This window comes from Castanea sativa, chromosome 9 (genome assembly GCF_040712315.1).
Source record: "Castanea sativa cultivar Marrone di Chiusa Pesio chromosome 9, ASM4071231v1".
NCBI classification, from domain to species: domain Eukaryota; kingdom Viridiplantae; phylum Streptophyta; class Magnoliopsida; order Fagales; family Fagaceae; genus Castanea; species Castanea sativa.
In genome coordinates this window covers 13,646,821-13,718,909 of record NC_134021.1, presented here as the reverse complement: position 1 = coordinate 13,718,909, position 72,089 = coordinate 13,646,821, and the positions used below count along the sequence as shown (strand labels likewise).

At 36.2% G+C, this 72,089-nt stretch overlaps 4 protein-coding genes across 5 annotated transcripts; 2 read left to right on the top strand and 2 right to left on the bottom strand.

Annotated features, from left to right (window-relative positions):
* Nucleotides 1–18,606: 18,606 nt before the first annotated feature.
* Nucleotides 18,607–20,821, top strand: LOC142608780 (uncharacterized). Its single transcript, XM_075780461.1, has 2 exons — nucleotides 18,607–18,660; nucleotides 19,523–20,821. Exons 1-2 carry the CDS (start codon nucleotides 18,607–18,609, stop codon nucleotides 20,615–20,617), a joined length of 1,149 nt encoding a protein of 382 aa, XP_075636576.1. The 3' UTR covers nucleotides 20,618–20,821.
* Nucleotides 20,822–22,233: 1,412 nt separating this feature from the next.
* On the bottom strand, nucleotides 22,234–26,690 carry LOC142610721 (protein OCTOPUS-like). Of its 2 annotated transcripts, XR_012839864.1 has the most exons (3): nucleotides 24,099–26,690; nucleotides 22,663–22,858; nucleotides 22,234–22,535 (listed from the first exon to the last, which is right to left on the bottom strand). XR_012839864.1 is itself a non-coding variant. In XM_075782639.1 (2 exons), the coding sequence occupies exon 1, from the start codon at nucleotides 26,376–26,378 to the stop codon at nucleotides 24,117–24,119; it is 2,262 nt and encodes a 753-aa protein (XP_075638754.1). In that variant the 5' UTR covers nucleotides 26,379–26,690; the 3' UTR covers nucleotides 22,234–22,858; nucleotides 24,099–24,116. The 2 variants fall into 2 exon arrangements, 1 of the variants encoding a protein (XP_075638754.1); XM_075782639.1 differs by having other exon boundaries at nucleotides 22,234–22,858.
* A 14,857-nt stretch (nucleotides 26,691–41,547) lies between these two features.
* On the top strand, nucleotides 41,548–42,266 carry LOC142609755 (phosphatidylinositol N-acetylglucosaminyltransferase subunit P-like). The gene has a single exon (XM_075781466.1). The coding sequence runs from the start codon at nucleotides 41,548–41,550 to the stop codon at nucleotides 42,049–42,051; it is 504 nt and encodes a 167-aa protein (XP_075637581.1). The 3' UTR covers nucleotides 42,052–42,266.
* Nucleotides 41,841–51,520, bottom strand: LOC142609756 (uncharacterized). Its single transcript, XM_075781467.1, has 20 exons — nucleotides 51,381–51,520; nucleotides 50,939–51,157; nucleotides 50,151–50,259; nucleotides 49,638–50,003; nucleotides 49,489–49,544; nucleotides 48,765–49,011; nucleotides 48,623–48,678; nucleotides 48,181–48,430; nucleotides 47,852–48,015; nucleotides 47,573–47,715; nucleotides 47,399–47,500; nucleotides 46,816–46,954; nucleotides 46,333–46,419; nucleotides 46,089–46,250; nucleotides 45,042–45,398; nucleotides 44,708–44,892; nucleotides 44,508–44,626; nucleotides 44,051–44,292; nucleotides 43,096–43,296; nucleotides 41,841–42,665 (listed from the first exon to the last, which is right to left on the bottom strand). Exons 1-20 carry the CDS (start codon nucleotides 51,426–51,428, stop codon nucleotides 42,180–42,182), a joined length of 3,738 nt encoding a protein of 1,245 aa, XP_075637582.1. The 5' UTR covers nucleotides 51,429–51,520; the 3' UTR covers nucleotides 41,841–42,179.
* Nucleotides 51,521–72,089: the final 20,569 nt, after the last annotated feature.

Genomic DNA, 72,089 nt, shown 5'->3' with positions numbered 1-72,089 from the left:
CCAAACGTTCCTCCACCAGTGGCAAAGGACAAAGGGAAACAAGTCCAAACCTCATTCGAAGTGGAGCTTAAACAAATAGAGGAGGAGGACAAAATCAAAAAAGCTGCCAACAAGTCCAAGCAGGACCCCCCCACCAAGACTTAAGGCATAAGCCAGTTCGGACCCCTTTTCCTTATGTAACAATTTCTTTTTGTATTAGAGCTTTTACTTTAACCTTTTTATTTCATAGTTTTATATCTAATGTATCCCTTGGCAGAATTGATGAGAAATTTAAAAAGTTGCTCCTTAACTGATTTCCAATCTCCAATAGTAAAATACTAATTCGATTTACCTTAATGCAAAATAAACGTGTGGAACAACTAACTCAATATCCCAATGCATAGTGAAGCCTTTTCAACACCTCAATCACCAATAACCCCACATAAAAGTACATTCACTTTATCAATCTTAATCATCAACAGATAAATTATGTATCGAAACTGTAATATATGTAGTACAACAACACACAGTCTAAGACTTAACTTGGTATTTAGTTTGGGGCATGAAGTAAACCGTCAAACTTACCATGGTTTATCAATACATCAATTTCCATGAGGCATGTAACCACAAGGCATGGTTTCTATTTGATGCTTAGAGTAACAAATTGAAATGTTAATTTTCCCAAAGTAGAAGGTCCGAAGACCTGACGTAACTAAGGTTCTGTTTAACATTCAATAAGATATCAATTTCCACGAGGTATGTGGTCCAAGGACCGTACATGACCGAGTTTCTGTTTGATATTTATAATAAATGGATCAAAATGTTAATTTCCCCAAAGTAGAAGGTCCGAGGACCCGACGTAACTAAGGTTCTGTTTAACATTCAATAAGATATCAATTTCCACGAGGTATGTGGTCCGAGGACCATACATGACCAAGTTTCCGTTTGATATTTATAACAAATAGATCGAAATGTTAATTTCTCCAAAGTAGAAGGTCCGAGGGCCCGACGTAACGAAAGTTCTATTTAACATTCAATAAGATATCAATTTCCACGAGGTATGTGGTCCGAGGACCATTCATGACCAAGTTTTTGTTTGATATTTATAACAAATAGATCGAAATGTTAATTTTCCCAAAGTAGAAGGTCTGAGGGCTCGACGTAACTAAGGTTTTGTTTAACATTCAATAAGATATCAATTTTCACGAGGTATGTGGTCCGAGGACCATTCATGACCAAGTTTCTGTTTGATATTTATAACAAATAGATCGAAATGTTAATTTCCTCAAAGTAGAAGGTCTGAGGGCCCGACGTAACTAAGGTTCTGTTTAACATTCAATAAGATATCAATTTCCACGAGGTCCGAGGACTATACATGACCAAGTTTCTGTTTGATATTTATAACAAATAGATCAAAATGTTAATTTCCCCAAAGTAGAAGTTTTGAGGGCCCAACGTAACTAAGGTTCTGTTTAACATTCAATAAGATATCAATTTCCACGAGGTATGTGGTCCGAGAACCATTCATAACCAAGTTTCTATTTGATATTTATAACAAATAGATCGAAATGTTAATTTCCCCAAAGTAGAGAGTCCGAGGGCCCGATGTAACTAAGGTTCTGTTTAACATTCAATAAGATATCAATTTCCACGAGGTATGTGGTCCGAGGACCATTCATGACCAAGTTTCTGTTTGATATTTATAACAAATAGATTGAAATGTTAATTTCCCCAAAGTAGAGAGTCCGAGGGCCCAACGTAACTAAGGTTCTGTTTAACATTCAATAAGATATCAATTTCTACGAGGTATGTGGTCCGAGGACCATTCATGACCAAGTTTCTATTTGATATTTATAATAAATGGATCGAAACACAACATAATGATAATTGAACAAAAATGACAAAAGTGCATTTCATTAATAGTAATACCTTCGTAGGTTATTTACATTCCAAGGACGTTGTACAATTTTTTCATCTAGATCAGCTAAGCGATACGACCCTATACCCACAACAGAGGTGATTTGGTATGGTCCTTCCCAGGTAGGTGCTAACTTTCCCCATGCTGGATTCTTGGAAGTACCCATGACTTTCCTCAAGACCAAATCTCCAAGCGCAAGTGGCCTTAGTTTCACATGAGCATCATATCCTCATTTGAGCTTCTGCTAATAATAAGTCAGTTGAACCATGGCAGCCTCTCGCCACTCCTTAACTAGATCCAGACTTTTCTCTAGCAAACCCTCGTTATCTCTGGGTTGAAAGAGCTTGTCCTTAATGTCGAAAACCCAGATTCCAAAGGTATCACTGCCTCGGCCCCGTAAGTCATGGAGAAGGGTGTTTCTCCTGTGGATCTTCTCGGTGTAGTCCGATACATCCACAAAATGTGTGGCAACCCTTCTACCCATCTACCCTTTGCGTCATCCAGTCTCTTCTTGAGTCCACTGACTATAACTTTGTTGACAGCCCCGGCCTGCCCATTTCCCTAAGGATAAGCTGAAGTGGAGTATCTATTTGTGATGCCCAAGTCACTACAATACTTTCTGAAAGCTTTACTATCAAACTGCACACCATTATCTGAAATAAGTGTGTGGGGTATCCCAAATCTAGTGATAATGTTCTTCCAGACAAACTTCTTGGCGTCTACATCCCTAATATTTGATAAAAGCTCAGCTTCAACCCACTTGGTGAAGTAATCAATTCCCACGAGTAGCCACCTTTTATTTCCCAATGCTCTCGGGAAAGGCTCAACTATATCTAGTCCCCATTGAGCGAATGGCCAAGGACTAGACAAAGGATTAAGGACACCACCAGGCTAATGGATGTTGGCCACAAATCTCTGGCATTGGTCACATTTTCTCGCGTAGTCCTGAGCCTCTCTCTACATATTAGGCCACCAATATCCTTGGGTCAGAGCTCTATGGGCTAAGGATCTCCCTCCAGTATGACTTCCGCAAATTCCCTCGTGCAATTCTTCCAAAAGTGCCTCCGTCGCTTTAGGGTGTACACACAGCAGGTATGGTCCGGAAAAGGAGCGTTTATATAGCTTCTGATCCTCGGACAACCAGAATCGAGGTGCCTTTCGACGAATCTTATCTGCTTTAGACTTCTCCTCGGGCAACACATCGTTTTTTAGAAAAGAAACTACGGGGTCCATCCAGCTAGGTCTGAGTCTTACCTGATGAATACGGATGGCACTTGCGGTTGTAAAAGCAGGCTTCAGCAAGTCTTCGATAAGGATAATCCTAGGCAAACCCTGAGCCAAGGATGTTGCCAAAGTGGCCAATGAGTCTGCATGTGTGTTTCCACTTCGAGAGACATGCGTCAGGATGAAAGAATCAAACTTGGATTGTAAACATTTGACCTTAGCCAGGTATTCTCGCATTCTTGGATCCCTTGCCTCTATGGTTCCCATCACCTGGCCCACGACTAACTGAGAATCCGAAGACAACTTCGTACTCAGCCTCGTTATTAGTGGCCGAGAACGCCAATCTCAACAATTTTTCAAAGGTGATTCCTTCAGGGGATACCAAAACAAGTCCGATACCTGACCCTCTCTGATTCGCCACCCCATCAACATATACTTTCTAGACCGAAAGCCCTTTGCATGTGACCATGCCAACTGACTTTTCATCCATGTGCAACTCCTTTGTAGTTTCTTCTAATGAGGGTTCGGCGAATTCTGCCACCAAATCAGCAAGGACCTGGCCCTTCACGGAGGTGCGAGGCATATATTTGATATCGAAAGCTCCCAGAATAGTTCCCCACTTACCCTCCCTAAGTAGTTAGCACTTCGCAATATCGACTTAAGAGGAAGTTAAGTCAAAACCACAACGGTGTGGGATTGGAAGTAATGAGGAAGCTTCCGCGTAGCATGCACTACGGCCAAAATCGCCTTCTCCAAAGGTAGATAACGCACCTCAGCTTCGTTCAAATATTTGCTAACGTAGTAAACCGGTCTCTGTACTCCACTATCGTCCCGTATTAAAACCAAACTGACTGCATGGATAGCTACAGCTATATATGCAAACAGGACTTCATCGACCTTTGGCCGAGACATGATGGGTGGCCGGGAAAGATACTCTTTAAGTTGATGAAAAGCCAAAGCACACTCCTCGATCCATTCGAATCCTTTCCACTTATTCAGCAACTGGAAAAAGGGTCTGCACCTATCAGCGGACCGAGAGATAAACCTGCTGAGAGCGGCAGTCATCCCAGTCAACTTTTGAACTTCCTTTGGATTCCGAGGTGGTTGCAAGCCATGGATGGCCCTGACCTGCGCCGGATTTACTTCTATTCCTCTATAAGTCACCATGTAGCCTAGGAACTTACTAGAGCCCACCCCAAAAGAGAACTTAGAGGCATTAAAGCGCAACTTGTACTTCCTAAGCGTTTGAAAGGTGTCATCCAAATCTTTCACATGCATAGGTACCATCCTACTCTTCACCACCATATCATCCACATATACCTCAATAGTTTTTCCAAGCTGCGACTCGAACATCCTGGTCATCATCCTTTGATAGGTAGCTCCTGCGTTTTTCAAACCAAATGGCATCACTTTATAATGATAATTTCCCGTAGGAGTAATGAAGGCGGTCTTCTCCTGGTCATCCAACGCCAAAGGTATTTGGTGATAGCTTTAGAAGGCATCTAAAAAACTTATCCGAGGATACCCGATCGTAGCATCCACCAGCTGATCGATGCGAGGCATTAGAAATGAGTCTTTGGGACAGGCTTTGTTCAAGTCCGTGAAGTCCACACATACTCTTCACTTCCCGTTCTTCTTCTTTACTACAACAGTATGCGCCAACCATTCGGGGTAGAAAACTTCTTTAATAGCCCCAGCCCTTTTGAGCTTAAGCACCTCCTCTTTGACGGCCTCGGCATGTTCTTTGGAAGAACGCCGAGGTGGTTGCTTCTTGGGAATAACAGCAGGATTAACGTTCAAATGATGGCAAATGAAGTTTGGATCAACCCCCAAGGCCTCGTAGGAATCCCATGCAAATACATCAATATTTTTTCAAAAAAACATCACCAATTCCATCTTCTCTCGAGGTGGTAGTCGTACCCCAACCTGAAAGAACCTTTCAGGGTCATTATTAAGAAGAAATCTTTCTAACTCTTCACACATTGCCTCTTCTGCTGTCACCGCACCGGGCGCATCCAGAGTCGTTAATTGCTATAAATCTTCTGCAGCCGAGGCCGAAGATTCTGGTTCAACCTGACGCAGTATTGCAGCCGATATGCATTGCCTTGCTACCGATTGACTCCCAAGAATCTCCTCAATTTGTCCTCCCGATGGGAACTTTACTTTGACATGTAGAGTTGAGGAAACAGCTTTCAGAGCATGCAGCCACGGTCTTGCAACGATGGCCTTTTATGGGGAATAAGCGTCAACCACAATGAAATCCACATCAACTGTTTCCGGACCTGACTGCACCGGCAAACGAATTTGTCCCTTTGGCATGACGGTCTTCCCTTCAAAACTTATCAGTGGTGAATCATAAGCCATAAGATCTTCGAGCTTCAAATTAAGCCCTTTGAACAAATCAGGGTACATAATATTTGCACCACTACCCTGATCAACCATCACCCTCTTTACATCGTAGTTCCCTATCCTTAAAGTAACCACCAGGGCATCATCATGCGATTGGATGGTCTCAACTTTATCTTCGTCCAAGAAACCCAAGATAGGTGGAGAAGCACCTTTAATTCTTTTCGGCCTGGAGCCAGACTCCTCGGTGAGAATATGTGATACGGACATCACCCTAGTAGGACAGGAACTAGTCCTACCTAGAGCTGCGAGGATGACATTAATCGTTCCCAAAGGGGGGCCGAGATGAATTATTCCTCTGGTTAATCGAACCCGAATTGCTTCCTTGCCCATTGGGCTGATATAAATGTTGCTTCAACTTTCCTTCACTGACTAGCTGTTTCAAATGGTTCCAAAGTGTCCGACAGTTCTCGGTAGAATGGCCTACATCCTGATGGTATTGACAAACAAGGTTCTGATTCCGCTTCGCAGGATCCCCAGCCATCTTACTAGGCCACTTGAAATAGGGTTTCTTGCAGACTTTCTCCAGCAATTGGTGCACTGGTTCTCAGAATACGGTGTTAACTACTTAAAGAGCGGCTGAACCAGATTGCCCAGAGAAATCTCTCCTCGACCTGTTGTTATTGTACCTATCAAACCTGAAATCCCTCATCTCTTGAGGAATAACCTTCGCCTTACCCTTACCTTGTTGCTGATCTTCCTCAACCCTTTTATACTCGTCAATGCGATCCATGAGCCGACGTACACTACATACAGGCTTTTTGGTCAGAGATTTCCTTAAATCGTGATCAGTTGGGAGGCCCACCTTAAAAGTGTTAATCGCCACTTCATAAAATCGTCATCGATTTCATTAAACATCTCCCAGTATCTGTCAGAATACGTCTTCAAGGTCTCACCCTCCCTCATGGCCATAGACAACAATGAGTCTAATGGCCGAGGAACTCTGCTGCATGTAACGAATCGAGACGCGAATGCCCTAGTGAATTCCATGAAAGAATCAACAGAACCCGCCTTCAGTCCGTTAAATCATCTCATAGCAACAGGTCCCAGGCTAGAGGGGAAGACTTTGCACATCAAGGTCTCGTTCTGAGAGTGCACCGCCATCCTCTGATTAAAATGACTCACATACTCAATTGGGTCTGTCCTGCCATTATAGATGGTGAAAGTGGCCTGGGTGAACCGTCGTGGAAGTTTTCCCTTCTCGATCCTATGTGAGAAAAGGGACTTACAGATCTGGTGCAACGCTTTGCTCATAGCGTCATTTCCCAAGCCCCTGGAGGGAAACTTTTTATGCCTACGACCCGGAAGGTCATCCTTCTCGTACGAGAAGGTTTCACTAGGAGGAGTCCTGGACCTTGGATTGGAAAGAGGCGATGCTCGCCTTCGTCTCACACGGCGTAATTTTTTCTTAAGATAGTCAATCTCCTTCTGCGTGGCCTTAGCATCATCCTCACGGGTGGCTCTACTTCCACCATAGGAATGGCTTGCACCACCAAAGTGCACCGTATGCACACTTCCCTCTCGATCTCTCTAACACTCAAGACGTTCGAAATGATCTTCACGCTAGGACCTTGAGACTCTGCATGATGCGAATCTAAGCCTGCCATAATGTTCCAATTCCTTAAGCACTAAGTTCCCCACAAATGGCGCCAATTGTAAGTGCACAATTCGTACCCGGTCCCATCACTATATGGACTCAGGCCCAAAAAGCCTTATACAATAAAATTTGTAGAGTATGGGCTTGAAAACCTAGACTATAGATATTGGATAAAGAGAAACACAGGCTAGATTGCCGTTATCTACGTATTCTATAGATGAAGATGGCAGAGAAACTCTCCTCGGACGTAAGCCGAGGACCACTTGTATTGTCTTTCTTTCTTTTAGAAAATATATTGCAATTACAGTTCCAGTGTCTCTCCCCCCTTTTTTCCTCTCTTGTTCTCTTATATACCCCTTATTCTTCCCTTTTTCTTCCACGTGTACCACATATCTTCCAATTAAATACTTGTCCCATCTAGCACGTTCTTGAAATCTTCAAACACTAGCTGGAAGGCTGAACATTATTGTTCAAATGTCATTTCTCCATTAATGCGGCCAGAGAGGTAGGTGTAGGGTCTTTAATGCGGTGGTAGCAGCCTTTTCCCCTTTGATATTTCTCATACGTTCTTTCTCCCCATAACCGTGTGGATTACGCTTTTACCCAACAGATTTTCCGGAACTCTCTCTCCGAACACCTTGGCATGTCCTATGACCTTTACTTGACCCATCCGAGGAGATACTCCTCCTCGGACAGATCCTCCAACCCTTTTAGCATGAACTGGCTTGCGAGCTTCAAAGGCTCTGCTTAGACAGGCTTACTCCACCAAGTCAGGCCCAAAGCCCAAATGCATATTTTAATTATTTTACCCCCACAGTGAGAATAATAGTTTTTTTTTTCTTTTGTACATGAGATAGTATTACTGTTTTAACTTCTTTTTTTTTTTTTTTTTGCTTTTTTGTAGGAAAAAAATTAAACTAAAGGGTATGTTATTTCAGAATTTATATGAGGATATTTTGGTACGCTAAAAATTGAAGACGAAACAGGTAAATCCTCTTATTAATAGCATAGATAGAAGAATAGATAGATAGATAGCTAGAATATATATATATATATATGTGTGTGTGTGTGTGTGTGTGTGTGTGTGTGTGTGTATTAACATTAAAAAGTTAATTCGGAAAACATACATCAATAGCAATTTCAAATTTGGTGGAAGAACCAAACTAAAAATGTCAATATAAAAAAAACAATATAATATTTTCTAATTTAGTTTTCAAAGTTACAAATAGTGTTAAAATATGTTAATTTCATGTTCAAACGATTTAAAACTCATTGTTTTTTTTTAATAAAATAATCCAACATTAAACAAATTCTAATTAGATAGATAAATTATTTTCTATAAATTCTCTAATTTAATTTTCTTTCTTAATACTTACTGATTGAATTTTTGTTAATTTTTTCAAGTGTCAATGTATGCTTTTAAAAGCCAACATTTTTTTTCATATCATACTTTTAAATTTAAAAAGTAGCAATCTCGTGATTTGCACAATTTTGGTCCAATTCAGTCCATCTAGTCCAATTAGGTTTACTTTGGTCTAATTCAGTCCATTATATTTTACTTCAGTCCAATTTGGTCTATTTTGGTCCACTTTGGTCTATTACGGTCCAATTCAATCTATTCAGTCTACTTTGGTCCATTTCGGTCAAATTTAGTCTATTTAGCCTAATTTGGTCCATTTGATATATTTACTTAAAGAGAGATGCTATGTCCACGACATTTTCACAACAATTCATAGGTGGTTAGTTATTATTGGTTTAAATTTGAATCTAACACTAAGATTACTTTTTTGCCCCAATAATACAACCAGTAACAACCTACCACTTAAGATTTGTTGTAAAAATGTTGTAGACATATCATTTCTCTTACTTAAAAATGGAAAAAGAAAAGTTTGGGTTGAGAGTATAGTTTTAAAAACAGAAACGGTCAAATAACCGAAAATTGTTCAACTTTAGGTTTTTACCAATTGAAACACCAGTTTCCTGATTTTATTGAACTGGTTGGTTCAATCCAATTTTTAAAACCAGGGTTGAGTACCTATTCTAAATCTGAATTATTAATATATATTAGGTAGCAATTTTTCCTATATAATTGCAAGTAGAAATCTTGAAAGATATTTTAGCACTTAGGGTTTCTTGTTTAGAGGCAAAATAGATTTTGAGTTGATGCTAAGTGACTATTTCATTTCAAATCCTAGAACTTAGGTTGGATAAGAACAGAAGAGCCCTACAATAAAAAAAAAGTTAATAACATATCAACAAAACCTAAAATCAAATAGGAAAACAAAAAACCCTTTGTGTCTATCAAAATATTATCACATGTAAATTATGTGTGTGTGTGTGTGTGTGTGTGTGTGTGTGTGTGTGTGTGTGAGAGAGAGAGAGAGAGAGATAAAAACAATCAAGTCGTTGAAAATGTAAAAAACCAAGAAAACAAAAACAATGAAGTTGATACTTGATATGATTGTAGGTTGCATGTTTTGTTAAAACAATACGATTTTTTTTTTTTTTTTTTGTTGAGAAAACACTAACAACAGTTGATAAAAGAAAAAATAATTCTTTGTTCTTATCTAAAAAATTGCAATTTGGTGCAATCATGGGTTCTAAGCACAATTTTGTTTTTAGAATTAAAAAATTTTGTATATTTTTAAAACTAATTACAACTTATTTTCTTTTTAGATAAAGCAAGTAAGCAGCCTAACATTAAACAAATCATCAATATATATATATATATATATATATATATATAAGTAGAGACTTCATGTTAGAGAGCATAGGGTTGTGCCAAGTGGCGCATTCCTTGAATTACTTTTTATTTAGGCTTCTATTTCAAAGAGTTTGCACTTATATTAAATTATTAGTTCATTGATTCAGCTAATAAAGTAAATGTATATACTAATTATCTATAGTTGTGCCTTAATTATTTATATTAAATGAATTTATAAGATTATTTTTATAAACTTTTTTTAAGAAATAATTTTTAGTTGGAACAATAATATTAGATTTACAATATGACATTATTCCTCATGTTTAGTTGCTTTGACAAAAATTGACCCAAAAACTAAAAAAATTAAATTAAATATTTGTGAATTCACTAAAAATTAATCTTAACCCTTTAAATTTCTTGATTCCTTTCAATGACATGTGACACACACACACACACACACACACACACACACATGTATGTATGTATGTATGTATGTGGAAATTAGAAAGATAACTAATAGAGTGAATATGTTTATTTTGTTATATTAATTATTTTAAGCACAATGAAATTTTAATATCATTTTTCTAAGATTTATATGAGAAACAATTGATTTTTTTTTATGTGAGGAACAATTGATTTGAAATATGGTATTCTTACTAAAATTTTAGTTGTCTTTGCAACTATTGAAACAATGTCCAACAAAAAAATTAATTTGAAGGATATTTGCATTTTTTGTAGGCATGAAACATGCCTATTTATATGACCCAATATATCATGCAATTTTCAATTTAAAAGAACATATATATACTATGATCAAATCACTACACTATTCTTAGTGTTATTCTATTAAAAATAACGATAGTTGAGGGTGAGGGATCTGAATTTGAATGCCTCTATTAGAAATTGAGATACCAACCAGTTAAACTAAATCTTATTGAAATATTGGCGAAAACTAATAATGAGCTGCACCGCAAATCGTATGGGAACTTAGCTAGTTCTAATGAAATTAGATTTCATCTTCTTTAAACAAAATATAAGCCAACCATGTATTGTTGAACTTTCTCTTACATTTGCACATTTTGAAAACTAGAATTTTTTTTTTTTTTTTTTACCAATTTAAATTAAACCACATACAATTTCGCTTTATCATCAGGCCACAAGACACCAAATGATTTTTGGTAAGGAAGGGTTCGAATAACAAATCTTAAGCAGGGTTCGAACCACAAATCTTTTATTCGATAACAATCAATTTTACCAGTTAAGCTAATTGGAACCAACATTTACTTGCAATGACCAACAAAACACAAATAACTTTATATTTCCAACAAGAAGTAAACTCAGTGTAACTAGGTTTTTGAATTCAATTGGGTAACTTAAAGTTATGCACCTAATATATTGTATATAAGTTTTTCTTTAAAATAAAAGAGTAACATTACATCCACAAATTTTTTTACAACATCTTTACAAATTGTTGAGGTGAAAAATTCTTACTGGTTCTCATCTGGACCCATCATTTACATCACTTTTTTACTTACTAATAATCACTAACCACATCAACAATTTGTAAAAAAAAAAGGGTAAAATACTAGTTTGGTCTCTAAACTTTAACTAAAGTTTGTTTTTCATCCCTAAACTTTAAAAAGTTCTTTTTTCATTCCTAAACTTTGTAAAGAGTTTTTTCAAAATTTTAGAGACAATAATAGGGATGAAAAAAGAACTTTTTTCAATAGTTTAGGGATGAAAAACAAACATTTAGTAAAGTTTAAGGACATAAATAAAATATTGTTAATAGTTTAGGGGATAAAATATGAACTTTTCAATAGTTTAAGGACGAAAAATGAACTTTTTAAAGTTTAAGGATGAAAAAAAAAACTTTTAGTAAAGTTTAGGGACCAAAATAATATTTTACCCAAAAAAAAATTGTAGCTCTAACATATTCCAAATAAAAATTTTCCTAAAACTATTAGGAAAATGCTAGAGATACAAACTTTTTTATAAAAACTTTTATAGCCGGCTAATGTGGTGAATAATTATTTATAAATAAAAAAAATTAATGTTTTTGGTGGGCTTAGATAAGAACCAGTAAGAAGTTAGCCACAACAACAGTTTATAAAAATGTTGTAAAATAGTTTGTGACTATAACATTACTCAAACTATTATATCATCAAAGAATCTTGATTAGATCACTATAAGGTTCATTGGATTATTGTGAGCCTTACTAACACCATAACATACTTAGAATTAAAGATTTATTTAAGATTTATAGAGTTTGTTTCCAAGTAAAAGTCTTTAGAGATTTGGTAAGATCTTATAGAGTTTGTTTCCTATTAAAAGTCTTCTTTAGGGTTTCACAAGATTTCACTATATAAATACAATTGTTCTCCCTAAACATATCCACCCAAAGTTGGAAAAGGGAGAGAGAAAAATAGGGAGGAGAGACAAGTTGGCCCATGAGTTCTACAACTTCAATCAAAAGGTATGCCTCCAGTCTTACTAGAATTTTAGTTATTATTTTTTTAAGCAAAGCAATTAGAGTCAACATTAATTATTACTTAATAATTTTATTCTTAAAATTGGGGCAAATCAAGTAATAAGTTGATTTTTTCCCAATATCGAGCCGAATCAAATGATAAATTTTTTAATCCTCAATCTTTTAAGTTGATTAATAGCTTGTTTAAAAGACTGTAATCGACCTGAGCCTAGCCAATTTTAATATAATATGTTGTTCTACTATTCTATAATTTTTTAACCCATCATCCTACTTCTCTCAAAATTGTTTTTGACATAAATCTCACTTTTCAATTTTTGTTTCCTCTCCATATGATCCCCTCTCACTCGTTTTTATTTGCCTCTCACCAGTCACCCCCTTGTGGCTGTGTCTTCTAATATTTCTGTTTTAATTATTTTTTTTAGTGTTTTCTTTATCTTTGTTGTTCCTATTTTTTTAATATTTCTATAGATACGTGGAGACTGGCTGTTTTGTTTGTTTTCTTTTCTTTTTTATTCTAAAAAGTGAAAACAAGAAAAAGAAAAGAAACATCTATTCACTTCTCCATTGGGGATGAGGGCGTAGTTTTCCAGGTCAAATTCCATTCTGTCTAATCCAAACTTGTCATCCCCCAAGGATAAATTTGCAAATATCTAAGTCTATGTTTTCAAATTGCATATATTTCATCCAACCCTGAACCCACCGCATTCTTCTTTCGTATTATACCAACAGTTCCCCTCGCCTGGTGCAAGCAGAAAATTGAACCGCCCAAGGTATATTTAACAATCTCAGTGATTATAAAAGACTCAATAAAGCCAATGATGATTATACTATTTGTTAGATTAGAAGGAGATTTGACAGCCCAACCATAGTATGTTTAGAGAAACAACATCCTATTTCAAAGTCTAAGCTTAAGCCAAAGCCCAAAATTAGTGTAATGCTTGTTAATTAGGTTTTGTATATTTTGTTTGTTTATCCTAGAGTCAAAGGGTGTTTTAGTAATTTTATACTTTTTGGGTATGGATCATAGTTATGGGCAATGAGTTTTTTTTTTTTTTTTTAATTATTAATAAGCAAGTCTTATTTGTGGTTTATGGGTCTTTATATACAGGCTTTAGTTTAATTCAAATAGGGTTTGGTTTAGTGATCAAAGTAGAAGACTAGTACTATTAGGAGAAGTTAAGAATATGATCTTATAAGTGTTTACTTGTATTCAAACAAGTGAGAGTTGATTAAGAAAATTGAGAGTTTTGAGTAGGGAGCATGTTGGTTTTAGGGTTTCTACATGTATGACAGAATCTTCAAATTAATTTTTGACAATTTTATGTTATTATTTCCTTAATTTTAGGCATCTTTTGATGTTGTTTAGTGAAATTAGGGTTTTGTCTTTTTAGTATTTATATGTTGTGTAGCCTCCAGAGCAGCCAGATTGTTATCAAAGTTTTTCTCTATTTTCTTTGGTGGATTCAAGACTTCTCTTCTTGTGAATTCAAGAATCCCTTCGTGGATTAGAAGTTTATTATAATATTTTCTTTAGTGGATTCAAGACTTCTCTTCTTATGGATTCGGGAAACCCCTCGTGGATTCAAAGTTTACTATAATAAGTTAATAGTTTAGTTTTTGTTCTATCCAAAAGAGCATCTTGTAAGTTTTCTTTAAACTTTTGTTTTCTTTAAGCTTTCGTTTTCTTTAAGCTTTTGTGACATCAGTTATTTTCGTCCTTCATTTCTCTTCTTTCTTTGTTCTTTTCTTTCTTTTTTTTCCTCGATCATTGGCATTGTTCACAGGTATTGTTTATTTGTAATGTTCATATTATTTTTTTTTTAAATCTATTTTTATTTTTTTTCTTCTTTTTACAACCATAAATCTAACTTTTTCTCTCTTGTACCCTAATCTTTCTTCTAAAAAGATTCTAAACTCCAAAATCCACAAATCCTCTTGAACCTTAACCCACCATAACCACATATAGAAAAAAAAATTATTATTTGTCATGCACCAAGATTTTGTTGCCCCATGCACTTGAATAAATTATCCAATTTTAAGGTTTAGGATTTTGGTCAAATAATATATTTTTGGTAGGGGTGGCAAAATCTAACACGACCTGCGAACCCAACACAACTAACCCTTTTATGAACAGGTCATGGGTTGAGGCTAAATCGGTTCAAGCTATATTCGGGTTGACATGGCTAACTTGTTTAATAAACGGGTCGTGTTCATGTTTAACATGCGGACTCATCTGACCTGTTTAACCCGTTTAGCTTATAAAATTATTAGTTATTTTAATATTATTGTTTAATTAATGGTTGTTTTTATATGTTTATTACTATATTTATAGTTGTAATTATATTTTAATTTTAGATATATGAGAATTGATAAAAATTATATAGGTTTGGTATGACCTATTAATCAAATAGATTATTAAATGAGTCATTTGTGTTGACATTTACATGACTTGTTAATTAAACGAGTTAAGCGTGTCGGATCGGGTTGGGTCGGATCGACCTATTTAATAAGCCTTATTTGGGTTGAGGATTCCTGACACGTCTACTAAATAGGTCAAGATTGAGTCAACCCATATAGCTAAATACTCATGATTTGACACGACACGAACCCGACCCGCAAACACGAATTGCCACCCCTAATTTTTGGGAAAACTAAACCATGTAGTTTAAAGGTGTAACAAATTAAACCATATAGTATCAAAAGTAAAAAATAAACTTCAAATTTTCAAAAGTAACAAACCAAACCATATTATTTCAAAAGTAACAAATAAACCTATAATATTTTAAACCTTGGTACATATTAAATTCTAAATACAATGAGTTTAATTTGTTACTTTTGAAACTCTATACTTTAATTTCTTACTTTTGAAAATATAGGATTTAATTTGCTACTCTTTAAAATTTTAGAATTTAATTTTTTATTTTTGAAACTATAGGATTTAATTTATTATACCCTTAAACTATAGGATTTAGAATGTATTTTACCTTATATTTTTTTAAGGGGAAAATTATGCCTTTAGTCACTGAAATGTGGCGTAAGTTCAGTTTTGGTTACTCAAATACAAAAACTTTGAATTTAAATTTTATAAAGGGAAAATTTTGATGCTCAATTTTATTTATTTATTTATTTAGTATTTACAAGAGTGACAAGTAGTAGGTTCGAGTTCGGAAAAATCAGCCTAAGACTACCTACCAACCTTAAAAGTTTTATGCATTGGGTATGATTTTTTTACATATACTTAGACACCCTTTTAAAGGGACCAAATTAAACCAATCACATATTTAAAAGATCAGAATCAAATTTCCGTAAATTTTAGGGATGAAATTGTTCCTTTTTTTAAATTTGAAGGACCAAAATCAAACATTAGCCCAATTGTAAAGAACCAAAGATCAATTGCCCTCTTTTAAAATGTTCTAAACATGCTCATAGCTAACTCTAATAAGGGTCCGTTTGTCCTTGCTGCAGGGATTCAAGAGGATTATTATGAAGGCAAAGCATTGCTAGAATGGCAATATTGCGAACTCGTAATAATTATGACCAGCAAAGGAGAAGTGAGAAAGGCATTTTGCCAAACATATCTGCTGCTGATATAGACATGTTGGTTTGGTGGAAAGGACTTGCCTTGGACCCTTGCAATCCAAAAGCAACCGAGTATTCATTTCGAAAATTTTGGAATCAAAGTCTCAAACTCCGGAATTCATTGTTTTCATGTAATGGGGAATGTCAGAAGGTAAGAGCTCAACTAAAAGTGTTTGCTTTTTTTTCTTATTTTTTCTTTAGAAGAAATTATGATGAAGAAATGAATAAGTAAACAGATTAGATAAATGGTTCTAACTAAATACAAACCCTTCAACCTAAAAGGTAAATAAATGAAAATAAAAATTTATTGAATGTTATTGATAATAGACTTTTAATTTTTAATTTACAACATAGGTGAGGGTTCAAGTTAGTTCAATTCAATTTGTATTTTTTTTTTTTTTCGTTGAACAAGAGACTTGAGTTTTAGAGATAGCAAAAATTCTCGACCTGCTTGGCCCACCCAGCCCCACTCTGCCCTGCATGGATTTTCCCCACCTGAAAAGTTGATGGGATTGAACAAGTTTTTCTCACCCCACCCCACTTTGTAAACGAAGAGCAAATTAAAGACGGATGGAAACATTATTTTGATAAACTTTTAAATTGAAACAATATGAAAGATTAGAATGATTTTGTTAAACTAATGGAGGATAGAAACCATAGGTTTATTTGAAGAATTGGGATGATTGAGGTAAATGATGCATCAAGGAGAATGCAAATTGATGCAGCTATGGAAGATTAATTTGTTATTACTTTGCAAATTTGCCTATTCAAGAATTATTTTGTAGAGTCCACACGTGAAGTTCAATTGAAATAAAGGTCGTGTGGTTTTAAAGGTTTATGTATGTGTTATATGGGTTTTTAATTTATTAGTTATATGGTCACTTTTGTAGTCTGGGGAAAATCTGGAATTTTACAATTCCAGCAAATTAAGGGCAGTTTGATGCTTTAGTTAAGTCTAGAATTTTCTAAAAGATCCTTACTTGTAAGTATCTTAAGTATTAGTTTTTTAGGTCCAAGTTTGCCTTTTATTACATTTTTATTTTACTACTCATACTAGGAGTTCTAATATTGCTAGAATAAGGAAGAGTCTTTATATATATATGTGTGTGTGTGTGTGTGTGTGTGCGCGCGCGCGCGCGACGTTATCAAAGATAAATGGAGTTAATTAATAAAATTGAGTATTTTGAGAATTGGGGCACATCGGTTTTATGGCTCTCTCTCTCTCTCTCCCCCTCTCTCTCTCTCTCTCTCTCTCTCTCTCTCTCTCTCTTATATGGTACTTTTCACAAATATTGTTTATACAACCCCTAAACACCATAAAAACCTCTCTTTTTCTTATTCCTTACAACCCCAAATCAAGCTCTTTCTTTTACCTACCAAAAAACTATCATTACATAACTCATTAAACCACCTTTTTATTTCCTCTCACAACTTTAACCTTTTCCTCAACAATTCCAAACCTTAAATCAGCAAATTCTCTTAGCCCCATTTGGAAGTGCCTGGGTTATGTGGGTTGTATGCTAGTTAACAAGCATTTTCAATAAGACTTTCAGTGTTAACCAGATACCATAGTTAGTGGAGGTGTAGTAATTTAATACCTATTTACAAGAACAAATGGGGTATTAAAAATTGTACAAATTACCGTGGAATTAATCTTATGAGTAATACTATGCAATATATGAATATATATATGTGCGCGCGCGTGCGTGTGTGGAGTATAACTAGTGTAAGAACAAGTAGAGGCATCATAAGTGAGTTTCCTATCATTATAGGTTTGCATCAAGGATCCGCATTAAGTCCACATCTCTTTGTACTAGTGTTGGATCACCAAATCAATTTAAGAGGAAGTCCCTTCTTCTTTTTTTCTTTTCTTTTTTTTTTGGCAAATGATATAATTCTAATGGATGAAACAAGAAGTGAACTTACTGCCAAGTTAGAAATTGGGCCTCTAGAATTTAAAGGCTTTCGATTATGTAAGACTAAAACAAAAAATAAGGAATGTAAGTTTAGTAAAACTAGAAATAAATATAAAAAGATGGTAAGACTTGATGGTCAAAAGATACAAAAGATAAAGAGTTTCTGATATCTTAGATCAATAATCCATAAAGATCAAGAGATCAAAGATGATGTGAATTATAGGATAAAAGCATGGTGGATAAATTGGAAAAGTGCATCAGGAGTATTGTGTGATTATAGAATACCTATAATATAGGGAAAATATTATAAAACCCCTATTTGGGGTGAACAACCACCAATCTGAATCGGCGATCCAAGCTAGAGCCTAGCTAATGGAACCACAAGATTAGGCTGGTGACAATGAAGGTGAAGGTGGTCAGAGGAAGTGCTAGGTTTTTTACATCGATCGATATGGTTGTCTGCAAATATTTTTGGATTCCTACAAAAACTAAACTGACCAATATATTTCTAAATTTCCCTATATCCCCCCCCCCCCAATCTATTTTACACGCACCCCTTTTATTTTTTGTTTCTCCCCACTCAACCTAGCTTTTCAACCTTGTCAAAATTTGTAATGTAGCTAGAGATTGAGAAGTAGAAACCTGAAGGACAGTGTCGCTGAAGATTAAGACTTTCTCATGCTCTCGCCGATGTTGCTAGAATTTCGATCCAACAGCGCGACGAAGATTCTCATTTTAAGAATTCAAACAACTTCAAATAAAAAAAACCTCCAACACCAACCACATCGAACCATGTTCAACCCTAATTGCTATAAGTCCAACTATGCTGTATTGAATGTTGGGCTGGTAAAAAGTAACATATTCATAAAATGAGTATAGCTTAAATGAGAATATTATGATGGATAAGTAGAAATATACGGAAAGATAGAATTTGAAATGAGGAAAATCGCTTAAAGATAAAGGTGGCCCTTATTGATGAGAGAGAGAGAGAGAGAGAGAGAGAGAGATGATTTTGTCATGTTCATAGGAGAGCAATTAATGCACCATTAAGAAAGAGTGAGTTTATTTAAGTTAAGGGAATGAAAAAAAAAAAAAAAAGAGTAGAGAAAAACCAAAAATACATTAGTAGAGATAGTTAAAAAGGACATGTCAATTAAGGAAATAATAGAGACTATAACTTCAAATAGCTTAGAATTGGAAAAAACCAAAAAAAAAAAAAAAAAAAATGACCTGGTCTAATTAATCAGTTGAATATCTATAGTCAACCCCAAAATTTAGGGCTAAAGCTTTGTTGTTGTTGTTATAATTTTTTTATACAAAATTAAAAAATAATAATAATCATTATGTAACGGACACTATAATATCAAATCTATCTATCAAAGACTTATGGCCCAACTTAAAAGCTCCTAAAAAATTTTAAACAAAACCTAGTTGATACCCTACCATTAAGGACTCATATAAGACTGGAAATGCTCTTGGTTTCATTTACTTAATACCCTACCATTTAAGGACTCATATAAGACTAGAAAAGCTCCTGTCAACTGAATTGGAATTGCCTACTTCCTCAACTTAAATTATATGTTTTTCGCAATTTACAAACATGAAATGCTCTTGGTTTCATTATCTTTGAAACTTCAAAACCTGTCTTTAAAGTCATTCAATTTTAGCCATTCCTAACAAAACAACCTTTTCCCTTGCTTTTCTTCAGAGAAAGCGGAAATTTGAACAATTTGTAAAAGGTACAAAGTTGAAAGCTGCTTCTGCATTGCCTAGTAAGGAATCTGATAATCGGAAAAAGGTCTTAAACTCACACAGTTCAAGCAGTGCATTGACTTTTGAGTATAGTTATCATGGAGAGAAAGTGAATACCATTACCAATATTACCTCTGCGGATGATAAAACAAAATTCAGTTCAGTAAGTAAGGCTCTTTCTCCGTTATATGACACTGATGGATCCGTTAATGGTCCAAACCTACTGAGTTCAGAAAATTTGACCACACCAGTGGTAAAAAATTTCAATGATTTGGTTCATAGTCCAGATTCATCAAGTTTAGAGGAGCCAAACCAGAAAGTTCAACAAGCATTGGGGATCATCAATAGTGATGATGTTCAAAAATCGGTACCCGTGGTTGATTTCATTGATTCACCTCAGCATTTTTGTTCAGGTTACAGAGATAAAAACCTTAAACAGATTATAAGGTTGGTTTCTAATGGAGGTCAACCCCCAAGACCTGTTATTCCTATTGGGTCAAAGTTCCAGGCTGAAATCCCAGAGTGGACAGGACTAGTTAACAGGAAAAATGTATATGGTGGTGCTGATGATTCAAAGAATTTGAAGTGGTTAGGCACCAGAATTTGGCCCATGAAAGGTAGAAGTGTAGAAACTAGTGTGACAGCAATTGGCAAAGGGAGACTTGACTCTTGCTCTTGTGTCTCGCCAGGCTCTGTTGATTGCATCAGAAGCCACATTCTCACAAAAAGGCTTCTTTTGCAATTTGATATTGGTCTTGCTTTTAAGAGTTGGAAGTTTGATGAGATGGGAGAAGTTGTTTCAAAGTCCTGGACATCGAATGAGGGACGAAAATTTGAATTACTTGTGAAAAAGAATCCACTATGGAGGGGAGCAAACTTTTGGGAGCTAGCCTTGAAGCATTTTCCATCCAAGTCCAAGAAAAGCATGTTGAGTTATTACTTCAATGTGTTCATTCCTAGACGTATGAGCCAACAGACCAGGTCTACCCCTGATGAAATTGACAGTGATGATGATCAGGCTGATAATGATGACGATTCCATTGAAGAATAGCATTGCATGTTGTAAATAATGTAAAGCTAGGATTGACGTTAAGCAGTTCCAAAAGATTTCAGAACTCCACACTCACCGTGGCCTAGTGTTTAGTTTGTAGATTGATGAGTAGGCTAACACCCTTTGGGTCAAAAATTTTGGTAGAATGTGTTTACAAATTACACCTTAACTAAAAACAACATTTGTAATATCAAATGAAATTTTAATACCAGCAAGTTTATTGCATTTAGTTTTATGTGTGAAATCAGCAATTTCATAGAGTTGTTGTTACATTTATAGTTTATGTTTGAGCAAAGAAACCTTTTAGCTGTCTGATTTATACTATAGCAAATTCCCTGTAAAATAATCAACGAACCTTTAAAATCTGAACAAGTTGATTTTGAATGAATTTCACACGGAAAACCGGTTTAGCATTATTGGTCTATGGCACTTGCTGCTTTCTACACTGCTGCTGTGTCAAAGTTCATTCTTTTCGACTAAGTCACAGAATAAAACTATCTTTTAATCTTTGCTTTTCATGAAAGCATTTAGTTTTCTCTTTTAGTATGAGCCGAGATCTCTGACAATTATTTCTTTACCTAATATCTTTCAAGGGTTAGAAAGGATTTGTTGTCAAACACAAGGCAACTTTTGACTATGATTATTTTTTAGACCAGTATAGTGAAATAACTGGAATATTTTGACCCATCACAGTTTTAGGGGTACCCTATCCAGTGTAAACACAGTTTTTAATCCACTTTTTTTTTTTTTCTTGTTGATTTGTTTACAATAGTATTTATCTCTTCCAAATTGTCCAACACATTTTTGGCACAAGAAAACATCATAATAAACCAGTACAATATAGAAACAAAGTCTTGGCAGATACAATTTCTATATCAAAAGGGGCATAAGCAACCCTCGAGGAGCATGCATGAGTACACAACCGTTGACAATTATGCTGTCAATTACCTTAAACAAATTATTACTTGCCCACTTGCCATTGAGGCTAATGGGGGAGTAACTTAAGACATGCCATTGGATTATGAGCCTCTCTTTCTTTTCTTTTTTTCCTTTTCTTTTTTTTCCCTTCTTTCTTTTCAATGTTTCTTCCTTTTTATCCTCCATGAAAGAGCATGTTGGGATGTTTCCTCACTTTTTGACTTTAGGGGCAAATTTGTTGATCATAGAGCTTTTACAAATTATAGAAAAAGGAAAAGCATTATCTCAAACTTAGTGAGAATAAAATGTTGATTGGTTTGATTCCTTCAGTGTACCCTAGTGGAGTGATAAAGATCTCAGTCCTTGAGAAATAATCATTGGCAAACTTGATTCCTATTGCGCTGGTGGGATTTGAGCCTACTAGAGTTTAAAGAGCTTCTTTCTGCATTTTGTGAATTTTGTGGTCAAATAAAATTGCATTTTTTTGCTAGGGAGGCATAATACACTAATACTTCCCAAAGATTTCATAGCCTCTAGGTTTTTCTCTTTACTTGATTTGCTTTTCTTATTTTTTATTTGCCTTTCCCACTTTTATCGTCTGGTCATACAGTTGGAGCTCTAGGTCCAAAATATACCCATCACTCAAAGGAAAATTAAGAAGCCCCACTTCAGGGTCAAAAGAATATCAAAGAAAAAACTAAGCCGAAAATCAAACCACCTGTAAAGTTGATTACTTTCAAGGTAAGGGAGAAATCCATTATCTGAAAGGATCCGTAGGTGCAAAAGGGAAAATAAATGAAACTAACAATGCATATGGGTGCAACCATACATGAAATTGAATGGGTATCATTGAATAAAATCTCTAATTGTTCTGTGCTAGAGAACTTAAGGCCTGTTTCAAATGATTCTAAACATTGGAATATCAAAGTCAACAACAAGCTTCTGTATCAATTTCGATACATGCAGGTATTTCATTCTGCTATATGATCAGTGAGACTACCTATAAAAAAATTTGCACTGTGTTAACAAAGAATAGTCAGAAAGAACTGTTTTTCTTAACTACAATATCTATACAGGGCTTGGAAGTCAAATACATAAGAAAGAAGAAAAAAAGTGGAGATTCTCACACATTCTCAACTATTTAGGGCCCACTCTACTGACTGACTGTTGAACTAATTCAGTACTTGCAAATGTTGCTATCTTCCTTGCACTTGATTAAAAAGGATTGTAAATTCCTCATTCCTGCAGCCTGCACAATCCCCTCATTAAATTTCCTCCGGCAAACTCAGCTACCAATTCAGGGCAAATTAACTGCTAAAACTCCTGAAAGTTTTATAATTGTCAGCAGCAGATGAAGGAAAGAAAGACACATTACTTGTGACAAGAGCAGAAGAAAATTAGCTTGAAATGATAAAAATGGAAAATAAAAAGAAGGAACAGATAAGAGTAAGTACCTGCCATACTTTCTAGACTTTGTAACATTATATAATGCTACAAATGATATGCCATCCATACATAGAAATAATATTTCAAGTCAATTAACTCGTGCTAAACTTGGACCAACTGTTTGCTTATATAGAAACTGAATCTTAGGGCAATCGAGGAACTGACTGAAGCTCCAATAAAAATTCACATTTAAGATTAAGCAGATGCTGAATGGAGAGGATATAGAAGTTAAATGGAATTCAATAAAGCAGCATGGTCAACACAACAAACAATATTAGAGCTCTCATGTTTGTTTCCTCCTTTTTTCAAGTTTAAAGTTCAGGATATTCAAGATACCATTTATCAATTGAGGGAACTCAACCAAATATTTTGAGGTCTGGATACTCCAATGTATAGTGATATTTGATTCTGAGTGGGGTCTAGGCCAAGATCATTCTACGGTTCAGAATAACTAAACCTACCTTTACAAATCATATATTCATATTACAAACACCAAGTAGTTTTCATAGGGGACCAAGGCCTGGAGCATGTCACATGTCACAAAGTTTGATTTATTGGTACTAAAGGAGAACAAGGTATCGACCATATCTACTGTTTTGTGCCAAAACATATTGTGACAAGCAGCAAACCTAGGTGGCATGAGCCCACATTATCGCCACTTTTGCCAAAATGCATAACATGCCAAAGACTAAGAAAACATACTCCAATATGAAGTCTTGAAACCCTCACCATCAACAAACTTTGTGAAGCATAAAGACAGAAAAAGAAACCAAATATAATTATTGGCCATATTCCTATACTATATGTCCCAACCTTTTCTGGTAAGAAGAGAAACTAACTTAGAAACTGAAGGGAAATATTCAAGCTAATTGAATAACAGTATAGATAGAGACAATATAGTATAAGGAACAAAAAAATAAAAACACTGAAATCCTTGTTATTTTGAGTGATCTGATCGAAGAAGCATGCTCTACTCACAGGAAATGAACAATGCAAAGGGTGCTTTTATCCAACCAACCAACCAACTAACCATCAAGAAGAATTACATAAGCATGTGTGGTATTACACAACAAATGCAGCAAAAATTAATAACCATCAAACCCCCAAAAGAAAACACCTTATATTGGAACAAAATTCAGTACAATCGCAATACGCTTCTGGCGATAGAATGTGCATGATTCGACCTACTTTTCACGGACCCCCCATTCCTCCTGTTGCTGCTGCTGCTGCTGCTCCTCATCGGAGTCAAGTAGAACCTCAACAAACCATTATCGATGTTGTTAGGCGAATACCTTGCACTCCTATTCCTTTCCAACACAAACTCATCCCTCTTCTTTTTCCCATTCCCATTGGCCTCCCACCCACCATTCTTCCTTAAACTCCCAAATCCCCCAAGACCACCACCGCTGCCGCCACCACCACCACCAACTCCAACTCCAACTCCACCACCAATACCAAAGTTATGTGAAGAATTCCTCCAACTCACACTGCTATTGCTTCTAAACACCTTTCTATTAAAAGCACCTCTTGATTCTTGCCAAGACTCCGAAAGAGACCTCTCCACCCCATTTGCTCTACTACTATACCTATCATCATCCTCTTCTTTATTCCCACCACCTTTCCTATGAATAAAACCCCATATATTCCAAGCCTTGCTCCACCTCTTTGACTTCTTATTAGACTTCCCAACCACCGAATTCCCATCTCTAAAACCCAATTCAAAGCTCTCCGAACAATCATCCCTCATCGAATTCGAATTCGAATCCCTCTCCCTCTCCGGTGCTACTAATTTCGGCCCATTGAGGTAATCCATAACACTTGTAGTAGTGGTAGCAGTGGACGCAACAGTAGCAGGTGACACCTTTGAATTTGCACTAGCATTCGAAACCGACTTCAATTCATCAATCTCCGCCACCACCGCCGCTGCCGTCTTCCTTATCGAGCTAGACCGGTCTAAACTCCTCCGCCGCCTCGAAGACGAGTCCGAATAATAGTCCCTCGTCTGAGCTGACCCACCCGGCACCACAGAAAACCCCATCATCTCCTCGTCACCGCCCGGGTCCTCAACCGGAATCTGAGTATCGGTCCTCACAACATGAACCGGAGGAGGAGGAGGAAGAGGAGGAGGGAGAGGAGGATCCTCCACAACCGAAACCATAGTGGGCATTCTAGGAAAAGTTCGACCAATCAAATAGCCATCCCAAGAAGCTCTTGGCTCATCGAAAGACATTCGAGGATCATCGAAAGACATTCGACCAGCTTCGAACGACATCCGATTCGCGTCCAGTGAGAATCTCGGGTCTGTATCGCAGGATCGGCGCCCGTACCCGTAATCGGCGATTTCCGACTGGGTTTCCCGGAACTGCCTTCCGATCGGCTTTTCCACCGGCAATGTGGCGGACCCGCCACCGCCATTCCTTCGTTTCTTCAGCTTCTGCTTTTGTCTCCACTTCTGCAACTTCTTGCTGAACACCGACGCCGCCGACCAGAAACTCCCGGCGATTTCTTTGAAATCTCTGCCGGAATTTTTCTTGGTATTCACGTCGAGATCTATGTGGTCCTTCATAGGCTTCAAGTCTTCTTGTTCTGCTTCTGGGTCTAGTTCTAGCTCTGGTTCTGCCTCTGGTTCTATCTCTGGCTCCGTCTCCAACTCTTCCTCCTCTTCTTCAACAATTTCCTGAACTCTGTCTTCCACTACATTTGAAATCCTTGGTTCCTCAGCTACTGCCTTACCATTGTTCGAGTCGGTCTCGGACTCGGACTCAGACTCGGTCTCAGTGTCTTCCAAGACTGGATTTTGAACACTTGAGGAAGCTAAATTTCTTGAATCAACCAAAGAAGTGGAACCAGAAAAAGAAGCTTCTTGATGTTGTTGTTGTTGTTGCTGTTGCTGTTGTTGTTGGTGGTTTTGTTGATGTGGGTCTTTTTGCTTAGCTGGGTTGCGCTCGTCGTCTTGAGTGAAAAGATTCCAAAGAGTGTTTCTGACTCGAACGTCACAGGACTTTCTCTGTGGCTCAAAAACCCCAGAGAAACCCTCGTTGTTCTTCGACGCCGAAAACGACTTGGTTCTCCGAAGCTCAGGAAAGAAGGAGTTCCTGTTACGACTACTATTGCTGCTGCTGTTATTGTTGTTGTTGGAGTTTTTGAAGATGGATTTAAGGGCTGAAGAAGTAGCGGTGGGGGGTTTGTTGCGAGAGGAGGAGGAAGTGGAAGCGGTGGAGGAATTTGGGTCCAAAACGGCAAGTCGTTCGCAGAGGCATGAGGGGCAAAAGCCAGTGAAGTGCTCTTCTGGGTGACGTTCACAGGAAGTGGATGGTCTATGTGGTTGTGGTGGTAGCGGTGGTAGTGATGCTGCTACTGCGGTTGCTGCTGCTACTGTTTCGGTTATGGGATTCATTAATTTTGAACTCTTAAAAGAGTTTTGGTTTTGGTTTTTGTTCTGCTATTGTTGCTGTTGTTGTTGTTGTTGTTGGGCTTGATATAATTAGTGTGATGATAATAATAATGCACACTCTGCTGCTACTTCTCTTGCTGCTTCTCATGAGTCCAGTAGAGTGGCAAATGAGAGAGAGAGAGAGAGAGAGATTTGTGTGTGTGTTTGTCTGTTTTTCTTTACTGTTTGGTTTCAACGGACAGTGAGGAAAGTGAGTGAATGTGAGTGTGAGAGAGAGAAAGAGAAAGGAAAAGAAAATATGATATTATTATGAGCAGAGAAACAACGGGAAAATGGAAATAGGGAATTTTTAGGGGATGCCATGCCCCACACGCTCTCCTTTCTTTTTCTCTCTCTCTCTCTCTGTGTATAGTGTCTAGGGGCACTCGCTACTGAAAAGACAATTTTGGGCCTATGTGTCTCTAGGTATATCCTTAACCCGAGGTTTGTTTTTGATTTTCCAGGAACCTGTTTGTTTGCCAAGAGGCCGACGATTCATTGAACTCAAAATGGGATTCAGAAATCTGAATAGAATATATAAAAATAATTTCCTTTGTGTTTTACTCTCTATTCACATTATATTTGTATGCTACTAGTCTATCATGTGAGTCTTTTGGGTAAATATTGGTAAAAATGAAATTTTTTGGGGTTATAGTCACTGTTCGAAGTTATTTGGGAAAATGAGGAGAGAGAGTGAATTTCGGCAACAGTGTTGCCGAAATTCGAAGAAAAGTATGAGAGAGAAAATCGGCGAGGAGAGAAATTTTGAGAATTTCGGCAACATGTCAGAAATTCCTTAAACCCCGCCCGCTTCAGTGCCCATGCGGGTGAGTGCCAAAAGCAAAAAAATAAAAAAGGTTTGTGGCAATCCCATTGCCGAAAATGGAGGGAAAAGAAAAAAAAAAAAAAAAAAAAAGAAGAGAGAATTACAGCAATGGGATTGCCGAAATAGGGGGGAAAGAAAAAGAAAAAGAAAAAAAAAAAAAAAGTGGCCATGTAGTGCCGAAATAGGAAAAAAAAAAAAGGAAAATTCGCAATGGGTTGCCGAAATAGGGGGAAAAAAAAAAAGTGGCCATGTAGTGCCAAAATAGGAAAAAAAAAAAAGAAAAAAGAGGAAATGTGACAATAGGATTGCCGAAATAGGAGGAAAGAAAAAAAAACAAATGTGGCACTACATAGCCACCTTTTTTTTTTTTTTTCTCTCCCCTATTTCGGCAACCCCATTGCCAATTTTAGTTTTGTTTTTTTTTTTTTTTGTTATTTGCCCCCTATTTCGGCAACCCCATTGCCAATTTTCCTCTTTTTTTTTTTTTTTTTTTTTTTTTTTCCTTTCCCCCCTATTTCGGCAACCCCATTGCCAATTTTCTTTTTTCTTTTTTTTTTTCTTTTCTTTCCCCACTATTTCGGCAACCCCATTGCCAATTTTCCTTTTTTACTTTTTTTTTTTTTTTTTTTTTTCTTTCCCCCCTATTTCGGCAACCCCATTGCCAATTTTCTTTTTCTTTTTTTTTTTTTTTTTCCTTTCCCCCCTATTTCGGCAACCCATTGCCAATTTTCCTTTTTTTTTTTTCCCCTATTCGGCAACCCCATTGCCAATTTTCCTTTTTTTTTTTTCCTATTTTGGCACTACATGGCCACTTTTTTTTTCCCCCTATTTCGGCAACCCATTGCGAATTTTCCTTTTTTTTTTTTCCTATTTCGGCACTACATGGCCACTTTTTTTTTTTAATTTTCTTTTTCTTTCCCCCCTATTTCGGCAATCCCATTGCTGTAATTCTCTTTTTTTTTTTTTTTTTTTATTTTACCTCCATTTTCGGCAATGGGATTGCCACAAACCTTTTTTATTTTTTCCTTTTGGCACTCACGCGCATGGGCACTCAGTGAAGCGGGCAAGGTTTGGGCAGAAGGAATTTCGGCAACACTGTTGCCGAAATTCTCAAAATTTCTCTCTCCTCAGTTTGGATTTTCTCTCTCATACTTTTCTTCGAATTTCGGCAACACTGTTGCCGAAATTCACTCTCTCTCCTCATTTTCCCAAATAACTTCGAACAGTGACTATAACCCCAAAAAACTTCATTTTTACCAATATTTACCCAAAAGACTCCTATCATGTGGTATCTGAGATTTGGATTGGCTCTGTATTTTTTGTTTGTTTAACTGGAAAAATCAGGAGATTTGCAAGTTAGAATCTTTTTTAAAGATCATGATCATTTCTCTCTTCAAGTTGGGAATAGCTAGATTAAAGTTTAAACTTTTGTGTTTGGTTAAGTCATAGTAGTAGTTAAAAATTAGAACTTGTTAATTGTACATCTCTTTATCTTTAATATTTCAAAAATAAAACTAATTCAATATACGAAAATATTTTTTTTTAATGAGACTAATAAAAAAATTAGTTCAAATAAAATTATTAAGTATACTATACTAGTTAATAACTGGTGCAATGATTAACCACAGATAACAAAATATGTTTTTTTTCCTCTCTTTTATTTTTTTATCTAAATGTAAATTTTGATAACTATAATAATTATTTATTATAGGCATTTATTAAAATTGTATTTGTATATGGAAGTTAGAACTGTCAATTTTACCATTTAAATAAAATATAATATGGCAAAAATTTTATAGAGTATTTGATATAGAATAGAATTTAAAATCAAGTAAATGTAATTTATTTTTAAAAAGTAAACAAATAAAAATAAGTTCATCTACTAATTTAACTTAAAACTAAGTTTGTGAGAATACAGCTGTATTTTAAATAATCAAATAAGCCTTATAAATAAGAAACTAAGAAAATAAGTTTAACTAAACTCAAAGCCAAAGTAAGTTTAAATTTTGAGACAAACAAAAAGGAAAGAACAAGATTTTAGTTTATAGAGACAAATTGATCTTATCACCCAAAAAAAAAAAGAGAGACAAATTGAATATTGATAGAAAGATTAGATGACAGATAGTGAAATTGACTAAATTCCCAACAAAATCAACTTAGATTTTGTTTTTCTAAAACTATTTGATTTGAATACATGATAAATCAGAATTACTACTACTACTAGTACCAAATTGAAGTGGCCCAACTCTTGCAGACAAACTGGGGTGTCTCTTTAGCAACACAATGGGATGGGGGCACCCAAATTACATCCCTCTTTTCTTTTTCTTTTCTGTTTTTTTTTTTTCTTTATTATTAAAGTGAATTTATTTTGTCTTTTTTTTTTTTTCCCTTTGGTTTTGATTTTCAAAGATTCCTGTCGAGAGAAAAAGCAAAAGTAAATCACGCCATCACCATGGGGGTTGGGGGGGTGGGTTTGCTCTTTGCTGTTTTTTTTTTCTCTCTCTCTCTCTCTCTCTCTCTCTCTCTCTCTTTCTTTCTTTCTCACATTTCGCTTTCTTTCTTTCTTTTCCTCCTTTTTCTTTTTCCTGTTTTAGTGTTCTTTTTGTTTTTCGGCCTTCTTTTCACCCCCAAACATGTCCAAATCCTTAATCTGGTTTTCCCACTTGGCTCTATTATGTTGTAAGCAAAACAAAGCGATGTTTCATCAGTGGGTGCAGACACAACCACACCCCCTATGGCCATAATGATACAAACACCAACAAATGTAAAAAAACGGTGTCGTTTCTAGTGAATAAACACGAGATTGAAAATAATAACTAAAAACGTGTCGTTTTATTTATTATGTTTTTGATATGATATCAATTATGAATGCTCTAACGTCATAAATATTTTTCATAATAAAATTATATTAGATTTAGTATTTTCTTTGTACTTTTCCTTGTTTCATTTGTTTGTTGGAAAGAAATGGGATTTGTTTGTGGTTGGGTTCGCTTTAGCTTGATCTGTCTTTTTGTATTTGGTAAAAGGTTTGTGGTGAGTATGACTACATAAAACTCAAAAGAGAGCCTCTCCTAAACGCAAATCTAGAAGCACACAAACAGATTGAGATTTGTGAAAGCCATATAGAGGCTCACCGATTCATTTCTGCAAAAGGGAAACCTGCTTTTCCAAAATATCTGCACCCAAATGGCAAACTTCCAATTAATGTTTTTGGCACCTATAAGGACATATGTAACATTGCCAGTTTGTGTTTGTCACCTAATTGTTTATAGAGCAGCATATTGAGTAACTTAAACATACTCTCTTTTTTGGTCTTTTTTTTGTCACTCACATGATGCCAAGCCCACATTTCATCTGTAATTTGTTTTCCCCAATTATAATGCTACTTTTGTATTTGTGTCTATGTTCAATCTTATATGGTTCAAAACCATAAAAAATGAGGAGGGTTCAATAGGATGACCACCAACTATAGTTTTAGTTGCCAATATTATGTTATAATTAGGTTTTACTAATGTAATGACTACTTTTCTTGACAGTTTTTTTAATTTCTTATAAAAAAATTCTTAAAATGGATGGATCATTATAATTATACTTTTATCAATTTTTAATAAATAAATAATTTGTTTTAAGAAAAACTAATATAAATTAATTAGCTTAGTGTAGGAGCATGCATAGAAATATTGGTGAATTTTCTTTTTTTTCAGTTAGCATTTGAAAATCTTTTATGTAAATTCTTTTCTTTTTTTTTAGGAATTCATTATTTTTAGTAAACAGCTTAAATAGCATTTACACTATACTCATGTCAGTGTCACTTTCTTGATGCTTAACTATCTAATCCAAAGCCTAGGCTATTGCTATTCAAATTTCAAGATTCTTGTCAGAAACAAATAATGCCCCAAGCCAAGACCATAGCATACCCTAATAAAAAGGCCGGATATGCCTGGAACCCCTGTACATTGCCAGAGAGGTAGTTCCTTTATGTTTTGCATTATGCAACGCTTTGCTCAGTGTCTCATATTCATGCAAACTTTTTTCCTTGTATCCTGTACCTTGTATCTTATTTACATAAAAGTGAGATTAAAGCTAATAAAGAAGCCACCTATGAGACACCCAATTTTCCATTATTTTTCCCAATAAAATTTATGAATGTCATGTACAAGTCAGTTTAAGGTATCATGTCGTGATTGATACTAATAAAAATAACATCGATAATATTACTCCAAAAAAAGAAGGAAAAAAGAGTTTGAAAATGCTAATAAAGGGTTTTTTTTATAAATACAACTTGTGTTTAATATTCTAATACTTTTTTATACTAAATACTTTATGATGCGGACACATATCCAAATTGTATTGCGTCTAGTGCCTTTTGCATCGTATACAAGCTCCATCATTTGTTTTTTTCTTTTTTTTTTCTTTTTTTGCTGAGGTAAAAGAAACCAATCAAGAGTAAAGAAACAACAAAAACGAAAATGTTAAAAAAATAGAGATAATTATTCTTTTCCCCATATCAAGTTGCCGAGAGAGTAGAAAATGGATTTTTTTTATTTTTTATTTTAATACATGGAGAAGAGAAATCTTGGAATTGACTTTTGTGAAGACGAACTATAATAATAATTGTGTGGAAGGTGCCCCCGTGCAGTGTGAGAAGTTTTGCGAATGCAATTAATTTTAGCTTTTAAAGGGGGAAGTAGTTCAAAAGTTGGGATTGGGGCTAAATTTAATTTCTGCAATTGACACAATACATGTGTATTGTGGCGTTATGAGCAGGTGAAAAATCATAATGCTGCATGCCTGTATGATGTCAATCCTCAAGAAGAAAGAACTTGTCAATTTTGGGATTGATTTTTCATAATAATTTAACAAAAATGTTAACGAATGCCCTAATGACATTGTTTTAAGAACTATTTTTATAAACATTTTATGAAAAATGATAAAATAATTATTTTTTCTAGCAATTTTTTATATGAGAAGGTATTTGATGACACGGGCGTATAAGTCTATTGTCTCACTAACATGTGAAAACCACGCGATTTTTTCTTTTTATATTTTCCATGAAAGTGGTTTTAAAAACTTTCCTAATCTGATTTAGTAACAACTGCTCTAAAGACACCTGTTAACTTGACCCATAATTTAATAAGTATAAAACTTATATGTCGCAAACATATAATTGAATTGACCACTAAAACGATATTAATGTTTTTTTTTAACATTTATTAAATTCAACTCATCCAAGTGTTTGAAGGTACATAATTGAGAAATTTAATATATTGCACTTAAAATATTGTGCTTAAGTTTTACTTATAATAAATAATAGCCAAGATAGGACAATTGTCAATTCTAAAAAATATCGTAGACAAAGTCAAATAAACATATAAAAGGTGACTTCTCTTATCCTTTTCACTAATTATTACACAAAATATAATAAAAATAAGTATTTGTATTATATGCAATATAATAAAACGATCTTATACATGTTTAGTGATTACATTATATAACTCAATGAAATATTATGTGTTGTAAAACATGCTTCCAACATATAACTCTTTACAAATTCATTTAAAATTATTAAAACAAATTGTTTTTTTTTTTTTTGAGAAATTGAACCTATGGCATTCACTCCTAATGATAGCCTATGACGTTCACTCCTAATGATAGTTTTTTTATCATCAAACGAAGATACTAATTAGTTTTTTGTGTATGCAAAGATTGAATCTCAGATCATTTATACAACTATCAGACACTTTACCAAGTTGAGCTAACTGGAACCCACTAAAACAAATTGTTATAATTGAACTATCACCAAAGTTTTAAGAATTTTAAAAAATTACTCTAGTTAATATTTTATCACTAAAAAGCTTCTAACATTTTCAAAGAGATGCTTCAATTTTTTTTTAAACCACTCATCAGAATTTTTTTGTTCTTATAAAACTCAAAAATTTCAAAAGAGATTCATTATCTATTTTAAACTATTCTAATATTCTATTTTATTTTTCTTATTTTTATATGATGCATTCACTTTAAGGGACTGTTTTCATTATATTTTTCTATATTTAAAAAAATTAATCCGTAAAAAATAATTGCAAGTTTCATACATTTCCAAAATTTTCCAACCTCACAGATCCGTTTGTGTTTGGGAGTGCATTGTTTTTCCTCGGAATTTCGTACAAAAATAATTGGGTTATGAGTATGCACGTGTCTACGTACGAATCACGCTGTTACATGCATGTAAAATACACGTCATCCTTGTCATTCCAGGATAGGACAATACCTCACACGTGCATGGGAGTTTGCACGTGCGATTGACCAATAGAGAGCCTCAACAAATTTCCAATAGGCACACATAAATAGTTTTATTAACACAAATGCTAAATAGCAATAGGGGGGTGTTTGGGTCCCACTCCTACTGTTATAGGGACAGTCTTTTGTGTAAACACAAACAAACAACACATCACATGTGATTGAGATTTGAGAGTGAGAGTGAGAGTGAGAGTGAGAGAGAGAGAGAGAGCGTGTATTTTATTTCGGGTATTTCTCGCGTGGCAAAGGCTGGCCAGCAAAGCTAAAAGAGTAGCAACCAATTTGTTCACCACGTATTTCGAAATTGAGGTGTTTTTATGTCAAACATGGAGGCTTTTTGTGGAGCTAGATTAGATCAGATTCTTTTGTTGAAATCATGTTCCATATTATATATTATATTATTATTATCAACACAAGAAAGAAATACTTTGGCTTACTTTTTGGTTGGTGACATCTAGTAGATCAATGATCATTCTTTCTCCCCAACAAAAAAATTGAATACAATGGCATTGGAAATATAAGTGATACTAGTAGATTAGCATTATAAAAAAAAATACTAGTAGATTAGGAAGCTATGCAATATCTATTCCAAAATAATGATTCACTCATCTAAAGCCATTCAAAATGGAAATATGTAACATTTTCGTCATCTATCTTCTTCTTTTGTTTTTTTTTAAATAAGAAAGTATTTTAAAAATGTTAAGACATTCACTCTATAATAAATCATTATTATTAAGTTAAGAAATATATATATATATATATATATATATATATATATATATATATATATATATACACACACACCAATGGATTTCTTTTTTGTATTTATAAGATTCAAACTTAGGCGAATTATTTGATGACATAAGTTTTTGTCAATTAAAGTAACTAGAACATATTATTTCATTAATTTTCGTTTATACAATGTTAGGGAGTTCAAAAAGTACTAAAATCATGATAATGGGGTTGTGCGAAGCAAAATTATTTAATAAGAGTAGTGTAGGGTGAGAGTTCGAAAAAGACAGGGAAATGTAACAAGGACTTTGACGAAAACCAAACAGTGGTGAATCTTTGAAATACAACAATTACCCTTTTTTTTTTTTTTTTTTTAAAAACAAACAAACAAATCTCATTCAGTTTTTACCAACCCCAAAATTGGTCAAGGAGGCTCCAATGGTTTGGTCAATAGACCAGTGGGAGAATGAGAAATAAGAATAGCTAAGTAACAATACAAGAGGTTTTTACCTTTATTTATGAACGGTATTTATAAACTTAAAGTTAGGTAATACACCTGCCACTTGGTCATCCTCTCAAATCGACTAAGGGGGTGTGTGCATAGTTTTAAAAACAGGAACGGTCAAATAATCGAAAATAGGTCCAATACTCAATTTTTACAGGCTGAATAAGCAATCGTCAATTTTTTCAATTTTTATCATACTAGTCCTGGTTATTGTTCACTGTTGAACTAGTTCAATTGGCCAGTCCAATCTTGTTTTTAAAACAGTGGGCACGTGTTAGGATAGTAGCCCCAATCACCCTAAAACTAGGTAGTAGGCATGCTAGTTAATTGTCCCCTTAGGTCGATAGGGGGAATGTGTGTCACAGTAACAACCCAAATCACCCTAAAAGTAGACAATAGAGTTGCTAACTAGTCACCCCTTAAGTTGACTGAGGGAAAGCGTTTAGGAGTTGGGATAGATCCACTAACAACATTAAATGCAACCATCAATAGTTAGGGTACAATAAATGATGATGTGAAGACGATTTTCCAAATTTTTTTTAAGGATGACCATACTGGTAAGGAATGAATCCATAAACCGACAACCATTTCATCTCGAAGTGGGTGACTATTGTGTTTCTCTGTGCTTGACTATTTATCCATTGTGTTCAATCATGGTCCTAGGTCTTTGGTCGACTGCTCGGTCACTATGATCCTAGGTTTTTAGTTAAATACTCGACCACTATGATCGAACATTGTATCTGGCCATAATCCTCGATAAAATTGTATTTATTTTGAGCCATAGGCCTAAGTCCCCACAATTACAATAATCCAAGAAAAAATTGACATTACCTTTGATTAAGATTGATGTATACTCGTACTTCATAAAGTGACAAATAATCCAAAGTTGTATTAAGCCTTTAGCATCCTTATTGTACAAAAAGTATAGCGTTACCCTAGGGGGTTTTCCTTGGAATTGGAAATAAGGAGAGTATATTGAATAATTGATTGATCAATGTGCTAAAAAAAAAAAAAGAAGATGATGAGACCTGCCGCTGAGTCACGAGAGGAGCCCGCCGGCATGGTACTGGTTTAGAGCTACGCATATTGGGTGGTCTATCTATCTCTTTGTCTTTTGGGTCCACATTTCACCCCCACCCCTCTTTCGGTTGCACATCACGGGGTCCCAATAAATGCCTCTTCATTCACATGGGCAATGAATGAATAAATGTGAAAATAGAGAGAGATGGGTAACTTTTCTTAGTGGTGGAGGTGGTGGTTTTGATGGGGATTGAAGCCAATGTATAGTGAGGTGTATTTTGTGCATGGAATGAGGCGTAAAGTGTCCTCATGTCCTCTACCTTTACCTTTTTCTTTTTTTTAAGTAACAAACATAGATTTATATACTATATGTTAATTTAATAATATGCATACATGTATGTGTAAAGGGTTTTCTGGGTTTGTCTTTTCAGGGTTTTGTTTGGTAGGTTGGACTCGGAGCAGATAATTCTCATATCCAAAGTGGATATGTTTGTGAGTCTAGTGAGAGAAAAAGATTTTATGTGTTTTGAAAGACAAAAATACTCCCTCTTGTGGACTGTGGCCCCCATATCCTATGATTTTTAGCAACCACGTTTCTGTCTTTGCTTCCACTAAGAACATAGACCCATTCTTTTCTTTCAAACTAAAGCTTTCCCATGAGTGCAATTTTTGTGTGTTTTTATTGTACAACTTCAACTTGGTACTACTGTGATAGTCCAACCTTGCTAGTCCCCATCAAAATTTATGTACATTCGACTGGTTGAAATATCAGTCTGTCTTTCTCACATCAATCATAGATATAGTGAGAGGTGTGTGTGTAGTTGGTGGTCTTATTATGGGATAAGCATATTGGTCACATAGTATACTGTGTACATTGACTGCTTGGTGAATCAACATGTTTTTGTTGCCATGCAAATGGATCAACATGTTTTATATGTTTACTTTGATGCCATGTAAATAAACTGGACGTTGTTGCACATAAGTGTCAGCACTGGCTACGAAATTTTGGTTGCATGAAGATGGTACAGTGAGCTATATTGATCAAGGCTGCATAGATTAATAAAATAAAGGACAAATCGCCCTTCATTTTACTGCAGCCACAATGAAATCGCAGGAATGGCAACAAATTTTAATAAATTAATAGGGACACAAATAGTAGTGAAATGTGTGGGGTACAAGAAGATTACGGTGATTATGGCCAAAAACAGGTGGTCGGGCTCAACGTTGATCTCCCCTACCTATAAAATAATGTGGTGTGGGGGGTTTTTTTTTTTAAATAATAAATATTATTAACTAATAATGTTCATGTGGTTAATCGTTTTATTCAACTACTAACATATTTAGATTATCAGTTTGTAAAGTGGTTGTAATGGAAGAGGTGTTACTCTAATAGCACTTTTGTGGTAAGTGAATATACCATGAAAAAAAAACCCCCTTCATTTTCTGTGATAATAATTCATTGTCATTTTGAGAATCTTTCTTCTTTTTGTCATATATCTTATTCATATAGGGATGGTTTGGTTAGGCATTTTGAGAGTTTAAAACACTTTTTTAAAGTCTAAAACTTTGTTTTACAACAACAAATTCTAATAGCTTTTTTAAAAATGCTCATTTTAAACCAAAAACACTGTTTTGCAACAGCTTATACAAATGCACCCATAATTAACTCAAGTTTTTTTTTTTTTTTTAAAGCTAAGAAACTGGTTGGCTTTTCTTAAAATTTCCAACAAAAATATCCACAATTCAAATCCTCTCACCCTCAATTTTGGATTAGGAGGGAGGGTTATAAGAATAAAACTAATTATTATCACATACATGAAATATATATGTCTCTCTTACAATGTGTGAATTCCGCATTTGTGTGCGACTCACACCTATAACATTGATGCATGTGTCTGAATTCACATTAAGCTATTACCCAAAAAAATATAAAATAAAACTCAGACTAGCTATTAGAGGTTTTCTATCTGAAGCCTAGCAGTCATCTTGTGTCAATTTTTTACCCATTAATGACATGGAAAGGAGCAGATTAGTACTGTTCAAAGTATGCAAACAAAAGATTAGGATGATAAAACTTTTGTATCTTAAGGGGGCAATATTTTAGGATTGTTTTCTGTTCTTTTGTGAGGAACTGAAGATTCGGTAGTCAGACTAATGGTTTGTCTCTCCAAGGCTTTGTGCAGTGAGAATGAGCTTTCTTTCCTTTCTTTTTTTTTTCTTTTTTTTTGTCATTTTCTCAATGAAAAGAACAAGTGAAATTTCAGTCTTTCAGTATTTAAATATTAAAACCCCCAAAAAAAAAAAACATGGTACAGAACCTTAATAATACTTGACAATGATAAAATGACTGCAGTGATATGGTAGTTCATGCTACCTCACTAGATATATATTTTTTATTTGATTATGGTAAATGATCATGTCATTAAATCTTCATCATGTTCTTCACAAAATCACTAATAGTTTATCTCTAAACCTCATCATCATTATTATTATTATTATTATTATTATTAAATTTAGTACTATGCCAATTAGTCTGTTGGTAGATTCTAGGGACTGTACAAGACAGGAGAAGGTCACAAAATATGGGTGTTACACATCCTATAAAACCTACATATCATGAGAAAGATATTGCATAAGTTGGATGTATAAGGTAACCATGAGTGTATAAGATCTAAAATTAATTTTTGTTTTCACATTAATGGGACTTTATGATGGTTCAAAAGAGTTATCATGTTTTGGAAGTTGATTATTAACACTGGAAAGTGGGGGAAAAAAGAATTCATAAATAAAGTTACTCTTGCATGTGATGAATGGGCGGTGCGATATAGAGCCCCAATAGACAATCACACCAGATTTATTGGAGGGGATTAATGGAAGACATGTGAAAAATTATTTTGACAATAAATTTAGTGATGAACAAATATTTGTAATTGCTAATATATTAGCTTGTGATTTGTTCATTACAAAAATGATATCAGTCATGAGTTAACAAGAAATTGATATTGTTCTAAACACAAATGGGTCATTATAATAAAATGTTCTTATTTAAGCAATTAGTCTAATAATACAAGAATTTTCATAGCTTTTGTGACAATTGCTAAGTTAACAAATTATGATTAGTGTATAAAAAAAATAATGTCAATAATGATTCTATATGAAAGTGAGCACATTTATTATCACTATCAATTCAGCAAGTGTTCAAGTGAAATCCAGATGTGATAGCATCTTTTATGGAGCTTCATATCTATAGTTTGAAACTTTGAATTCCATCGCCCCCTCCTTGCTATTGACCTTTAAGAGGATTCAACTATAAAAAAAAAAGAATTAAAAAAAAAAGTTCTCAAAGAGGGTCTCGGTTATATCAAATTCTAAATTTACCGTACAGACTTTACTACAGCTATGTGAGGAAGAGAAGATGACATCTTCTGTGAAGAAGACCTTTTCTCAGTAAATTATTTTATTTTGAGGAACCTTTTTCTCAGTAAATTATGAAAATATGTTACTTAGCTTGGAACAGATACAGCTATATTGTGCTAATCAAAATAATGCAAAAGATAAACATGCGCATCCATAGATTCCACAAATTTCGCTAAAGCCATTATATATCGAATAATGTTGTCTTATAATACGCCTAGATCATTATTGTCCATAATTACTCAAACCATTTTCCACACATAAAGTTATTCTCATTCATAAATAGTTCTAATTAGCTGTTCAAGAAGGAAAAAAAAAAAAATTCTAATTAGAACTTTTTTTCCCTTTCATTATTTTATGAACAAAACTATAGGGAAGAATATCAGTATGCAAATACATGTCTAATAAGTCTATAACTGTGAAAAGAAAAAGAAAAGAAACAAAGGCAAAAGAGCAAGGTCATCATTACATGAGAAAAATGAATGCAAAAGGACAAGCTAATTGAGTCCCTTTACCCCACACACATACAGAACATATAAATCAGAGGCTTTTTGTTTTTCCAATTTAAAACAGTGAATAAAATGATAGCTCACCTTAAAGAAAGCCTCCGTTTTGGACCCAACATGCCTTTGCACAACTTCCTTCACAATTTTTGCCCTCCATTATTATGATTGAGGTGTATTATTTTTGACACCATTTGTATGAGATACACAACTTAATCATGGTTAAGAAAATTTTTCAGTGCATGTGTGCAACAATAACCTATATTCACTATTCATATACCAAATCACACCACATGGCAACTTTAAAACCACATGATCTTAAATATAAAACCTTTTTTTCTTGTAATAATAATTTTATACATTCATCATATACAACATTCATCTCACAATACAAAGTTGTGGGGAAAAGTTTTTAGTGCGTGCATGCAACAATAGGCAATGTTCTCTATATATGCCAAAATCACACCATATAACCAATTGATTTAGGATAATAACGCTCCCTTTACATTAATTATCTTATGCATTTGACATATTTATCTTTCTTGCATTATGCGATTTTCACAGTTCTTTAAAGCCCGCATACTTTGAAAGAGATGCAACATATCCTGGACGCAAAAAGATACATTTTTATCCTATTGATACCATCCACCGAGTGAGCTAATTATCATATTTGATATTGTTTCAATCATTCTTTTTTCTCGTATCTGATTTGAGGAGGTTTTTATTTTAATGGGCCTTAGTTTGACCTCAAGGACCCTATGAGCCAAATCGTAGTGTCTAAAATGGCCAAATAATTAGACAAATTTTCGGCAATACGGGCACAAATGAGATAGGCCTATCATGGGCCACTAATAGCAGTCATAAATTCCTCAGGGCAAAACCTATCATAGGCTATAAAAAAACTACATAATAATCATATTAGTAGACTGAAAGAATCCCAAGAAAGAATATGGAGTTTGGCATGTTACTAAAGCAAAGACAAAGGCAAAGAAGCATACAAGAGGGTAATTCTAGACATACCATCTTATAGGGATTTACGAATATTCCCAAAGAGATCTTCGGTGTGGTTATTCTAAGCGTATACAGAGCTTGGCATGCCTTGAAAGTTGCCCAAAAAACATAAAGAGCTTAGCCCATAGTTTTATATTCAAAAAAAAAAAAAAACTGCATGAAAATCATCAGTAAGAATGAATTTTAAAGGTGAAGGGATAGGAAAAAGAAAAGATGGTCCTTCCTTTTTATCTCTCTTTTTTTATGCTAAAGTGGAGAGACTGATGAACTGTGCTTCGAAAGGATGTACATGAAAGAAAAAAGTGTTCCCACAAGAAAGATCCAAATATTTATTTTTTCTTTTTGGTAAATTTCTTTTACACATGGATCCCAGCCTGTTTGATTTCAGTGCTACTTAGAAGTTAGACCTTCTTTCTACCCTTTTTTCATTGGTTGAAGTGCTACATGTTTCTTCTTCTTCTTCTTTATTTGTGTATATTTATTCTGGGCCTGTGAGTGCTAGAAGATAATGACTACTCATTTATCAAAATATTAAGGTCCAACTTTAGGTCCTGATGGGCCTCAAATGGACCCAAAAAAACTGAAAATATGATCAGGGCTAGCTTTTTTTTTTTTTTTTTTTTTTAGAAAAAGGGCCAGATTAGTTGTAACAAGGTTCATGATGCATTTATAAACCCAAGCAAATCAACTAGGTTACCCATCCTGATTTATAATTTATGAGCCGAACAAGAAACAACCTTTATCTGAAGTTCTGAAGCCTCTGCCGCTCTCCCTCCCTCTCTCTCTTTCTTCTCTGTTAATCTAGGTTTTTGTCAAGTGCAGGAAATGGAAGATCCTTATTCTGTCAGTAGTCCCAGGAGAATTCTGAGTCTGTCAAGGAAGAGAAGGGCAACTGTTTCCTCTTTGGATGCAGATGAGAGGACATCTGGTTTTGGAGTTTCTGGAGAGCATGGTCCCAAGCCATCAGAAGTCTATGGGTTTGTAGGTTCCATATCAACTGTTGTCGCTACAGTCATTTTCTTTGTATGGGCGTATCTTCCAGATTCTTGGCTACATTCCATTGGAATCTTTTACTATCCCAACAAGCATTGGGCATTGGCAGTGCCTGCTTATTTTATGGTGACAGTAGTATTGGCATTGGGATTCTACATTGGCCTTAATTTCATGTCCACTCCTCCTCCAACTTCCTTCAACACAGTGTTTGATGAATTCAGCAGAGACCCATTGAGCTCTGTTCCTTCAGTGGATGGAGATGAGCTGCCCATTGAGTCAATGTCCGATATCGGCATCAATAAAGTCAATGAGCTCATGTTTAATGATGTAAATTGACATTCCACATTTTGTGGAAGAAATGTATACTATTCTTCTATTGAATATTTACATGGGTGACTATTTCTTTTTGCCACATCTATCTTGGCTGCGATGCCTATTCGTCAATTGCTTTGTAAACATACATGTTAATTACTGTTAAGGTTCTTCCTCAGCATTTCAACGACTTTTAGTGATAGACTCTCTGCCAATGTTCCTAAGAAAGGCTCAAATCCTGAAAGATCCAATCTATTTCCACATGAATCATTGTTCCTACCTTGCACTAATCTGGCAACTGTATTAACTTTCTCTGCAATTGATGGAAGTAGTTTAGCTGCCTCATCGTATAACTCAGTTTCAGTTCCTCCTAAGAACTCTTCACTAGAATCCATAGTTCCTAAGTCTGAAAATAAATGAACTGCGTTCTCAGCTGCTGCATTTAAACTGAGAAGTGCTTCCTTGCATTTAATAATTCTTTCTTGTACGTTACTTCCTTCGGAAGTACATTCCTTCTGGTCTGTGCCTTTTGTCAAATTTATTTTTATTGGACTTCCTGGACCGGGGCATTTGATTAATTTACTTTGAGAAAAAGTGCAACTTGGGCTCAGCAAGCTCTGGTCTGAGTTCTTCAGGTCCTGCAGTTAGCACCATAGCAGCAAGATCTAAGAATGACAATCCATAGTTGTCTTTTTCAAGCAATATAACAAAGCTCTCAGAAAATGAGAAAACAATATGGAGGGTAACATCATACAGTTTCGAAATTTAAAAGTGCCTTCAAGACAGTTTAGGTAAAACAATAAACCTAGGCTATACTAGATCACAACCACTAACTGATGAGGATAAATAAAACTCATGTTGCCCAAACCAAGCTATTTCTTTTTTGATAAGTGAAAACCAAGCTATTTCAATGAACAAGTTTTGACACGCTTCATATGAATCTTTTATCTCTATCTCTGGCATCCTCCAAAATGCATCTTGATGATACATGGTCATGATACAGGCAGACTTTTTTTTTTTTTTAACTTACTTATCAAAAACGGAATAGACAGACCTCTCTATACCTACCATTTTCTGTTCTTCCAAGATATGGAATACTGGATCCTCCTGTGTGACACAAGTTGCAGCTTCTTCCTGGTGGTTCAAAGTTTTACCAGCTGAATCTCGAACTGGCGTGCCAAAAAGTTTCTTGCAGTCACCAACATAATCCCGCTGCACAACATATCTTGCGGAATACCTTCTCTTCACTGAGGATTTCTTTCTTTCTATCTGTGTAAAAGACATAAATGCTAGACATCAATATAATACTGTTTCATATCACAATTATCTGGAGTCAACTTTAAGGTTTTTTTTTCCCCAACTGGGCCTTTCAACTCTATTCAGATCTACGTTTTCTGCTAAATTCCTTTCACGCTTGTTTTATAACAGATCATATCTTGACCATCATGACTCCAAGTTTTCATGAATACAAGTATAGGAAAATAGAAAAAGAAGTTTCTGAAAACTAATCTGTCTTCTTCAGACAAATCATTTTTTTCTCACTATTTACTTGTAAGATTTAGTTGAGTTAAAGGCTAATGCTAACAATTGAGAATTGCTCTCCAGTTTTCAACTCTTGAACTGGAGCTGAAACTCGACCTATGATAGAAACTAGCAATATAAAAATTGTATAAATTTCTCTCATGTTTATAAGTAATGGCTTAAGACAAATTATTGCTTGAAGGTATGGAGTTCTATAACCCTACCCCACGCCCAATTCCTCAACCAAAGGAAAGGTCTTGCCCAATGCACAAAGCTTTCACTTTTGCAGGATTTGAGAGAGATGATTAGTAGGTAGCCTTAAGCCCAATTTTATTAGAAGAGATTGATTCCCAAACTCGAACCTGTGACCTGTCGCTTTTAGTGGAAGGTACTTGTCATCGCACCAAGGCCCGACCTCTTCCCCAACCAAAGGAAAGGTCAGGCATTTTTTGGCAAATAGGAGAGGTCAGAATTACATATAATTACATGCAACATTACTAACCTTATGTGTTGTTGATAAACTTCCAAAGTGTTGTCTGAACAGATCGCTGTCTTCAGAATTTATCAGGCTGGTGATAACATCCGTGTCTGCTTCCATCTCACTTCCATTTTTAACTGAATGCAACTGCTCTGACACATTACAAGTAACTGCCTCATGGCATTCACTTGTATTGTGCATGCCAAGTTGATCACTATGCTCAAAAGAGCACTGATCATTACTTGGTATTTCACCTGGATCTTGTTCTGCAAGAAGCCAAGATTCACAAGAGCAAAAAAGAGCCATCAATGGAGTACTATCATTATAATATCTATCTACAGTCTTGCATCCAATACTTGGTTAAAATTGCAATTCCAATTTCCAAATCAGAAACTGCCATGTCAATGTCAAAGAAAAACTAGAACAAACATAAGGGGTTATTTAACAGGGTTATCATGTGAATGTAAGGGTTTGGCCTTACTCAAATATGGGGAAGACAGTGACATCCTTTTGTCTACTAAAGTCTGCATCTCTGGGGAGGTAAGTAGATCCATACATACAGTATAAATAGAGAGCCAACGTTTGTCTGTGGCAAAGCTACTGAAATTCAAAAGTAACACCATGAGTGTGAAAAACAGTCCTTATCATTCTGAAGACAGATATAGTCCATTGCATGCTGACCTAAGAGTTTCTTGAGGCATTGGTGAACTTTTACTGTTGCTAGTATTGGGAGAACTTTTGGACAAACTACTGATGCATGACTCATTGCCTCCTGTATCATGATTAGTAGAAATTTTAACTTCAGGGAACACAGAGGCGTATTGGTGGCTATCACCAACTGGAGAGGAATGTTTCTGGTCTACTTGCTACGTTGTGGAGGGAAGCATGACATAGCAGGAAGAAAATCAGAACAAAATAAATACATAACTTACTAGAGGATCAAGTGCACAGAAAGGAATAAAAGACACAGAAGTTTGGAGGTTCTGAGAAGTCAGAAAATTGTATATACAAACACCTGGAATAAAGTGAAGTTAGGATTCAGAGGAACAATATCAGAGCTTGTTACTTTGTCCTGTGCCCATCTTGGAAGTCTGGAAACACTAAATTTAAATGCTGAGGCCTCTCGAGGCTCCCCATGTTGATAACGTCTTTTTCGTCCTACTTGGTTGGAGTTCCCCAGCAACAGTGCATCTTCACAACTGATTCCACATTGCTGGTCTTCCTCTTCAAAAAAAAATAGTTGACTAAAAGCTGCTGGCTGAGCCAAGCTTGATAAAGACAATGGACCTAAATTTTCATGCATTCTCTGCAGCATCCTAGAAGACAAAGAAGCAGGCACTTTCCATACAAAAATACAACCATCACCACCTACCTGAATGCATCCGTTAAAGTTAGAAGTGCATATATGGTGAAAAATGAAAAGATACAGGATCAGCTTCTTCACTTTTGAAATTTTAAATATTTTTAAGTGGTAATTAACACAAAAAAGGGTGCAAACCTAGTACATGGAATATATACAAGAGAAATAGCCAAAAGGAAAATGCTAACATTTAAAATTTATAAGATCAAAAAACTCCATAAATTTGAAAAAGAAAAACTTGTATCCATCACCCAATCATAGATAGAAAGCAAGAATAGAAACTTCAACTTCAGCACAGACAATTCACAACCCCTCAAAATTCCACGTGTTCCTTGCAATCTAAAAAAAAAATGATGCACAAGGAAACTACCATCCAAATTCACCACTTCATTGTCTTCTGAAATACCCTTTTTAACATGCCAACAAATGAACCACTGTTTTAGGCATATTTGGTGAAACCCAAACAGGACAAACACCAATGACCACAATTGAGCATAAAAACAATTATCATTAAAAAAGGGGGCTAAACAATAATGCAAAGACTAGTTTGCATAGGATGCTATTCTGTACCCCATTTGAACATCGATATGAAGAGTATGTGGGCAGGAGAGATTTTGAGCTAGGAAGTACAAAAGCTTCACTTAGCAATAGCAACATGGCTCATGTAATCAGAAATGATATTGAAACATAACAGAAACTCACAGAAATTATATGCTTGCAATCAGGTAAGAAGATGACACCAGTTATAACTTCACCATGTCCCATGGCTTGTGTAACGTTCTCTCCACTAATAAAGTCATATACGGAGATAGACTTGTTAGAGTAGGAACAAACCAGGTAGCTGCAGCTTGGGTCCATAGTAACCTGTAAATATCACTAGGTCTCATTATAAGGCCGAAATGGTGATCTAATGCTTTGCTGACAATGGACTATGGAGATATCTCACCTTGATTGGGTCTCCAAAATCTCTATCTTGCCTGAATGATTTTATTAGCTTTCCAGCAGCAATGTCAAATATGTTTATCTTCTTATCCTATAAATAAATAAATCATCAATTCCAAGTACTGGCATTCAATGCTTATCAGGAATCTACTAGCATATTATCAGGTCAGTGAAGCCAGTGAGATACAGCTTAACTGGCAATAATAATGGGATAAAGGGTGAGGTTGTGAGTTCAAGACTCACTAGGTGCAGACATACTTACGCATATATATGAATATATATATATATATATATATATATATATATATATATATATATATATATATATATATATATATATATTATCAGGTCAGTTAACCAGATGAAATATCATTTACATGACCAACTAGGGACAAGTTTGATCGATAGCTCTAGATGTTGAAAGGGGAAGCCCTTCTAGGACTATTTTAATTTAATTAACATACTACTAAAATATTTGCTGTTTTACCTGCCCAACTGTAACAACCATCTCCATCGTTGCGTCTACAGCCATGTCATACACAGTTCCATTAGATGCCATTTGATGATGACGACGTGAAATTTTATGACCACTACCAGTTGTAGCAACATCACGGAACACTAGAGACCTGTATGAGGGAAACAGTTATGATAGACATAAAAAAGGCATAGAGATGCTGCCTTTTTTTTGGGGGGGGGGGGGAGTGTTTAAGTGCCACCTTGATGATATTAATTTCTCAATTTTTCAAAACTTAAGAAATAACAAGCATTTCATTGGCCCCAAAAGGGGAAACTAGAGCATAAACAACAATTCCAAATGGTATCATAAAAACAACAAAAAATGAAAAACCACATCATTTATTGAATTTTTGGAATGATAAAATACATGAAACAAAGTAGAGCCATATAAAATTCCTTACAAAACACGACAAGCTAGATTTTAATGAATTTGGGGAAAAAAATTTTAATTTCATGCCATTTATTTCAGGCACCCTCTTTATAACCATTTCAATGTGTCGCTTACTAATGCTTCGATAATGCTTAATAAATAAATAGATAATTGTAGCACATACCTATCAGCACTGCAACTGAGAAGTTTACAGCCATTGCAGACAATCTTTACAGAAGTCACTGCAGCTGAATGATCATCAATACTTTCAATAAGATCGAAATTCCTGATATGAAGGGAAGCTGATTAGCAAATACATCCAACAAACTAGAAATGGCTAAAAGTCGTGAAGTCAAACCTATTGACATCATAAAGATGGATCATTCGATCGCGGCCCCCTGATGCAAGGAAGTACTGGCTATCCGCGGCTTCTTCAGAATTAGCCTCCTTTTTACTTGATAAGCTAAAGCTCAATGAGAGGATCTCTGCATCATGAGCACCCTGCCAAAATTTCCAAAAATTTAATATTCTAAGATGCATAGGGCCTAAACGCTTGTCAGAAAGCATAACCTTGCTCCTCATGTTGCATTGCTTTTGCACAAATATTTCAAAACTGCATGTAGGTGAATGCATTTACCTGAAAGCATGAATAATCAGAAGTTTTTAGGTTATAGATATGAAGGTTTCCCTCGCAATCACCAGCACTGAGGTACTTGCCATCCGAACTAACTGCCAATGACCGAAATCCTTGAGTGCTAACACCCACCTCAACAGTATCACGTTCAAAAATCCCAGCACTGACTACAGCAAGAAATGTGAAGCAAAATTCAGCAAGGTAAAAATAAAATTCAGTTCCAAAAGAAATTAATAAAAGCAGTCTTTGGCATTAAAGGTTTAAAATATCTGCACATCTGTATGTATATGATTGTAAAATGTATGTGCAGGCCTCACAAAGATGAAACTCACCTAAATGTGTTGCACCCTTTGTTTTAGTGTTAAGAGAATGGAGGTTTGTATCATCTTCTGACAAATCAGGTTGCAAAGCTAGATCCCATAACCTAATAGTACCATCTGCTGAGCATGTCGCAAAAGAAACTCCACCAGAACAACCTCTAGCAACACATGCAAGAGATGGATCATGCATGTTTTCACAACAGAGACTCTTGATATCCCATATGCACGCAGAATGTGAAACTAGCACACAACAACGGGTTGCCTAGAAAGATATAGAAAGGCTTTTTTAGCAGTGAGCATGATCTATGTGTAACTCCAAAAATAACTTTGGGACTAGAACTTGAGCATCAAGAAATCCGCAAGAAATATAAACAGGAAAATTTTTTCAAGGTGACTTTGTATAACAAATGAAAAGCAAATGGAACTTACAACCAAATCTAAACAAAGCAGTCACCTGATTCACATCATGAATGTCCCATATATAGAGACAACGATCTTCATAAATAACAACTGGCAAAGCAAAAACATCAAATATATTATGGTGCAAGTACAGGTGAAATCCCGTGATCAAGATTTTATAATGCTTTAATGCTCACCAAGTTTTTCTGAGGTTGAAAACTGACAAGCAATTGCATCTGGAAGAGAAGGTGAAACTTGATCAACCTTTTCAGCAGCTTTAGTATTGCAAACTATATCACTTTCTCCATGACCTTTTTTGGCCTTTGAATATATCACACTTCCTGCATATGTGAGAGTATCGCTGGCAAAGAGTTGTACAATTCCGTTACTGCATGCACAAGCAACTAGCATGTTTGATGCTGATAGTGCAAAACCTTTTCCAACCTGAAAATTTGTGGAAAAGTTAAAGAGGCAAAATAGCACAGAATTTATTTCAACAACAAGTAATGACAGTTTTCACCCAGTGCAGGTTGGTCATATGATACAAACTTCTACCAACAACACTCTTCTGGTTGTCACTTTACCCTTTCTGGATGTAGCTTTGTGCTGGCATCCTAAATTCCTAATATGAAGGAAGTTTCAACTCCGTAGACATTACCCTTGCAAGAACCTTTTTATTTTTGGGATAAAACTGTGCACTATTTTTCAAAAGTTTGAAAAAACCTTTGCTGAGACAACAGGGAAACTATAAGGCTGTCTAGTTGTGAATTTAGAACAGTTTCCAACTGGGGACTTCTTGAGTCCATCTAAACCAGTAAACCATATAGCCTAGTTCTAGAAAATAATTCCACTTTGCTGAGACACAAATTGGCACACTAAAATCAGTAGCTGAAAAAGAAGGGGATAAGCAGCCAAACATACCTTTAAATCAACTGACTTTCTCACTGACAATCCAGAATGTATAAGGCAAAGAACACCTGTAAACAAAGGAAAGGAATAGGACTCATGGATCATACCTCAAAAACTCAAATGTATCAAAAATATTAGATTGAATCTGAAGCAAATCCAACCTGTATCTGTCAATGCATAGATTGGAAAAAGGTTACCAGTCTGTTCACTGTTAACATAATTACTGTCACTCCCCATTTGGGATGCAACAGATACAAATGAGCTTCCTTTCTGAGGTCCAAGGTCAACAGGCTTTCCATGTAATGCCATTGACCCTGTCCCTGCATTTAAGAGACTCCGTGGAGATGATCCAACTGTCCAGAACTTCAAATGCTTCTTCCCAGCAGTAACAATAAGTTTTGCATCTGACGAGAAGTTAACAGATGAGACAGCAGTACAAGATGAACTTGCTTTAAGCTTAGTAACCAACATCCCACTTCGCCAGTCCCAGAGGTATATGTATCCTCCAACAGATACCAGATGTTTCCCTTGGAAATAAAATTAAAACAGAAAAAAAAAAAAAAAGGAAAGGGAAAAGAGAGAGAAAGATTCAAGATATAAGTAAAATACAACTAGCAAAGAGCAGTCAGTAGTAGTATGGGAAATAAACCAAGTGTAGATTGATTGTCACTAACCATCAGGTGAGAAAGCAATGCATGCAACCCCATATAGATGACCTTTTAATTCAGATACCAAAGCCAGAGTGGCACAGTCCCACACTAGCACTGCAGGTTGAGGCCCTGACTGCAGAACCATATTAGAAGCATACAAGTACAGAACATCATAGAAGTAAGTCATATGCTCTTCCCAAATCTATTTCATATAAAAAAGCAGATAAAAGAACAAACATCTCTTAGCTGACTGAACTATTGATTAATGATCAGAGAGTTTCAAGTAAGATCATCTATCTGAAAACATGACATTAACATCTTCAAATTCCAAATGCTTTTTTCCCAACCAATACAACAAAAACTCCACTACCACTAATTCCAATAAAGATGCACCACCACTGGCCTCTTGAGTTGACCATGATTAAACTCCCCATTTTTTAAATGAAATCATTGCCTCATTTGCTATTTCTTTTTCAAAATAATTACAAGGTTTAAATACACTGATAGTGCCTAAACTTTAGCCTACGATCGATTTTAGTCCCTAAAGTGTCAAGTGATCACTTGTAGTCCATTAGATGACTTGACCAAACTAAAAACTGACACATTATCGCTTATCACTCCATTACACATTAAGGACTAAAAGCAATGAAATTAAACTTTTTTAGAGTCTAAAATCAATCAATTTTTTTTTTTTTTTGAAACTAAAAGCAGTCATGTTAAGTTTGTTAAGGACTAATAAACTTTAGAGACTAAGGCCTAATTACAAACTCATAAGCAAAGTGAAATGATGTCAGAAATTTTTTGATTTGTACCTCTCCGGCCGCGACGAAACGGCCGTCTTTTGACATGGCAACACAGCACAAAGGCTTGGGAACTCGATGAGACACAATCAGGTGCGACTGAGTTGCCGAATCCACATTGTAAACCACCACCACACAACCCGCCACGTAGGCACATCTCGCAGTCGAGATATTCGAAGCCAATCCATTGCCATTCTTCGTCGTTAGCCCTATGATCTCTTCCAAAACCAGCTGCAAATTCAAAACCATTAGTCCTAATTTCAAAAAACGCACCGTTTTTGCATCCGAGGGAAAAAAAAATTTTAAAATACTGAAATGTGAAAACATGAGATTCAGAATCTAGTAGTGGTCTGTAATGTATTTCAGTATTGATTAGTTTTCTCGGGAAACAAACGGCGGGGTTTAGGGTTTAATGGTGAGGTGAACATGAAAGAAGAAAGGTTTATAGGCGTACCTTTGAAGACGATGAATCTGGTTTCTTGAGCTTGCGAATCGGCTTCATGCTGAGAATCTGAGTGAAGAAAGCCCTAATTGGAGACAAGATTGAGACTGAGACTGAGAGTGAGAGTGAGAGTGAGAGTGAAAGAGAGAGCTTCGGCTATATATAGAAGAATTAAGAAGATTGTTGAAGTTTGAAGAAGCTCTTGGCCGTTACGTTTATTTGGTACATTCAGATTGTGTCGTAGTGAGTGACAGAGTGAGAGGGGGGAAGCGGGAATTTGTGCAAAATGAAATTTGGGTCCCACTGCTTTGGTGGGGTCTAGTTAGTGTGTAATGAATGTAGGGGTACTCGTGTTGTGTGTCCTAATTCAATTTTTTGATGGAAGAGAAAATAGTGAGTCCTGATTCAATTTATGATGGAAATAATATTAATCATTTATTTTTCTTAAGGAAAAAAAAAAAAATATCAACCTTTATTTGAGAGCGTAGTCTTAGGCTTCGTTTGGGAGTTCATACGAGAATAAAATTGAATAATTATTGAGGAATGGAATGGAATGGAGTGAAATGTATTTAAGTAAGGGAAATGAATGGAATGGAATGAAAATGAATGGAATATAAGTAATCTTATTTGGGAGCAATATGGAGGGAATAGAATTGAATCATTTGATGACAATATTACTATTAGATCCCTATTTTAAAATAAAGAGTTGAATATATAGGGGTATTTTGGGAGTTTTAGTAAAAAAATCATTAAATCTAATTTCATTCCCTTCCATTCCTCCCAATTTCAGGGGGAATAAAAATTTGAGGTTTTAAGGGAATAGAGAGGAATGAGTGTTCCCTCCTACCAATTTCATTCCCTCCCACTTAAACTCCCAAACAAGGGAATGGGTTTTCCATTTTTTTCATTAAAACTCCCAAACAAGGAAAGAGAAGAATATTCTAAAATTATTCTTTTCATTCATTTCCATTCCATTCCCTCCTCCCAAACGATGCCTTAGAGAAAATATAAATTCTCTCTCCCATGTTTTGTATTCGGCTTTATGCTCCACTAGTTATAATTTATCTTGTATTTTTTTTAATTTTTCTTATAAAAATAATTAAAGTTTAAAATAATATATAAAAAAAATTAAAACACATAACAATATAACATACCATATGATGATGCTAAAAAGATCAGTAGGCTGGATACTTCGGACTTGATAGGACCACTTGCTCTCTCTGCGGCCTGAAGAAAAAAGAAAAACGGATCAAAGGCGACCGGGGCTGCCGGCCGAAAACCCTCCGATGGTAAAGTTAGTTTTTCTCGCTATGTTTTTGGAGTTCCAACTTTTCTGGAGTAAAATTCACATACCTTTGCCTTGTCTGAATCAATCTTTATATAGTGCCTTTATGAACGGTTATCGAAATTGGGACCTCTCCTGGATTCAAGGAGGATTAAACGTAACTGCCATAACTGTTTAGGAGTTACACTTCTACTTCACAACGGATACATGACGGTTATGCGTGGGATAAGGGATTGTCACATTATATTCGGAGATTCTTCTAAGTATGATCTCCTTGTCCTGGAATTCCTTCGTCGAGTGTGCCTGATAATTCCAAGTGTAGCATACTCGTCCACGAAGCTTTATGTGGACGAGTCCTCTCGAGGCAGGCCGCGCGCATCCCTTGGACGAAGGATGTAGCTTCGCTATCATCCTCTGGACGGCCTTGTCCGTTACCCTCGTCCTGAGGATAACTCCTGGACGGCTGCCAAGGTGATGACCGTCCAGGGACGGTCTGAGCGTTTTCATCCCACATCAGTTGCCCCTCGTCCAGGAGTTATGCAACGCATCAACAGATTTCAAAACGCGCTACGTGTCGCACATCCATAGGGGGTTAGTCAACTAGTTTACTTCTTCGAGGCATGCACCACGTGTCGCCTTCTAATTGGTTCCGTCGTTGCGGTTATCGAGATTTTTCTGCCTATAAATAGTGGTTTCCCTCTCATGCCCCTTTCACTTTTTCAAATTTTCTGCTTTGACACTCTCGTCCGTCGCTTCGTCTAAGAATATCCTCACCGTCCTTAGTTTCCCTCGTCTAGAGCCAGGTAATCTCTCTACACTTATTCTAGCTTTCCGTTTTAAGTGTTAGGACGTTGTCAATGGCCTCCTGCTCGTCTAGCGACAGTGTGGTCAAGGCCATAGACGAGTATCACGACGACTCTAGTTGTGATACTTCCAGTAATGCCAGCAGTAGTAGTAGTGGTCACACAACTGAGGAATACACATCTGGTGTTCCTGGGATTCCTGCAGAAACCTTTCAGGAGTGTATTAGGACGAGGACAGCCTCTGGGGCTGACACCTCGGATGATCTAAACCCTAGGTTAGCTGTCCGAGGTGAATGGTGTTGCCAGCCTCGTTTTTGGATAGGTGTCTATGAAGCTTATCTGTTAGGGGGGCTTAGACTTCCCTTGAATGCCTTTGCTAGGGAATTGCTCACTAGGCTGGGCTTGGGAGTGTGTCAGCTTAACCCCAACGCATGGAGACTAATTGTCTCCATGCAAGTCTTATGGATGGAGGTGTTTGACGGGGACCATCCTATCATCGTGGACGAGTTCCTGTACTGCTATAAACCCTCCGAGATAATTCAATCTCGAGGCTTCCATCAGTTCACAGCCAGGAGCAATGACCGTAGACCGATTAAGTCTTTGCCTCGTCCGACGAAACCGGAAGACGGAATTTTTCTTCGTCTCTGGTTTCTGGGCGGGGCATCCTGTTGAGATTGGTAGAGACTCGTTTGCTCCTTATACTGGAGACATAGGGAACCTTCGTCCAGAAGGTATGTTATGCTCTTCTTTTTTGTTTCTTTTTATTGTACTTTTTCTTTGGACGATGGTCTAACCTTAACTTCCTTCTTCCCTTTCCAGCCGTTGGACGACCTTCTCTGAGCAAGTTCCACCGTGATAGCGTCCACAGGGCCCGTCTACATTCTGAACGAGACTTTCACTCGTTAGCGACCCTTAAGCGTCTACACAAGTGGGGACTCGGCCCTGAACCGTCCGTCGACGCCTTAGCACACGAGCTAACTACCCGTAGACATGAGTGTTCCTCTTTAAGATATGTCTTTTCCATTTTTGTTTTATTATTATTATTTATTTGTATGTATGTATTCGCACTTTTTCATTTTTTTTTTTTTCAGGAATGGCAACTATGAAGGGAAACAAGGGGAAGGAAGTGATCGACGAGGCAGCGAGATCTGAACCTCAGCCCCAGCCTTGTCCTGCCTCTGGAGAAAAAAGGAAAAGCTTGTCCAAGCATGTGGACTTGGCTAGCTTGCCAAGTCGTCGGGGGGAAGAAGGCTAAGTCTGGGTCGTCCAGGCCTGAAACTGCTAGGCCTGAACTTCCTTCCCAGCCACCCGTCCTGGTCGTTGATGTTGACTCGTCCACGCCCCTTAGTGCCACTCCGTCCAAGTCTCCTGCACCTGACTCGTCCCAGCCTCCTCAAGGGATTTCTACTAACTTATTGGAGAACGAGGATCTGGCTTGGGAGCGATTCCAAGAGGCTGTGAAAGGCGAGGACATAGCTGCGTACTACAACATGTCCGTGAAAGAGTTCGAGCACTCTGGTGTCCACGATATCTTCAAGGTGACCATCTTTGCCTCGTCTTGATTTGTCCATGTTTGCCAAATATTATTTCTATCGTCTGAACTTCCTATTCTTCTATGTAGGCAATGTCCAAGTTCATAGCTGCGTCCAGGCAGGCCACAGAGATGGACAGGACGAGGATCCTTCTAAAGAAAATGATAGAAGAGATCAAAAACGACTGTAGGACGTGGGCAGAGGTGGCAAACAAGGCCAAGGACGAGGCTGAGGAGTTCAAGGCTTTGGTGGGGGAGCTGAAGTCCGACACTGCCAAGAAGGACGAGCGTCTTGAACTTCTTCAAAAGGAGAACTACGAGTTGAGTCTACTTCTGAAGAAAGCTAAAGACGAGGCAGTGGAGGAATTCAAAGCGTCCAAAGAGTTCACTGACCTGATGGATACAAACTACGCAGCAGGGTTTGAGGACTTTAGAATGGACGCTATGGACAACTTTCCTGAAGTTGACTTTAGCACCATTAAACTCAACCTTGCTGCTGCTACAAGTTCCCTCGTCCACACAGGCTCAGACGATGTCAACATCGAGGACGACACTTCCACCAAACCAACTCAGGACGACCCCAACGTTGATGCCCCTTCCTCTTGAAGAAATTGTTATTGTTGTTTAGCTTTCTTCTTTTCTCCTTTCTTTTTTTTTTTTATTTAAGATGTATTTAAGAATTTGAAATGTATTCAAGTACAATTACCTCGTCTAGAGTGTTCTGGACGAATTTATGCACAATGCCTTTTAATACTTATTTTATAAGGGTTTTTGGACGGTTGCCGTCTACCCTCTTTAGGCCAAAGAATGTCTTCTTTATTTGTTATATATTGTGTGGACGAGCTTATATGTTATTATTTATGCAATTGTCTTTCAAACAACGCTCTAAGTGTTGGATGATCGTCTATCTTTTTATGGACGACCCACTTAAGACGATGATGATGACTGCATTACTTTTGCTTGTCCTTTAGGCCATTATTACTCGACTTCTCGCGAGAAGTTCATAATGTTTATGTTTTCTCGTCTTGACGAGTGATCGTCTTTGGAATGCTATACCTTAATGCTTACTCTTCCTTCTTAGACGAGTGGGACTTGGCCTTTTTCCTTTTGCTTTATACTTATTTGAAGGAAAGTCTTAGACGAGCATTTTTTTTTAAGGAAAGCTTTGGACGAGTGTGCCTTAGCTTATTTCTCTTTGCTTTATCCTTATTTAAAGGAAAGCTTTGGACGAGTGTGCCTTAGCTTATTTCTCTTTGCTTTATCCTTATTTAAAGGAAAGCTTTGGACGAGTGTGCCTTAGCTTACTTCTCTTTGCTTTATCCTTATTTAAAGGAAAGCTTTGGACGAGTGTTTCTGCGTCCGAGGTTTTCAATTCGTCTTAGGCTTTTGTCCCTCATGTGGGTATTTATGGAAACTAAATCTATGCATCAAATACATAAGAAATTCAAACCATATTATTACATGAACATTGTTCACAAACGTGGCACATGCCTATAAGCTAGTGCCTTATTAAGATACTTAAGTACATAGCCTCGTCTTTTGTAAGCTAGTCTGTAAGTAGTGCCAAAGTTTAAGAACTAATGCACTTTTATTCGTAACACACCATAATAGTAGTAAAAACACAGCAGTAAATATAAGCAAACACACAAATCATAGCTGTAACTTTGCAACTGACTTCCCTCGTCCCTGCTTATCACTAATAGTACCTCCTCAGATGTTCCACGTTCCAGGGATGCTATAACTTCCGCCCGTCCAGGGCTTCCAGGTAGTAAGACCCTTGCCTCTTGCAATTGATTACCCTGTAGGGTTCTTCCCAATTGGGTCCCATTTTTCCATGAGCTGGATTCCTAGTCGCCAGGGAGACCCTTTTGAGAACAAGGTCCCCCACACCAAACCGTCTGGGTTTTACCATGGCATCATGCTGTCTGGCCATAAGATTTTTGTACCTTGCCGCTCTTTGCTCCGCATTCATTCTTACCTCGTCAACAAAATCGAGGTCAAGGTGAAGTTGTTCCCCATTGTCTTTCTCCCGGTACTCCATCACTCGATGACTTGCCATATGAACCTCCGCTGGTATGACAGCTTCACTTCCATAGGCTAGTTTAAAAGGGGTCTCTCCCCGTCGGAGTTCGTGCGGCCGTCCCATAGGCCCAAAGAACACCTGGTAGCTCGTCTGGCCATATCCCTTTTGCCCCCGCGAGCCGAGTCTTGATGATTTTCAGCAGGGATCGGTTCGCTACTTCTGCTTGTCCATTTGCCTGTGGATGGGAGGGTGAGGAATAGTGATTCTTGATCCCGAAATGATTTCAAAAATCCCTGAAGGGTGCGTTGTCAAATTGGCGTCCGTTGTCGGATACTAACACCCTGGGTACCCCTAACCTGCATAGAATATTCTTCCACACAAAATTTTTCACATTCAGCTGAGTGATTGCTGCAAGAGGTTCGGCTTCTACCCACTTGGTAAAGTAATCGATTCCCACCACCAAAAACTTCATTTGCCGGATTCCCACGGGAAAAGGGCCTAGCATATCCAGTCCCCACTGTGCGAAGGGCCATGGGGCCGTCATTGAGGTTTGGTATTCTGACGGCTGTCTAGGCACGTTGCTGTAGCGCTGGCATTGGTCACATACCTTGACATAAGCTTTAGCGTCCGCCTGCATTGTAGGCCAATAGTAGCCGGCACGGACGATTTTATGGACTAGCGACCTTGCTCCTGAATGATTTCCACACGATCCTTCATGAACTTCCCTTAGAACATAATTTGACTCGTCGGGAGCCAAGCATCTTAAGTAAGGTTGGGAAAAACCTCGCTTGTACAACACTTCATTTATGAGGACATACTTGGCTGACCTGACCCTTAACTTTCTCGCTTCATCCTTATCTTCTGGAAGCCTCCCATCTTTGAGGTAAATTATTATCAGACTCATCCAATTCTCTCCTCCTCCTATTTGCTGTATGTCAGGGATGTCTATGCTCGGCATGTACTGGATGTCGCCGAACTCGTCTATGACCCCTGCCGAGGCGACTTTCGCCGAGGTGTCTGCTTCCGCATTCTCCTCCCTGAGAAGTTGAATAAAACTTATGGCTGAAATTTTCGGGCAAGGCGTTTCACTTTGTTGAGGTACTTCTTCATTCGATCTTTCTTGACATCACACATCCCATTTACTTGGTTAATGACCAGTTGAGAGTCTCCTCTGATTGTCAACGACTTCGCCCCTAAGGACTTAGCCAATTCCAACCCCTTGAGTAGAGCCTCGTACTCAGCCTCGTTGTTGGTAGTTGGATACTGCAGACGGGCCGCATACTCCAGCTTGTCACCCTCAGGGGATTTCAGTACAATTCCAATCCCTCCTGCATACAGTGTGGACGACCCGTCTACATTAACCACCCACGTCTCATTTCCTTCGCCCTTGTTCAGGTCGTCCTGACTGGGGGTGAATTCTGCAATGAAATCTACCAACGCTTGCGCTTTTATCGTGCTCCTTGGGAGGTACCTGACATCAAACTCGCTAAGCTCAACGGCCCACTGTACTAGCCGTCCAGCAGCTTCCAACTTGCTCATCGCCTTTTTTATGGGATGGTCTGTTAGGACGTTGATGACGTGTGCCTGAAAATAATGTCTCGGCCTTTCCCGGAAGCCGTTATTAATGCGAAGGCTAGTTTCTCCATCATCGGGTATCGTCCTTCGCCCCTCTCATCGCGTGGCTTGTGTAATAGACCGGCTTCTCGGACTCTCCCCTCTTCTCTCGACTAACGCCGAGCTTACCGCGTGTGGGGACAATCGCTAAGTACAAGTACAACTCTTCCCAGTGCATGCATGCGGACTCAACAGTGGTGCCGTCATTAGATACGTCTTCAAGTCTTGGAAGGCCTTTTGACACTCGTCCGTCCATTCAAAAGCCTTCCTAAGGACTTTAAAGAATGGTAAACATTTGTCAGTAGCTTTCGATACAAACCTGTTGAGGGTGGCGACTCGTCCAGTAAGAGACTGGACTTCCTTGATATTTTTCGGTGGCTCCATGTTCAGTATCGCCTGGATTTTATCCGGATTTGCCTCAATTCCCCTGTGCGACACCATAAACCCCAAGAATTTACCCAATGAAACCCCGAAACACACTTGCTCGGATTTAATTTCATGTGGTACCGTCGCAACGTATCAAAAGTCTCTTGAAGGTCGTCCAGATGTTTATCCTCGTCCTGGCTCTTCACCAGCATGTCGTCCACATAAACCTCCACATTTCGCCCGATTTGAGGATGGAACATATGGTTAACCAGCCTTTGGTAGGTTGCCCCCGCGTTCTTCAAACCGAAGGGCATTACCTTGTAGCAATACAAACCTTGGCTCGTGATGAATGAGGTCTTCTCCAGATCCGCTTCATTCATCTGAATCTGGTTATACCCTGAGAAAGCGTCCATGAAGCTAAGTAGCCTGTGACCTACCGTCGAGTCCACTAACTAGTCAATGCGCGGCAATGGGTAGTTATCCTTGGGGCAAGTTTTGTTTAGATCAGTGAAGTCCACGCACATCCGCCATTTACCATTGGCTTTCTTGACCATGACTACGTTTGCCAACCAGTCTGGGTAATGCACTTCTCGGATGAACTTCGCAGTGACCAACTTCTGCACCTCTTCCTTAATGGCATTGTCTCGCTCGGGAGCAAAAACTCTTCACTTCTAACGCACTGGTTTCGAATAGGGACACACGTTCAGGCTATGGGTAATGACGCTCGGATCAATGCCGGGCATGTCCTCATGACTCCATGCAAAGACATCGAGGTTTTTCTTCGAAAACCGAATTAAAGCGTGCTTTGCCCCCTCTTTGCTCGCCCCAACTCTAGTAGACTTCTCGGGCTGGTTATCGTCCAAAGAGACGTCCTCTAATGCTTCAGTGGGCTCAGCCACGACCTTTCTTCCGTCTATACTCATCGCCTGCATGTGCTCGTCCATGGCCAGCATAGCTAAGTAGCATTCTCTGGCAGCCAGCTGGTCTCCTTGTACCTGGCCTACTCCGTGCTCGGTTGGGAATTTGATGGACAGGTGGTAGGTAGAGGTTACCGCTTTTCAGCTATTCAAAGTTGGCCTTCCAATAATTGCATTATATGACGATGCACAATCAACAACAAGGAAATTTACCTCCTTGGCTATCTGCTGCGGATACGTTCCGACAACCACTGGCAACGTGATGGTGCCTACATGTTGCACCTTCATTCCTCCGAATCCCACCAACGGCGAGTTCACTGGTCGAAGCTGATCTCGTCCTAGCCTCATTTGTTGAAATGCGGGGTAGTAGAGAATGTCTGCAGAGCTGCCATTGTCTATCAATACCCTCCTAATCATGTAGTCAGAGATGAGTAGGGTGATGACTATCGTGTCATCGTGTGGGTGGTGAAGTCGTCCTGCCTCCTCGTCCGTGAACGTAATAGCCTGTTGGTCTACTGCCCTCGTCCTAGGAGGTCGTCCAGACAGTTGGATGTTCTCGCACCACCTTCGTGTATGTCTTCCTTGACTTGGACGACCGCGTCATCGAGTTTCCACCTACAATTACCATAATCTCTCCTAGTGGGGGGCGTGATGATTCTTCCACCTTTGAGTTCATTTTCTCATCTATCTAGTCTCGTCCAAGGAAGTTCCTCAATTTTCCCCGTCTAATGAGATTTTCTATTCCGTCGCTTCAAGTCAAAGCACTCGTCCGTATCATGCCCATGGTCCCCGTGAAAACGGCAAGTACTTGCTCCTATTACGCTTGTTGGGGTCTCCCTTCATTTTGTCCGCCACTTCAAGGACGGATCATCCTTGATCCGCATAAGAACTCGCTCTAGTGGCATAGTCGTGGCGTGTATTGCTAATTCCTCGCGGAGGAACTGGCCTTCTTACCATCCTTATCTTTCCTCTCGTCTACCCGAGCTTTCTTTGGACGAGGTCCTTGATCTGAATAACGGTGGTGACCCGCTTCCGAACGCTCTGCCCTTTTTCTTTTCTTGGCTATGATAGCGTCCTCGCCGTTCATAAAATTCCGGGGCCGAATGGACGAGATCGGCCATGGTTTGCGGCTCCCGCTCGTAGAGCTTATGAATGAACAAGTCGAATTGACCCCATTGTGGAAAGCGTCGCAATAGCTTGTTATCCATCTCGTCCACCGTCGTGGCCTCCCTATTAAAACGGGTGATGAAGGATCGCAAACTCTCATTTTCCCCTTGCTCTATGGTCGCAGGCCGGGAGGAGGAACGCTTGTGACGCTGTCCTCCAATGAAATTGTTGACAAACAACTTACTCAACTCTTCAAAGGATCCTACCGAGTTTGGGGGTATCTTACCGAACCACACTCGCGCTGGTCCTTTAAGTGTGGTGGGAAAAGCTCTGCACATAATCTCGTCTGGGACTCCTTGTAGGTGCATGGTCGTCTTGAAAGTTGCAATATGATCGCAAGGGTCGCGACTTCCATCATATGAGTCCAGAGAAGGCATTTTGAACTTCGGAGGTAGGGGGTGACTGATGATGGAAGCCGTGAAGGGGGAGTCCGTTCGGTGAACCATATCATCCACTGGGTTCGCTCGCCTCATGTTTTCCCTCATTTCATCCATGGATTTTCGCATCTGGTCCATCTCTTTTTCCAAGTGTGGCACCCTTCTTGAAGCGGTACCTCTTGTTTGATCTTCGGACTCGACATTTTCTCCTCCACCTTCTTGACTCGGTGCCCGTCTATCCGCATGCCCATCTTGGCGCTGCCTCCTGAGGTTGATCTCCCTATTCAACTCTTGGTTTTGACGTGTCAGTTCCGCCATAGCGGCGGCCATGGATTGTATATGCTGAATGGAAGGTGGTTGCACGACAGGCGCTGATCTGCGATTGCGAAGGGGGTTGCTAGAAGCATCCCTACTTTCCTGGTGGCCTGGGCTTGTAGCCCTTGATCTTGTTCGAACCATTCAGCCCTTTGTCTGGGAAAGACTAATTGTTGAAAACAGAACAAACAAACGAACGAAAAGAACACTAAAGTTCTCACAGACGGCGCCAACTGATGATGCTAAAAAGATCAGTAGGCTGGATGCTTCGGACTTGATAGGACCACTTGCTCTCTCTGCGGCCTGAAGAAAAAAGAAAAACGGATCAAAGGCGACCGGGGCTGCCGGCCGAAAACCCTCCGATGGTAAAGTTAGTTTTTCTCGCTATGTTTTTGGAGTTCCAACTTTTTTGGAGTAAAATTCACATACCTTTGCCTTGTCTGAATCAGTCTTTATATAGTGCCTTCATGAACGGTTATCGAAATTGGGACCTCTCCTGGATTCAAGGAGGATTAAACGTAACTGCCATAACCGTTTAGGAGTTACACTTCTACTTCACAACGGATACATGACGGTTATGAGTGGGATAAGGGATTGTCACATTATATTCGGAGATTCTTCTAAGTATGATCTCCTCGTCCTGGAATTTCTTCGTCGAGTGTGCCTGATAATTCCAAGTGTAGCATACTCGTCCACGAAGCTTTATGTGGACGAGTCCTCTCGGGGCAGGCTGCGCGCATCCCCTGGACGAAGGATGTAGCTTCGCTATCATCCTCTGGACGGCCTTGTCCGTTACCCTCGTCCTGAGGATAACTCCTGGACGGCTGCCGAGGTGATGACCGTCCAGGGACGGTCTGAGCGTTTTCATCCCACATCACCATAAATAATGGAGTATAAAGTGAAAGATAAAAAGTGAGATAAAAGATTTATATTCATGTCTAAATATCTAACTAAATTTCCTCTTATTTAATATATTTAATTTATGTTGTGATAACCTCATTTAAGATTTTTGTTTGAATACAATTCATACGGGTGTGCATCTAACCTACAAACGTGACGAAATCAATCCAAACCAACCTATCAAGTTGGTTTTTCATGAGTTATTGGGTTGGGCTTGGTTGAATTGAAATTTTATTTTAAATATCAAGTTGGGTCAAGTTCGAGTTGATTATTTTTTGAATTTATCTTACCCAACTTGTCCCACCATATATATAAATTTATTTTATTACCCGTATTTTAATTCTATGCTTTGATAGCAGGGGCGGCGCCAAGTGTAATTCAGGGTGGTGTCTGGGCCATCCTGACTAGAAAAAAAAAAAAAAAATATATATATATATATATATATATAAATATATATACCTTAAAAAATAAGAATTTTAAATTAAAATGGGCTGTTGACCACCTAAAAGAGAAACTTGACCACCATAAAAATAAAAAAACTTGAACATCCTAAATAAGAATTTGAGTCCATTAAAAATAAAATTTGACCTGTCCAAAATTATGGTCAATTGAAAATTGAATTAAAAAATGATGAGAAATTCTATGTTCACAACTTTTCTACAACAGCTTTATTATAAATCCTAAGTGTCAAGTTGTTATTGGTAAACAAAAAAATAATTTCAGTGATACGTAAATTAGAACCAGTAACAAATTGCCACATAGAATTTGTTGTGAAAATATGGTGAACGTAGCATTTCTCAAAAATTACCCGAACAAAAAAATTAGCCTGAAAGCCCCAGTCATATGTTTAATTGTGATGTTATAAATTGTTTTCAAAAGACATATTTTAAAATCACTATTTCAATAAAAATGCATATTTTCAAATAGCTAGTCGCTTTGTACTTCCTTTAGTCTTTAGCTGAATTTGTTAAATTTATGTGACACATCTTGAACATACGCATATGCATTAACCTAATGTCTCAATATTTTATTGAACATGATTAATTTAACGGTTTAATGCTAAGTTGAATATACTGAATGAACTTATTATTTACCCTCTATTCTCTTGCTATCACATGTATTGCAAGGTTTGTCTTCTAAGCAAATTTGTACTAACTTGAATAATATTCTTTCAGATCCTATGCTATAAGAAAATGTCTCATCTTTTTAATTTTATGCTAATGATGAGGATAAAATAAAAAGAGCATATTTACAATGAAGTTCTTGCCAAGACGATAAAAAAGGATGATGTTTTTATTTTTATTGTTACTTATTTAGGCAAGATGTTGGTAATTGAATGGGACATTAGTAGCTTAGTGATTATTTGGTTTGGTACTTTGAATTGATGTAGCTAATAGTATTAATAATAAAACTATCATACAATGATTTCAAAATATGAAAAACTCATAGAAGGAAATTTTAAAACTTTGTGTATTTGCACTTTTTTTTGTGAAGTTGATATATTCAAGTTTTATTTGTATGAAATTTTGTTTAATTTAAGTTTCTTAATGACCACCCTGACAAAAATTTCTGGAACCCCCACTGTTTGATAGATGTATTTTGAGAATTAGTTTTGATGAATTTATACATTTGGAGTATAATTTAGGCAAGACTTGTAATAATTTATTGGAAAAAAAAAATTAAGGACTTGATAAAAATCCAATTTTTTATAGACTATAGAACGTGTATTATTGACAATCCCTAGGTTTGGTTGGATTATGAATTTCTAAACCCTACAAAGTAATGTTAGATTAAAGAGAGGAAAAAAAAATCTCCAGCCCGACCTGTGAGTGTCATGGGCCGTATCCCTTTTGTGTTGCCATGTCGGCTCCCACTATCATGGGTGGAGTAAACAATACTCAATCTCCTTTGATGCGTTTTGGGCTCAAAGTCGACTCAAGCCCTAGAGTACGCAAGTGTCTCTAAGAAATGAATCACATATCATCTGGTTATAGGTCCAACAACCCAAGCAATGCACGAGAAAGTGAATAAAAATGAAATCCAAAGAAGGCACTGAAGGTGTGGGCCAATATATATACGTAAACAATACTGAAACTCTTTAACTCCAATTCGTTTGAAATGCGTATGAAATGTAAGTAGATTGGAACTTGGAAGCTTCCTACAAGGCTACAACAACAGTACTTATCTTCCTATGTATGCACTACCTCTACCTTACATGGCCTATATGTGGCGATGATTGAACGAATAACATGATCCTTTATAGATCAATTGGCCTAAGGAATATCTGAGGCCAACCCCAAGGGATACAAATTGACGATTCCCAGTTTTCTTCTTAAGCCCGAGGTTGAACAAAATAGAAACGAGCTTATGAGAAAGTTGTTGGGCCTTAAGAGTTCACAGAAATCCTGGTTAGGCACTAGCCCTCTATTTTCTTGATTTATTCATAAATAGAAATATTAACATGCCAAAATGATTGTAAACGTACAACTTTCAAGTTGATGTTAATTTTTCCCAGCAAGGCTGCTACTACGGACATGATAGGAAAACAACTCAAAGCAATCCATTTCCGATTTGCATTTGAGGTACAAATTTACTCCTGTACACACACGGCTATTGGATATGAAATGAGCTAATTGTAGGTAATCTCTTATTGGGGTTTTTTATTTTATTATTATTTTTTTAACCTGTTTTTGGTTTTACTTAATACTTAATAGTACAATTGTAGGTATCATGAACACTATAAGTCTATGATTAATCCAGCCATTTTTGTTTTTTCATTTGAAAAATTTTAAATTATATCTCTGTGTCCATTCACTTTTTTTTTTTTTTTTTTTCATTTACAATTTTTAAACTTCATGCACATACACACACAACTCTTACCTTCATTTCAATAATTTCACGTATTAGCTCTTGACTTCCTTTGTTTTTTTTTTTTTTTTCACGCGGTGTGATATAAAATTGTTTTTTGGAAAATTTTAGTAGAAAACAATCTCTACAAAATAAATTATAGTGTTATAAGGATTGACCAAAGATATATTTTTTTACCATTATTTTCATACTATCAAACACAAAAAAAGGTGAAAAATTATTTTCACATAAAATTTTTCATTAAAACAAATAAAACGTTAATTAATTGTAAAAAAAATAGTATCGATATGTAAAATTACGAGGTTTCCAAATCTAAAAGTTATACGTATTTGATTTTATATCCAGATACAAATTAAAAGTTATGTCTTTGATTTTTTCCACGTAATACCAACTTGCAAAAGAAAATCGTCCCGAGTCATGAGGATGCTCCAATCGAAACAAATGACAGAATCTAATATTGACTTAGGTAATTAAATATTAGATTAGAATAAATGGCTTTATTCTTCCAACAGAAAATATTTGGATTTTTAATCACCCTCAATAACTTAATATAAAAAAATGTTGACTGGCGAAATTTTATTTCTGATGCCCATGACAAATAAGTGAGTGGATAAAGTGCACACTGCACTTACTAGAGATGCACTTTTAAAGAATTTGTTTGTTTAATATGCACGTGAACTTTTTTGAAAAATTTTAAGAGATTAGATTTTTTTTTTTTTTTTTGAGGGGGGAGATTAGATATTATTAAGCCTGATCATTCTTCAACGAAAAGGGTTTGGATTTTAATCACCATCAACCATTTACTAAAAAAAAAAATGGTAATAAAGAAAGATAAATGGCATGCATGTTGATTGGTGTAATTGTATTCCACTAATTCCTCATGACCTTGACGAATTCGTGAGAGAATAAAGTGCACACTGCACTTACTAGAGATGTACCTTCTAATAATTTGCTTTGTTAATAGACACGTTAATTGTTTTGATATATTTTAAGAGAATACATAAAACTTTATTAAAGAAACAAGTTTAATCCAAAAGAATTAACAATAACGACAATCGCTTAAAACCAAAGTTTAGGAACATCTAGCGGATGTGTTGTGTCTTGGGCAGACACGTGAAACATATTTTTTTTTGAGAAACACGTGAAACATTTTGATCTAATCTCAACGTTATTAGTGGTATTTTGACCCAGTGACCCTGCTTAGTTTAGTTTGTGTCTTGGGTGGACTAATGAAATATTTTTAACAGACACATGTGTGATATGACTAGAGACGTAAATGAACCAAGTTAATTATAAATAACACGATTTGGCTTGATAAATAAGTTATTCATGTATGTTTGTTTGTTTATAAACAAACCAAACTTAAATTTTAGATTTAGACTTGTTTAATTAATAAAAAAGCAAAGTCCAAGAAAAAAAAATGTTCAATCATGAATATGCTCGAAATAAGCTTGATAATGTACATATATTAGATCTTAAGCTCAAAAACTCGAACTTGAGCTTGAATTTTGCTTGATTAATAAATCATGTCAAGTCAAGCTAAGTTCAAGTTTTTAGACTTTTTAACGAGTTCAAGTTAGATTATTTACTTATAAGCTTAGTTTGAGCTTGAGCCAAACTTAAATAATTTATTCTTGTTGCCAAGACGAGACCTAAAATTAATTATTTAACAAAATCCAACTTGTTTACAACCCTACCTAACACATTTCCTCGTGAAGCAATAAAATTTTAAAAGGTTAAGCCATAAAATTTTAAAAGGTTATACAATAAAATAGTTAGCCTCTCACATCAAAGCAGTGAAAGTTATGTTTATGAGTTTTGTATGAAATATATATAAAAGATGTGTTTATCTTACAGTAAATGCATGTCACGGTGACAATAATTTTTATTAATTATTATACAATGTGTGTGTATGATTTTTTAATGGACTTTAATATTTTTATTTCTTCCCTAATAATTCTAAGACCACACTATTTTCCACAATTATCTAATGTAGCTGATTGTGAAAAAAAAAAACTATAAATTGATATGAAAGTGACAAGTAGTCAATCACTGACTATCACATAAAATAGTCGTGGAAAAGAGTAGTAAAGGTTGTGGTGTTACATTGTCTCAAAAACAAAAACAAAAAGTTGTGGTGTTACCGTGTTAGAACTTCTCTTTCTTCTCCTGATCTATTCATGCAAGTTGTAAGACTTGACATGGATTTCTTTAAAAAAAAAAAATTAAGAGGGAAGTGGAATGAAATGTTTTGAAAATTGCTTATATTTTGTACTTTATTTGTATAATGTAAGACAAAAAAATTAAAAATTAACTTATTTTTAAAAAATACTTAAATTTAAATTAATTGAGATAAAATTGAGACAAAAAGTAGTATGAAAATAACAAACAATGAATAATTTAAGCAAAACTAGCTTATCTTTTACCAAATGCACTCACGAGTAGTATTCTCGACCAGTGAACATTAGGACTTGTTTGGTAAAAGTATTTAAATATGATTTTTTGTTTTGCAATCCATAAAATGCTAGTCTCACATTTGAATTTATTGTTTGACTAGTATTTTTTAAATACAATTTTTAAAAGCAGTATCTTATTTTCCTGGTTCAGAACAATATTTTGAAAACGGCTAGTGTTTTCAAGATACAAAAAATATTTTTAATAACATAGTTATAAATAAATTGAAAACAATGAACCCCACATATTTGTCCAAACTCTTTTATCCTTTAAATTAAGGAGCTTATTGTAATTTTTTTTTTAAATCTCAAAAATAAAAATAATTTCCCAAACAATTATTTTTTGTTTTTAATATTTTAAAAATATTTTTAAGAGTGGGAGCCAAACTTGTATAGTATAAAAATCATTATCTAAAAACTAGTTTCTAGTTCAATTTTTTTAAAATTATTTTTATGCGGTTTTAAAAACAGAAATAAAAATCTTCCTACCAATCAGACCCAATCACATGCATGGAAAAATAATAATGGATTGGGCATAACATTAGTCATCGGCTTCCCCCACACACGCCAACACACCCGAAATAATAAATAAATAAATAAAAACATCGGCTTCCGCGTGATTCCGCATTGGGTTTGCAAAAAGGAAAGAACGTTTCACTGTGTACAGTGACATGCATGTGCCGTAACCATCATCTCCAAGTGAAGCAATAAAATTTTGAAAGGTTATACAAGAAAATAAAAGGAAAAAGGAAAAAGGAAATAGTTAGCCTTTTACATCAAAGAGTCCAAATATTCTGTCTCACTTTTCCTGCTTCACTCTATACTCCACCAATAAAAACTTGCCACGTATTCACCGCATTAATTAAATACTATCATTAATTGACTTATTAATGCTATCGTTATTAATTAATAGTATTATTTAATTAATGCGGTAAATACGTGGCAAGTTTTTATTGGTGGAGTATAGAGTGGAGCAGGAAAAATGAGACAGAAGATTTGGACTCTACATCAAAAGCTATGAAAGCTACGTATGTTAGTTTCACATGAAATGTGTTTATAAATGCATGTTATGGTGACAGTAATTTTTTATTAATTAATTAGAGAGAACCCGATGATTTGTTTTTAATAAAGACAGTTGAACAACCTAGGGAGAGATAAGACAGTCAAAATAGAATTATTAGAGTAGATAAGAATAATTTGGTATGTAATTTTAAGTAACAATTTTCAGTATTTAAATACTGAAAATTATTGTTCTAAAAACAAAACAATGTGCTTGGTAATAATGTTTTTTAGGAGTTTTTGAGTTACATTATTCATTTTAGGGTGTTGGGCATGATTGGTATGAGGATTTTTGTTTTTTTTTTTAAACAATATAAGTACAATTTTCAAAAAATTGAATTTGAAACTAGTTTTTAGATAATAATTTTTACATTTTGCATGTTTGGTTCCCACTTTTAAGAACAATTTTCAATATACTAAAAACAAAAACAATTTTTTGTGAGACTAGTTCTATTTTTGAGATTTTTTAAAAAAATATTTACAAAAAATAACATGTAGAATTTGTAAATTACTTTTTTTGTGTGGATAATGATAAGGAAATAGAGTTCATCATGTTTTTTTTTTTAATGATAAGTTTCAAATTTGAAGTATGAGAATTCTTTTTGTGATAAAGTTAATTAAGCTCCATAATTTGAGAGATGAAAGAGTTTGGATAACTATGTGTGGTCCACTGAAAATATTTTCTAAAAATAAAATATTTTATGTATCCTGCAAACACCCTCTTAGCTATTTTCAAAGTCCTGTTTTAAATCAGGAAAATATGATATAGTTTTTGAAAATTGTATTTAGAAAATATTAGCCAAACAATAAAATCAAGTGTGGGACCCACTATTTTATAGATTGCAAAACAAAAAACTATATTTAAATACTCTTACCAAACAATCCCAAATACTGAATTTAGAAAACTCATCTTACACATTTTCAAATTTCAAACAATGTTGTTCAATGACACTTTTGTAAATATTTTTAAAAACATAGGACCCACTTGATTAGACAACGCATAAAGTTTCTTTTTTCAATTTCAACCAAGAGGCTCACTTATCAGCTTTTAAAAAAAACACATACATACCAAATACACAATTATGTTTTTTCGTACATTAAAACATGCTATTTGAAACATGGTATCAAACACATTTTTTGCTTCATAAATATTATAAATACGTATTTCACAATACTTTTTAAACCATAATTTTCACATCATTTTAAACAACGATACTAAATAGTTTATTAAGTAAGCCATTGATTTGGTTAAAAAGAAGAGTAAAACATTGATTAGGTACCAATGTGCCCAAATGTCCAACAATCACTAATGGCTATAAAAGCTCAAGAATGACAAATCCCACAACCTAAAAATGAGGAAAAATTAGTAGACTAAAGTAAAACTTTACCAAATTCACAATATTAATAATGAGAAGAAACACGGTGACACATTTGATATAAACTAGTGATGGTAGCATGTGCAAGGCACATGCTTGGTTTATTGGAGGATTTCATTTTACCAATATCACTTACCGCTAAATATATGCAAATTGCACAGTTATGTATTGCAATCTTTTACAGTTCCCTAAACCCCTCTAAGATTCACATTTATATAGTTATTGTATGTGCAATATTACATGATTGAACCCTTAGTTATCTATCAAACTTACACTTCTAAATTTAAATTTACAATTTTTATCCTAAGCTACGAATGAATAAACCAATGAAAACATTAAACAACAAAAAATTAAACACAAATTTTCTAAAACCAACCTCGTTGCTCACAACCAAGCCTTCTCCCACAAAGGGCTCAAACTTGCCACTGGCCAACAAAGCACAAAAGCAAAAGCTACAAGAAAAAACACAAAACATAATCCTTTTTCTCAAACCACTAAAATCATGACCTTTTGGCCAATGTGCCTCTTAAAACGCAGTCAAACCATCCCAAAATTCAACTCTTTTGTATCATCATAAGATTTATAACATTCTCATTATTCTGGAACTCTCTCGCATTGTTGCTCTCTTTCCCCCTGCCTTCTTTTTCTCTTTATTTTGTTTTCACACTTCAGCCAAATGAATTGTTTTGGCTCCTGTTGATACCCCATTTTCCAACTCACATTTCACCTCACATTGAGGGTAAAAGGGTAATTTCACCTTGGAAATATGTATCTTGATTCTGGTCATTAGATCCTTAATCTCATTTCACCAAAATGATCTTGATGTTGTAACGATTAAATCGAATGGTCATAAGCCATAATCGGACCATCAGATTGAAAGTATTCATCAAATCAAGTTTTAATGGCCGAGATGCACTATCACAAATTGAGTCCAACTATATGTGATTATGAATAATTTATTTCAATTGATTATAATTATAATCAATTCGAGATTAATGATGTGTCATAATTTGATTGGTTAGGACTACATTTTTATGATAAGGTTGCGCACACTTAATTAATTAGATAGTTAAACATTAATTATTCAATGGGTAATTTGTGCAATTATCTTTTAATTAGGGTGAATTTGGAACTAATTAAGTTTGACATGGGAGTGATTGGAGCCTATTAATGTTAATTGGAAACTAATTTGGGACCTATTAATGTTAATTGTGCTGAAATTGTTTTCTAACAAATGACCTCTGCTTACCATTTCTTTGATATCTCTCAAAATATTTTAAATTTGTGAATGAGATTATTTTCTTAGAAACTAGACATTTGGGGCTTCAATTTGAGCACAAGAACGAGACAATTCCGATCATAAATGAGTAAGATATGATTTTTTGAATTTGACTCTACAAGCTGTTACAGTAGATACGGAAAAACTGAATTTTGCTTGCTCCTCACTCCCACTAATCTCTACATTTAATGCACCCGATTTCCCCAAAGGCTAAAATAAGGTCTAGGTTCGTGATTCTTTGTCAACCCTCATTAAATGACCTTTCATTCATATTTTCTCCACCACTACTATATAAACCCTCCATCTCTTCCATTCCAAGACAGAAAAACCCCATCTCTTCTCCTCTCTTGAGTTCTAGTGAAGTTGAATAGTCTTGTCATATCTTGGT

Excerpts from the sequence above, each read along its gene's own strand:
- LOC142610721 (XM_075782639.1), bottom strand. The coding sequence starts at position 26,378 with ATGAATCCCATAACCGAAACAGTAGCAGCAGCAACCGCAGTAGCAGCA.
- LOC142609755 (XM_075781466.1), top strand. The coding sequence starts at position 41,548 with ATGGAAGATCCTTATTCTGTCAGTAGTCCCAGGAGAATTCTGAGTCTG.
- LOC142609756 (XM_075781467.1), bottom strand. The coding sequence starts at position 51,428 with ATGAAGCCGATTCGCAAGCTCAAGAAACCAGATTCATCGTCTTCAAAG. Across the intron at positions 47,501-47,572 it reads CATCTTTATGATGTCAATAG|GAATTTCGATCTTATTGAAA; the intron begins GTTTGACTTCAC and ends CCTTCATATCAG. Across the intron at positions 43,297-44,050 it reads GTTTATCAACAACACATAAG|ATAGAAAGAAAGAAATCCTC; the intron begins GTTAGTAATGTT and ends TCTTTTACACAG.
- LOC142608780 (XM_075780461.1), top strand. The coding sequence starts at position 18,607 with ATGTTCAACCCTAATTGCTATAAGTCCAACTATGCTGTATTGAATGTT. Across the intron at positions 18,661-19,522 it reads CTGTATTGAATGTTGGGCTG|AGAAAGCGGAAATTTGAACA; the intron begins GTAAAAAGTAAC and ends GCTTTTCTTCAG.